At 36.6% G+C, this 68723-nt stretch overlaps 3 protein-coding genes across 3 annotated transcripts; 2 read left to right on the top strand and 1 right to left on the bottom strand.

Moving 5' to 3' along the window:
* The first annotated feature begins 8112 nt into the window (after positions 1 to 8112).
* Positions 8113 to 9240, top strand: LOC104234472 (uncharacterized). The gene has a single exon (XM_009788063.1). The coding sequence runs from the start codon at positions 8113 to 8115 to the stop codon at positions 9238 to 9240; it is 1128 nt and encodes a 375-aa protein (XP_009786365.1).
* A 14318-nt stretch (positions 9241 to 23558) lies between these two features.
* On the bottom strand, positions 23559 to 24591 carry LOC138881639 (uncharacterized). Its single transcript, XM_070161881.1, has 2 exons — positions 24448 to 24591; positions 23559 to 24362 (listed from the first exon to the last, which is right to left on the bottom strand). The coding sequence occupies exons 1-2, from the start codon at positions 24589 to 24591 to the stop codon at positions 23559 to 23561; spliced, it is 948 nt and encodes a 315-aa protein (XP_070017982.1).
* Positions 24592 to 30551: 5960 nt separating this feature from the next.
* LOC104234332 (protein NUCLEAR FUSION DEFECTIVE 4-like) lies at positions 30552 to 32996 on the top strand. The gene is made up of 2 exons (XM_009787913.2): positions 30552 to 30819; positions 31068 to 32996. Exons 1-2 carry the CDS (start codon positions 30788 to 30790, stop codon positions 32824 to 32826), a joined length of 1791 nt encoding a protein of 596 aa, XP_009786215.1. The 5' UTR covers positions 30552 to 30787; the 3' UTR covers positions 32827 to 32996.
* Positions 32997 to 68723: the final 35727 nt, after the last annotated feature.

The raw sequence follows: 68723 nt of genomic DNA, 5'->3' as shown, positions 1-68723 counted from the left end.
ATAGGACACTTTATACAAAATTTATATAATGTATTAGTGTATATACAATTTCATCTCCTTTTGTTTGCTCACCAAAAATAACCCAAAGACTGAAAAACTTCTCATAGTTCAAATTGTATAATCAATGTGTGTGTATATATATATATATATATATATATATTGTATAATCAATGTATATTGTATAAACACTCAAAGTGTATATAGATACATGAATTATACATATATATATATACACTAAATATACATTTATTATATATGGAATACACTAATTATACATATCTATACAAAAACCTTTAGAATCCATGGAAGAAGAAGAACAACCATAGCAATAACAATCACCTACACAAATACACTTCATCCATTACTTCTTCCCTGGAAAGACACATAAATTCATCTCAAAAGAATCATGAAGCCCCAACCTCCAAAACGTATCGCAAAACACCAACAACCCACTAACAATATTTACATTGTATAACAGTGTATATAAATGGGGCATTTGCATTTATACCCGTTTTTTGTGCCACATTTTAACCTGTGCCCGCTTTGCAAAAAATATTGCAAGCGTACCCGCTTTTTCGCATAACTTCAGCATACAGGGCTGAAGTAGCAAAGGCAATCACGCAAAACTTCAGCATTCTAGTAGCCGGACCTGAAGTTCAGCTCTAGAGCTGAGGTTTTTGTGTTGTAAATGGGAAACTTCAGCTCTAGAGCTGAAGTTTTTTTACCACCTATTAATATTACATATTAGAGCTGAAGTTTTTTACCACCTATTAATATTCAGCTCAGCTGAAGTTTGCAGTTACAAGACAAAAACTTCAGCTCTAGAGCTGAAGTTTTTGTGTTGTAAATGGGAGACTTCAGTTATTCGAGGTGCTAGGATCGTCAAATATCATGCTTCGGAGAATCATATGGACGTCATTTAAGCAACATGTATTACATACAGTAAATCCTTGGATATTAGCTACCTTTGAGATCGAGGATTTAAGAACTACAGAAACAGACTAAAAGATGACAATTGGTTGGCATGACATTAACAGAGGGTTGGGAACACATAATCATAAAAGATGACTGTTGCAATGAGGAGTGCCTGCAAATCTCTTCTAGAATAGATTAGAGTTTTCTTGTGGCTTTATAATTCCATCCATGCTACTGAGTAGCTATGGCCTATGGGCCAGTGAAAACTTTGTACTCTTTACGTTCATTATATTGGGGGGTGAGGTTGTGATGGTGATAGAGAAGGAGGAGGAGAAAAGGAGCTGAACTTATTTAAGAAGTAGGTACAAGTTAAAAGTTTTTAAAAAAAGGGTATAGGTTAAATGGGGACGACCAATATAGGGCGCCCCATGCAATTTTTACTATATAAATTGTATAATTGTACATATACACCTATTATATAACATATATACATTTATAAGGTCGCTGCAAAGAAGTCAGAGTCATGAATATACACTAATGATATATTAGGGATACACTAAAATATAGAGGAATCACTTTATATACAAAATATATACATTGTAATAGTACATATACAATTTTTATACATTTTATAACAATTTATATATAATTTTTATAATATACACTGAAAAATACAGGACACACTTATATATAAAATTTATACAATGTGTATATAAAATATTTAATATATTGTATAACTGTATATATATAATATTTATACAAAGTTACATATAAGTACTCCAACTACCCCATTAAATCCAGACCCACCATCGATACTCACTTTAAAAGATCTTCACTCACAAAACACTATTATGACCGAAGAAGTAGAAGAATCTTGACTAGAAAATCCCATGACTTTTGCTTCCACTCTTGTATCATACATCGTAATTGAGTAAATCTTTTTAACAATTAAATTAAAAATCTTGTGATTTTTCTAGGTACTCAAACATGTTTTTCCAGTGTGAAGTAAAAAATAAAGAGAAAAATTATAGATCTAAAATGGGAGATAGAGAAGGGAAGGAAAATGAAAAAAAACAAAGAAAGATAAAAGGAAGACGAAGAAGACACAGAGAAAGAAAGAAAAAGGTGAGAAAGAGGGTGAAAAAAAGAAAGAGGATAGGAATGAAAGTGGTAATGGGAAGAAAAATCTGTGCATTGGATGGAATGAAAGAAAGATAAAAAAGATAGGAATAAATATGGTCTTGGGAAGATAAATGCATTGAAAATAGATAATGGCTACTGTTGGAAATAAATTTAGCCGAAAGGCCATTTCGGGTCATTAATGAAAACATAGGCTAATAAAATTTTTGAGTGGCCATACAATGTCATTTTCTCAATACAAAATTCCTTCTTATGGGCTAAATGAACCAACTTGCTCCACCTCTTTTGTGAACTCGTTATGTTGTCTTTTTCTAACAAAATTACATTACATAATTTTATTTCTTTTGCTCTGTTTGTTATCTAAATATTTTTTTATCTGTCTCCAATTAGACGACAAATCTTGTATTTTTCTTAAAAATAAGAGATTACAATAAAATTTCGAGTTTTGGTGAATTGGACCTTAATGCTATTTTCGCTCCTACTACTTAGAGAAACTCTCAGCTCCAACTTTAGGGTTTGTCCTTTATGTGATTATATCTACGTCTTGTAATTAGAGAACAAACCTCATCCGTCTTAGCAATATTTTTAAATGGTAAAACTAGAATGCTATTGAAATGCTCTATGACCTATGTCATGGACTTATGGTTTGTCGCAATTACTTAAATAAAATACCAAATCCAATATCATAATTAGCATAATATTCCCTGTGATTCTTACAAAAGAGTATAGATTATTATTTGCTTACCATGTATCGGTTCCTCGAAGTTCAGCTTTGTGTTTATTAGAGATTTAAACTAATAATCACAACAAAACATTATTAAGATTTAAAGTTGCGCTACTATAGTCTGTTGCTTGGATTCACTGTTGGTTTCTTAGACCTTAGTATTATTTTAGGAATGTCAAAAAATGTACCTTCATGTTTGGGATGAAAGTGTCCCGAGAAGTTATGTTAAGTTAAATTCTTAAGTTCCAATGATGACAATTTCTAATTGTTCTATTTCGCAGAACTCATCAAAAAGGAAAAGGAAATCAGTTGCCAAAATCAATGGATCTATAAAAGGAACCCAAAAGGCTGCTGATCTACTCAGCTTCAATCAAGGCAATCAGTTTTCAAATCAACAAGTTATTGCCATATTCAGCTCCTCAATTAAAGCTTAGTCAAGGGATTGACTGTCTCGTAAATGAAGGTTGTGACAAAGGAAAGTCACGATCGAATCTGTTCTTTCCCAAAGAGCAGAATTCGAAGAGGCACCCCTTAGGTCCACTACATACATTGTCTTCTAAGTCCCCCTACTTTTTAGCCTAAACACTGTAATCTAAAGTTTATCAGTGTCAAAAAAGATAGCAAGAAGTTAGAGCACAAAGAGAGATGTGTCATTTTTCAGATTCATTGAGTACTGTACTTCGTTGGTGGTGAACAAATCAAAACCATCCCTGTTGTAATTCTTTCAAGATCTAAAGAAACCCTTGTGACCCAAGAAAAACTGGATGTAAGTACCTCATCGGTACCGAACTAGTATAAAATTGTTGTGTGTCTTTTTCTATTTAGTTACTATCACTTTACTTCTGCTCTTAATTTAGTCAACTGAAATCACTGTTAGTCGACTAAGTTTTTAACTGTCACGACCCAAAATCCCTCCGAATGAGTCGTGATGTCACCTAGTCTCTAAACTAGGTAAGCCTAATATTTACTGAAATATCATTAATATTTACTAAATTCAAATTAAATAACTCTCAATAAATCACAATTCCCAAAACCGGTGGTACAAGTCACAAGTCTTTCTAAGAGTAGTTATACAAAATAAATATAACATTGTTCCAGAACGAGAAGGAATCAATGGAACGTAAATATAAATGAAGGTGACTCCGAGGTCTGTGAACGCAACAATAGGTTACCGTGAATCTCCACCGCGACAACCCGCGTAGCTACTATCGATCAATACCTGGATCTGTACACAAAATAATATACAGAAGTGTAGTATGAGCACACCACGGCAGTGCCCAGTAAGTATCAAGACTAACCTCGGTGGGGTAGTGACGAGGAACATTCAAGATACCTACTGGTCAAATGAAATGAATAGGATATGATAATAAAATATCAAGATAAAGATAACGAGGTAATATCAACATCGGAAAGAAATCAAAATACAAACAGTAAGAACAATAAAGAGAGAACCTGGGTAGTAATGAACGATAACCAAGTAAATCAGATAACCAAGTAAATTAGATAACCAAGTAAATCAACACTGACATAACAGGAACAAAGACAAGTAAGAATGTATTCAAATAAAGAAGGTAATGCCCACTCAATAAATCACCTCATGTCTAATACACAATCCCGACCATCTCACTCATTGGTTTCTCATATCATAATCTCAACTTCCGAACCTTCAGCACACATGGTACCCTGTGCCCCCGTATTTTCCTATCTCACTTTTAACAACAAAATCCACATGCTATACAATACAAAATGTCCGTACAAATACCTTCAAGATGTTCAAGAAGTCTTATTTACCTAATATAAGTAAATTATAATTTCTAAACTAATTAGCAAAGCAGGCGAGAAAGGATGAAATTGTTTCTTTTGAAATCATTTGAGTAAAGAAAGTACCCCTTTCAATTAAAATACAACATCAAATAGATTATTACCTTAACAAAGTTAATAACTTAAAACTTCGTAGAAATTTCTTTTTAAGTAAAATACAACCTCAGACGGTTTAAGGGGATATAATTGAGAAACTAATTGAATTAAAATGTAACAATTATTGAAGTTTGAAGTATTGGAATGTATATATAAATAAATACGGTGAGGTATTGAAATCACTGTAGGTTCCAACACAAAGGATCACAATAATAAAGGAATTTAAACAGTTAAAATACTCAAATTGATAACAACAAATAAACACAGCAACAGAAAGTGCACAGCATCACCCTTCGTGCTTTAACTCTCAACCCTAACCATGCAATAAATATTCACTTTTATTCTTTCTTGTTGCGGCGTGCAACCCGATCCCAATCATATAATACTGTTGCGGCGTGCAATCAGATCCCAATCATATAGTGATGTTGCGGCGTGCAACCCGATCCCAATCATATAATGATGTTGCGGCATGCAATCCGACCCCACTTGTCCACCCTTATTACTCCTTGTTGCGGCGTGCAACCCGATCTAATATAACATTGTTGCGGCGTGCAACCCGATCCCATATAATATTGTTGCGGCATGCAATCCGATCCTATATAATATTGTTACGGCGTGAAACCCGATCCTATATACAAATCAACACCAATCACAAAAGAATCCCGACAAGGAAACAATAGTATAACAACAATATCCCGGCAATGGAAACAATATCATAAGCAATAACATTCCGGCAAGGGAATAATATTATAACAATAATATCCCAACAAGGGAAACAATATCATAAGCAATAACATCCCATCAAGAGAATCAACAAGTATATAATAAGGGTCACGAAAAAACCAAGAAGCACGATAACATCAACAAAACAACACGACATAATAAGCACGTGGTAACTACAACGGTAACCACAACAATTGGACATGCAACCTATTTGCACGAAGTCATAGAGGAACTCACAATCAAGAAGTATCAAAACAATAAGGAAGGCAATCACTTCAATCAAGGCAATTAAGGGTCAATGTAACACGTAAGAATTAGAGGAAAGCTAACAACATTATATGGAGCATATAGAGGCAATTTAAGCAATTATTAAACCAAATCATAACAGAATACTTTTCACATAATGAACATAAGAACCTAAGAACCCTAGAGAAAATTTCCCACAAATAAGTTCGAGCACACACTCATCAACTCGCATGCATGGGCTACAATTAGCATAGAAGACTCAAATCCTAAGGGGAAGTCTCCCACACAAGGTTAGACAAGATACTTACCTCAAAGATGACAAACCGATACTCTAAAATGCACTTCTCGGGTGAAAAGACCTCAGGACGGCTCAAATCTAACCAAATTAACTTCAAAGAACAAATAAAACACATAAGAAACTGTTCCGGATCATAAGGTTTCAATCTTTAACAAAATCCAAAAATCGGTCCAAAAGTCGACCCCCGGGCCCGCACCTCGGAACCTGACAAATTTTTCAAAAACCGAATACCCATTTTAATATGAGTTCAACCATACAAAATTTATTAAATTCCGATACCATTTGGCCCCTCAAATCGTGATATTTCATTTTTGGAATTTCCTTCAAAACCAACATTTCTCCCAACCCAAAACAAAATTAAATGATGAAAAGGAAGATAAAATCATGGAATATGTTAGATTCTAGATGAAGAACACTTACCCAATTGATTTGTATGAAAAACCCTCAAAGAATCGCTCAAAACCGAGGTCCACAAGTCAAGATATGTATAAAATGGTCTAACCCTCGATTTGGGAATATATTCTGCCTGCCCAGGGGTTGTTCTTCGCATTCGTGACCCTTCTCTCGCGTTCGCGATGAGTAAATTCCTCGTTAGCGATTTCCAAACTCATTTTAGACAGCCTTTAGTATAATGGCCATAACATTTTGCACACAACTCCAAATGACAAATGGTTTGATGTTCTGCAAACTACACACCAAGGGATATTGTTTCATAGGTTTCTCATTTTCTGAGTCATTATATATTGCGAGATATAAGCTTCCAAAATCAACCCTGTGTAGCAGAGATTTTCGAACTCTTCCCAGACAGCCTGTAGAGTAACTACCATAACTTTTTGTACACAAATCTAAATGCCAATTAATTTATATTTCTGAAAACTAGACATAAAGGGCCACAACTTTCATATTTAGATAATTTCCAAATTCCTTATAGATTGTGAGATATGAGCCTCCGAAGTCAAACCTGTGCAATCGAGATTTCCTTCTTTGCGAACGCGAGTGTCTCTTCGCGAACGCGAAGAACAAACTTCCAAAAGCCAAATTCTTCTTCGCGAATGCGAGAGGATCCTCACGAATGCGAAGAACAACACCAGATATCAGATAATCAGCATCCAAAGTAGCCCAAAATGATCCAAAACACACCTGAGTCCCCCGGGACCCCGTCTAAACATACAAACAAGTCATATAACCTAACACGGACTCGCTCGATATCTCAAATCATATCAGACAATGCCGAAACGACGAATCACACCATAAATCGAACTTAGGAACTTTCAAACTTTCCAACTTCCAAAACTCGTGCCGAAACCTATCAAATCAACCCGGAATGACGCCAAATTTTGCAGACAAGTCCAAAATAATATAACAAAGCTTTTCCAACTCTTGGAATCGCATTCCGACCCCGATATCACAAAAGTCAACTATGAGTTAAACCTCTCCATTTTTCAACTTTCACCGAAATACCTCAAATTATCCTACGGACCTCCAAATCCGAATTCGGACGCACGCCTAAGTCCAAAATCACCATACGAAGCTGTTGAATTCACCCAGGACCCATTCCCCATTTACTCAAAAGTCCAATTCCGGTCAAATTCTCACCGTTTAAATTTTCATAACTAGTTTCCTTCTTCCAATTTAACTCTGAATCATCCATTAACTGAATTCAACCACGCACGCAAGTCAATACACATATTATAAAGCTACTCGAGACCTCAAACTGCCAAACCGGGCGCAATGGCTCAAGACGACCAGTTGGGTCGTTACATTAACATGCCACAATTCACACCTCCCCCTTTGTACTTTCAAGTGGTATCATAGCAAGGTTCACAAACTTTGCTTAACAGCTAGTGAGGAAAAGATCATGGGATAAAATACGGTCGTTGGTGCACTATTTCAAGAGGGAACTTCCCAAGTTCGACCACCATGCTTCAATGGTCAACATTTTTCTCATTGGAAAGTGCGCATGAAAACCTACACTATGTCTTATTCAAAGTCTGGCGAGTAATCAAAAAGGGAAATCTTCTAACTCCTCCTAGGAAAGACGCAAATGGTCAAGATATAGTATCCACTAATCCACTTGACTTGGATGATTGCACTAATGAGCAAGCTACTGTTATAACTATAAATGCCAAAGCAAAAAATATGTTGTACAATGCTATTAGTGGTGAAGAATATGAAAATCTCTAGCTGTGAAACTGCTAATGAACTGCGGGATAAATTGAAAGTCAAATATGAAGGGACAAATAAAGTAAAAGAAACAAGGATAAATCTATTGGTTCGTGAGTATAAGCTATTTCAAATGAAGGATGGAGAATCTGCTGAAGAAATGTTCTCCAAGTTCAGCAAAATTCTTGGAGGTTTGAAATCCTTTGGTAGAACAATAAAAAGTGGAGAACAAGTCAGAAAAATTCTTAAAAGTCTACCTAAAATTTGGCGGCCAAAAGTCATCGCACTCGAATGTGAGGATCTCGATAAAATGTCCTATGATGAACTCAGAGGTGATCTAATCGCTTTTGAGAAGACTCACTTGGACAGACAGATTCAACAAGAAAAGAATAAAATAGTCGCCTTCAAAGCAACTATGGCTGAACTAGAAGATGAAGAGCAAAATGAAGGAGGAGAACAAGATGAAAACATAGTCATGCTTTCTCAAGTCGTAACCAGTATGATGAGAAGAAACATGAATAGAAAAAGAGGTAAACCAAATTTCAGAAAAGGAAGGACGAATAATGAAAATGATGGAAGATGCTACGAATGTGGCAAATATGGACACATTCAAGCTAACTGTCCAGATCTAAAAAAGAAGCTGAGCGGGACTCTTCAAAGAAAGAAGTCTTTTGGAGCCTGGAGTGATGAAGAAGAATCTGATCATGAAGAAATTTCAAATATGTGCTTCATGGCCCTAGAAGACGAAAGCAATGAAGAATCAGGAGAATGTGGATTCTCAGGAAATAGAAGAATAAATGAAAAAGAAGATTCAGAGCAACTTGGTCTCATAGTAGATGAAGGAACTAGTGAGGTACGTCCCCTAAATTGCCCTAACTATTATGAACTTCAAGAATTCGTTGATATTGTTCTTGCAAATATTGAAAGAGTTCTAAATGAACTTAGAAAGATTCAAAGAGAAAAGAAAGAATGGTCTCTGAAGCTAGAAGTTTGTGAAATTGAACGTGATTTGCTTCAGGAGGAAGTAAATGAACTCCAACTACAATTGAATGGATTGCAAAAATCTACTAGTCACAGTTCAATCAAATCAAATCAGACTATTCGTCACAAATAGAAGAAATCTCATGGGTGTTCCTTCGGTGGAAAGAATGGATATAATACTAATCAATGCAGGAACAAAATCAGAACTAAAAAGGATTCTGAAAATAGTCCATCTTGTTTTTATTATGGAAAAAGGGGCCACACTTCAAATCACTGCAGGTTTAAGAACAACAGAAGATGGGTCTGGCGACCAAAATCTTCAAATCAAACTAACTCTCAGCAGTCTAATCCTTCAGGACCCAAGCAAGCTTGGGTACCTAAAAACAAGTAATCTTTGTTTTGCAGGAACACTACAAGAAAAATCGAAAAGGAAAATAGTATCTCGATAGCGCATGTTCCAGACATATGACTGGTGACAAACAACTTTTCAAAATAGTCACTAAACTAGATGGATGAATAGTTACATTTGGAGACAAATCCAAAGGAAATGTAATTGGTGTTGGAAAAGTTCCTCTAAGTCCAACATGTGATGTAGATGAAGTTTACCTAGTTGATGAACTCGGCTACAATTTTCTCAGCATTAGTCAACTATGTGACAATGATTATGAGGTTTGTTTTAAGAAATATGGTTGGTTCATAGAAGATGAATCAGGTAAAATTATCCTTTCAGGTAATAGAGACAAAAATGTTTATGCTATTAGCAACCTAGATAATCTTGGGGATCAAATCTGTCTTGCTTCTATAGTTGATGATCCTTGGTTCTGGCATAGAAAACTTGGTCATGCCAGCATGCATACTATTCAAAAACTTTCTTAACATAACCTCGTCATTGGACTTCCAAAATTAGATTTTTCAAAGGATCATATCTGTGATGCATGTCAACTCGGAAAACAAACTCGCTCATCTTTTAAAATCAAAAATTTTGTTTCCACCTTAAAACCACTTCAACTACTGGATATGGATTTATTTGGTCCAACTAGAACTGCTAGCATAGGTGGTAGAAAATATGCTTTTGTTATTGTGAATGATTTTTCTATATTTACCTGGGTTATATTTTTAAGTCATAAAGATGCTGCTCTAAAGAATTTTGAAGTTTTCTGTAAGAAGATTCAATGAGAAAAGGGTTACTACATCTCTTCTATCAAAAATGATCATGGAGGAGAATTTGAAAGCAGAGCTTTTGAGAACTTTTGCAACGATCAAGGAATCTCTTACAATTTTTTCTCACCAAGATCTCCGCAACAAAATGGAGTGGTAGAACGTAAAAATAGAACCCTACAGGATATGGCAAGAGCTATGATAGTAGAAAATTCTCTACCTCATCATTTCCAGGCAGAAGCGGTAAGCACAACTTGTCATATTTTCAACAGGTGCCTGATTCAACCAATAAAGACTTTATATGAACTGTGGAACAGTAAGAAACCCAATATTAGCTATTTTTACCTCTTTGGATGCAAATGTTTCATTCACAACAATGGAAAAGACAATTTGGATAAGTTCAATCCTAAAAGTGATGAACGAATATTTCTTGGTTATTCTCCTTCAAGTAGAGCATATAGAGTTTATAATAAAAGAACTCTCTGTATTGAAGAATCAATTCATGTTGTTTTTGTTGATACTAACCCTCGTCCAATGAGTGAAAAATCTCTTAAAGATGAGGAAATTCCTTTTGTCCCAAAATCTGTCACTACAGGAATAGATCATCAAAGTGAGCAGCTGATCAACCAACTCAACCAGCTGAAGAATCCGTTGAAATTCATGAACCATCTTAAACAGATCAGTCGACCAATGTTGAAAGAGATCTTCCCTCAAATACTCCAAATGAATGGAAGGGCAAACCTAGTTATCCTTACAAATTTATTATAGGAGACCCACGGGAAGGAATCACTACAAGAAGATCCCAAAAGAACAAATCTCATGTGGCTCTCATCTCTCAACTCGAGCCAAAAAAGGTGGATGAAGCTCTGAAGGATACACACTGGATAGGTGCTATGAAAGAAGAACTAGATCAATTTGAAAGAAACAAAGTATGGGAGTTGGTTCCAAGACCTTCAAACTCCTCAATCATTGGAACAAAATGGGTATTCAGGAACAAATTAAATGAATCTGGTCAGGTGGTTCGAAATAAAGCAAGATTAGTTGCTCAAAGATACTCCCAACAAGAGCGAATTGTCTATGACGAAACCTTTGCTCCTGTATCAAGACTTGAATCCATTCGAATATTACTTGCTTATGCCGCTCACAAAGGTTTCAAGTTGTTTCAAATGGATGTTAAAAGTGCTTTCCTAAATGGCTACATCTCTGAAGAAGTGTATGTAAAGCAGCCACTAGGATTTGCAAATGTCTCCTTTCCTAATCATATATACAAACTGACTAAAGCCCTATATGGTCTCAAACAAGCTCCACGTGCCTGGTATGAAAGGTTAAGTTCTTTTCTCTTGAATCAAGGATTCAAAAGAGGTAATATCGCTACAACCCTTTTTATTAAGCATTCTAGTTCAGGTAATCTTACTACTCAAATTTATGTCGATGATATTATTTTTGGTAGTCCTAACTCTGCTTTATGTGAAGATTTTGCTCATTCCATGAAAGGAGAATTCGAAATGACCATGATGGGAGAAACATTCTTTCTTGGACTTCAAATCAAGTAGTCTCCTAAAGGAACTTTCATTATCCAAACAAAGTACACTAAGGAGCCTATCAAAAAGTTGGAATGGAAAATGCTAAATCAATAGGCACTCCAATGAGTCCAACAACTATTCTCGATGAAGACATTAATGGAAAAAAGGTTGACGAAACCATGTACAGAGGGATGATTGGATCCCTATTGTATCTCACTGCTAGTCACCTGATATTATGTTCAGTGTATGTAAGTGTGCTAGATTTCAGTCGGCTCCTAAGGAATCCCATCTCACTGCTGTTAAAAGAATCATTAGATATCTTATTGGTACTTCTGATCTAGGATTATGGTATGATCATTCTAACAATTTCGCATTAAAAGGTTTTTCAGATGCATACTTTGCAGGTGACAAGATTGATAGGAAAAGCACTAGTGGAACATGTCAACTCTTGGGAAATGCATTAGTATCTTGGCATAGCAAGAAACAAAATTGTGTTGCTCTATCAACAACTGAAGAAGAATACTTAGCAATTGGAAGTTGCTGCACACAAGTTCTATGGATTATGCATCAACTTCTCGACTATGATTTATTTCTTACTGCTACTCCTATATTTTGTGATAATACTAGTGCTATTTGTTTATCAAAGAACACTTTGCATCATTCTAGAGCAAAGGATATAGAAATTAAGCATCATTTTATCCGTGATCATGTCGCTAAAGGTTATATTGTATTAGAGTTTATAAGAATTGATTCTCAACTTGCTGATATTTTTACAAAACCTCTTTTGGAAGAAAGATTTTGTTTTCTCAGGAAGAAGATTGGCATTTTATCAAATTTGTAAATCAAATATTTTTGTCATCTTTAAAATATTTTATTTCCTTAAGAATTTTTTTTGTTTACTTAAGTATGTGTTTAATTAATTGATTGTATAGGTGTAATAATTGCTTCTTCATCAGTGTCGCCGATCGGTCAATTCATAATCATCTTTTCCCTCCGAATCCGCTTTTTTCTCTAACCAAGGCGGCCCTTCATTAACCCTAATCGTTTCGATAAAAAAACCCTCTCATCTCCTTTACTCATTTCATCCCTATCAAATAATCCTTTCTCACCATGGCCAAAAGAAATCCCTCTTCCTCCACTGCAACCAGACGAAGCCAACGGTTTCAAAAACCTCTTAATCCTAAAGAACCTGTATACTTGGAGTCATCTATTGACTCGGATTTTCTCAAGTCTGACAATGTGAGCAGTGAATTCTCCGAAAATCCTCCCATAAGTCAGAAAAAGGCTGGAAAAAGTCTCATGGAGCAAACCCCAAAAAGACTGCATGCAAGAAAGGGAAAATGGAAAACACTGGTTTCGGACCTGAGGACAAGTTGATCTTCTATGGACCAAGTGAAAAAGCAAGGTTTGAGTCCTACAAGTCAAAATCTATGGCTTATGGACTCTCTGTAAGTCTTTCTCTCATGAAAAATTTGCATTGTGATGTGATCTCTATATTTGATTTTCAACACCTTTCTTCTCTGTTCAACACTGTTGGTAACTCCATTTATGAGGAACCTGTGAGAATGTTTTATGCAAATCTTTTTGAGAATGACAAAGATGACCTGGAAACTATGGTTTTAGGAACTAGAATTGTTCTAGACTCTAATCAGTTTGAAAAGATTTTCTCTGCTAAGTTTAGTAGGTTTGATGTTTTGTGCAAAATTCTTGGACAAAAGATTTCGAAGTATCCTTTAATGAAGCCAAAATCTTTTTATCGGATAACCCCCCTAATATTGGCCCCAAAAACCGTAAGTTTGAACATCGTGTCTTGGCCCACATAATTTCCACCACTCTTCTCCCCAGAACTGGGTCCCTTAATTCTTTATTCACTAGGGATGTGTTTGTCCTTTACTGCCTTGTTAATAATAAAAGATTGGATTGGTTTGTGTGGATTCGCCAATACATGCTTGAAAGTATTAGGGACATATCTTCCTCTGCTGTTTGTTTGCCATATGGTCTGCTCATCTTACACATCCTCGAAGTTATGAAGGTAGATTTGATACCCTTTACACCCAAGTACATCACCAACACTTATGATAAAACTGTTTTTTCAATGATGGGGTACACCCTGGGTGATGATGGATGGGTTAAACGTGCCAAAGTTGACAGTATTCCAGTGCCAGTTGAAGTTCAAACTGAACAACCATCATCTCAATCGACCGGCTCTCAAAATCTTTAGCCATTATAGAAATATCTGGATGAGGTAAAACAACTTGTGGTTAAGATGAAGGAACAAGTGGAGAAAATCAGGGAAATCACTAAGGAGACAGGTACTGATGTGGCTAAGCTCAGGAAGGACATAGGAGCTACGCGGAGACAAGGAATCAGGGCTTTCAACTCTTTGACTTAGAAAATGGACAAACTAGTCAAAGATTTCGAGAATTCCTATGACTCCTTCAATATCAAAGTTATCAACACCCTCAAGTACTTTCTAGGAAGGCACTAATGTGTACTCGTGTGATGGGTCCAAAAATAACCTTTTTTGTTTGTTGTGGTTTTCATAACTTTCTTTTGCTTGGGTCTGTATAATCTCTGCCTCTGCTGAAGGCATTACTTTTGTTGCACTATTTAGCCAGTTATTTTGTACATTACTGCATATATTACTCCTACTTGTGTTGTTTTTCTTTTCCTTTTGGATTGATGTCAAATGGGGAGAACAGGGTAATAGAAGTAAACAGGTTTAGCATCAAGTCAGGGGGAGCTCTCAGCAAGCATCAAGTCAGCAAAACAGGAAAGTTTCATAATTAATGCTTATCATCTTTTAAATGTTTATTCTCTCTTAAATTAAATTCTTAAGTTTCAATGATGACAATTTCTAATTGTTCTATTTCACATAACTCATCAAAAAGGAAAAGGAAATTAGTTTCCAAGATCAATGGATCTATAGAAGGAACCCAAAAGGCTGCTGATCTACTCGGCTTCAATCAAGGCAATCAGTTTTCAAATCAAGAAGTTATTGCCATATTCAGCTCCTTAATTAAAGCTCAGTCAAGGGATTGACTGTCTCGTAAATGAAGAATGTGACAAAGGAAAGTCAAGATCGAATTTGTTCTTTCCCAAAGAGCAGAATTCGAAGAGCCACCCCTTAGGTCAAATTCTTTTCAAAGATCTCGTGCCTCTATTTCTGGTCAAGATATCAATGGCTATTTTTCATCTTCTATAAGAAGACTGCTTGGCTCAAAAGGAAGGCTTGCACAACTACATACATTATCTTCTAAGTCTCCCTACTTCTTAGCCTAAATACTGTAATCTAAAGTTTATCAGTATCTCAAAATATATGAAGAAGTTAGAACACAAAGAGAGTTGTGTCATTTTTCAGATTCACTGAGTACTGTACTTCGTTGGTGGTGAACAAATTAAAACCATCACTGTTGTAATTCTTTTAAGATCTAAAAGGAACCCTTGTGATCCAAGGGAAACTAGATGTAAGTACCTCACCAGTACCGAACCAGTTGTGTGTCTTTCTCTATTTAGTTACTGTCACTTTACTTCTGCTCTCAATTTAGTCAACTGAAATCACCCTTAGTCGACTAAGTTTTTAACAAGCCATAATTCACCCCCTTCTTGTACTTTTAAGTTACATTTGAATACAATTTACAAATTTGGAATCTTTCACAATAATCCAAAATGGGTTTTCACAATTACAACTTAGATACCTTTGCAAATCTCATAACCAAAATTTTATATATATATATATATATATAATTATGTATAATCAATGTATAATTTATGTATACCTGCTAAAAAAAGTAAACATTGAATCTGACCGGCTATTTGTGTAACAATCCTTTTGAATAATAAGCCCAATATAAATAATCAAAATTTGGATTAATTTACAAGAATGACCTTGGAAGTGAGTGGTGGTCTTGAACTTAAGATCCCGTTTGCCCCCAGGGTAAAGTTTCTAAGTTTAACAAATTTTGTCCGAGCAAAACTTTGATCTTTTAGGCAAGCAGAGGTCAAAATGTAAAATCACCAATTTTCAAGGTCATTAGATATAATCTATACCAAATATTGTCAATTTAATATATGAATTGTTGAATTCCCTTGAAATAAGAGAGATTTTATTGTAGTTATAGGCAATGACGGACCCAAAATTTTATATAAGCGGATTCAGTTGAAAACAACCATAACTAATCTAAGCGGTAACAGGAAGCCATTTTTTTAATCCTTTTTGTTCATAATGTAACCTTAAAATGAAATCATCTTAAGTTGTAACAAAATTTTGCTTATTTTAATTTAATAAATTTTAATTTAGCTAATTTAAAATTTTGCTATACTTTAACAAAAAAATAATATTGACCAATCTATAAAATTATTAACTCTAAGAAATTTGAGATTATAAATTGTTTTTTAGTTTTATAAGTAACAAATTGTTATTTATAAAAGAAGCAATAAGAAAAGAATTACAAACTAAACTAAATTAATACCATAATTAAAGCAAGGGAGCTTATACAATAAATAATAAAATTTAATTATAAAACAACTAAAAAAAATTTCAACATAAATTAAATTAAATTAAAAAATAATAAATACTTTTAACAGATATACTTGCAAGGCTTAGAAAATTTTATGAAGGAGAGAGCTAAAATTACCTTTTAAAGTAAAATAAACTTCAGTATAAGTTGTATTGAGTTTAAGTTTAGACAACAAACTTTAAAGTGAAATAGAGAGAACGAAAAAATATAAGACATTGGAGTAATAAATCAACAAGCCAAGGTATGATTAATTTAATTTGATGCAAAACAGTTTTACTAAGCCTACCATTTGCGCATTCGTGTTGCTATCTATACAAAAAAGTACAGTATGTATAATAAAAGCACTGGCCAGGAAACTTTAAAGTGAAATAGAGAGAATGAAAAAATATAAGACATTGGAGTAATAAATCAACAAGCCAAGGTATGATTAATTTAATTTGATGCAAAACAGTTTTACTAAGCCTACCATTTGCACATTCGTGTTGCTATCTATACAAGTCCATAATAACAATCCTTTTGAATAACTATGAACCCGCCTGACCACTTTTGCAAAAGCAAATCATTTGTCATGCAGGTTCAAATATAATTTTTATAAAAAGTTGCCCTGCTTTAGTTGTAATTTACATAGATACATAGTTGTATTTTTCGACGAAGCAGGTTCAGTTGAACCCCTTAACTATATGTGGGTCCGCCCCTGGTTATAGGTTCAAATCCTAAGTATGACTATTCTTGTAATCTGTTAGATTTTCTTAATAAAATTCCTGGCTCCGTAGCAGCAATTTCTCATACGAATGGAGATGCACGGATATACTTTTAGGCAAAATTAATGGTTTGAGTCCATCATACAATCAACATGAAATGTTCTGCTGGTGCTATATGGACTGGCAGATTTTGGGCTTAGTTAATAGTACACACAGTAGTTACATGTGTTCACTCAATAATGGAGCAATACTAGAGGAAACAGACTTAACCTTGTATTATGGACTCTCCTCTCTACTCAAATCGAAAGGCTTTATCACAGTGTTCTAAGACTTGTTTCAGTGAAAGTTGTGGTCACAGTTGGTTCACTTAACTCCGATATAGGGCGATTTGCACAGAGAGGATATTTATGTGCTACTATTGATTTTTTGACCTAGTAACTAAAATTTTAAAGAGAAAGCCTAATGTCAGAGATTTAAACAATCCTGACAGATTACCAAAAATTTTCATCATTGTAACTGAAAATTTTGGCGATCATCAAAACTTTTGGTACTTCAAAATTCTGACATATTTAAAATTTTGGTGCAGGGCTATTTTCTCCATATATTTTTTAACATGGTCAAAATATAAATGGTAATTTAATAAAAAAAAAAAAAAAGGATTCATTGAGCTTGGCCGATATAGAGCGAATTCAGTTGGTTTAACTGAACTACGTGTATATAAACTATACTTTGCTTGGTGGAATTAAATGGTCACGAGAAAAGGGATTACATGTTCTATTGTGGAATTTTCCTATCTAGCTCTGTCCTACTCTATCACGGGAAAGGATCCTGACAAATAGGAAAAAAAGATAGAACCTCATCCACATGACCACATCTTCTTTATAGAAATTTGTTTAATGAGAATGTTTATGTATCTGTACACAATTAGAATGTTCAATTTACATGTTGTTTGCCAACACCTTAAATAGTCTTGCCATAATTAATTAAACAAATTTATTTGATTAACTTAAATTGTTTCTGAAAATTAGAATTGCAAAACAAGGTTTTAATTTATTTTTGCAGGAATCCCAATCATTTATAACTTTACTTTGGAAGAATGTCAATCATTTTCTTACTAAAATGGAGATGGCTGTCCTAAAACCTATCTTTAAACTATGTTTAGAATGTTTGTTAGATTACGTGTCACGGCCCATATTCCATTATAGGCTGTGATGACGCCTAACACTGTTGTTAGGCAAGCCAACCTTAATCAACTAGTTAGTTCTCATTTATTTTAATAAGCAATCCCAACATTTACTTAAACTTAAAAAAACGGTCGATACTAAATAAATTATAAGGCAACTAAATTGGGAAGGACTAAAGGGAATCATAATAATAGAAATACAACCCAAAAGTAATATTTTACTAGTGTGTGCGCCAGGATCCAGTGTCACAAGTACTAGGGCAACTTGTAAAATGTAACAAAAGAATATAACTATCCTACTGCCTGAAATAGAATAGACAGTAATAACAAAAGGAGAGACTCCGGCATGCTGCTGAACGGCTCAGAAGGGGCAGCTCACTGTGAAATCTCGATCAAATACCAGGGATGTGCGCCGGCTGGGTAGCTAAATGCACCTAACTCAGATCTTATACAATTAAGTACAGAAGCGTAGTATGAGTACATAACAATATGTATCCAGTAAGCATCCAGTCTAACCTCGAAAAAGTAGTAACGAGGAGTACACTTGACACTTACTAGGGTCAATAATAATATAATTTAAGTGTTACGCTAAGCATAGTAGCATGAATAATAATGACAATTTAAGATCATGGGGAAGTAAGATATTATTTCATAAACAACATGTCAAGTTTCAGTCATATCATGTAACACTTACATTTCAAGCATTTAAGCAGTGTAAATCACGGAAAATTCCAAATAAATAACATGCGCACATTATGCCGATGTCGTACGGCCCGGTCCAACATAATATTAAATTGTGCACTGCTAGAGGGTTGAATGGCGCGAACCATAGATGCATCTATTTACTATCGAGGCGCTCGGCTCGATCCACAAATAACAAATTTATTATCAAGAAGCATACATTGTCCATTTATAGCCAAGTAATTCATACAAATTCTCGAGTAAGTGAGTTTAGCCGTTTATATTTGTTTACCAAATTTCCAGCATGACTTAAGTGATCTTAGTAGCAAGTAAGGACGCAAGCATTTGCAAGTATAGCATGATACAGGTCCTAAGCTACCCGGACTATTAGCATAATAGTAGCTACATACGGACTCTTGCTACCATGTACGTACATAGCCCCCACAGATAGTTACATACATTTATTTAATTCACCTATGAGGTTAATTCCCTCTTATAAGGTTAGAAAGGAGACTTACCTTGCCCCAAAGCTTACTTCCAAAATCATCAAACCCTCAAATCGGAGTCGAATGATCCAAAACTCTTCAAATGAGGTAAGAACTAGTCAATACATGCTCAAGAATTCATATTCTAACTATTAAAGTAATTTTTCAACCCTAAATGCAAGGTTCCTAAAATTTATCCCCGGGCCTACGTGCTCAGATTTTGGAAGAGAATTGCTACCCATAACCTAAGGATCAAGAATATATGATTTTTACTTCATTCCATAAGAAATTTCGTGGTTAAATCTTGTTTTTATCAAAAACCTAGGTTTTACTCTAATCCCATGATTTTTTACTAATCTTTACATGTTAATCTACCAAAAAACCAAGTATTTAACTCACATATAGTAGAAATTACTTGCCTCCAAAAACTTGGTGAAAAACCCCTCTCAAGAGCTTCAAAATCGCCCAAAAATGAAGTGGAAATGAGCCAAAAATAACTAACTCCCGTAAAAAATGAAGGTCACTGCCTTTAGTGATTTCCGCATCTGCGGTCCTCGGCCGCACCTGCGCCCACCGCATCTGCGAAAAATAGTCCGCTTCTGCGGAAGTCAAACCGCTTCTGTGAAGAGGGTCGCTTCTGCGGTATCTGGGCTAGCCACCCATGGCCGCATCTGCGAGACAAAACCGCACCTGCGAGATCGCATCTGCGGCTGACCAACCGCAGGTGCGATTATGACAGAAGCTGCGCATTCAACCCTTTCCCAAAATTTCCAACTTGGTCCGAGCCTCGTCCGATTGGCGCCAGGGCACTCGGGGCCCCGCCCGAACATACCCACAAGTTTGAAATGATAAAATGGACCCGCTCGAACCCTCGGAACGCCGGAAACAACATTAAAACTAGGAATAATACCCTAAAACCAATTGATTCAAACTTATGAACTCCAAGTTCTTTAATTTACTTCGAATGCCACGAAACACACTTATACTACTCGGATTGACACCAAATTTTGCGTGTAAGTGTTAAATGATATTATGGAACTATTCCTGATCTCGGAATTCCATTCAGACCTCGATATCACAAAAATCCGCTCCAAACCAAATTTAAAGAACTTCAAAATCCTTAAGGAATCAACTTTCACTATTAGGCGCCAAAATGCTCCCGGGTCATCCAAAATCTGATTCGGACATACGCCCAAGTCCAAAATCATCATACGAATATGTTGGAACCTTCAAATCCTGATTCCGAGGTCGTTTACTCAAAAGGTGTGACCAAAGTCAAACTTGGCCTTTTAAGCCATCCTTAAGGAACCAAGTGTTCCGATTTCAACTCAAACCCTTCCAAATCCCGAACCAACTATCCCTGCAAGTCATAAATCAGTAAAAGCAAGTACGTGAAGTCTTATTCTGGGGAACGAGATTCTAGAAAGCAAAACGACCAGTCGGGTCATTACGTTCTCCACCTCTTAAACAAGCATTCATCCTCGAACGGGTTTAGATTCATACCTGAAGTGCTAAATAAGCGTGGATATCTGCTCCGCATGTCTTCCTAGGACTCCCAGGTCGCCTTCTCGACTGGTTGGCCCCTCCACTGAACCTTTACCGCAAAAATCCTCTTGGATCTCAACTGGCGATCTTGTCTATCAATAATAGCAATTGGCTCCTCCTCATACCTCAAGCTCTCATCTAGCTAAATAGTGCTGAAGTCTAACATATGCGACAGGTCGGAGTGGTACCTTCGAAGCATAGACACGTGAAAACCCATATGAACTCCTGATAGGCTGGGGGTAAAGCAAGCTCATAAGCAACCTCCCCAACTCGCCTCAACACCTTAAATGTGCCTATAAACCTGGGGCTCAACTTGCCCTTCTTTCCGAATCTCATAATTCCCTTCTTCGGCGAAACCGCTCCTGGATCAACTTTACCTTCTCCAAGGCATCTTTCACCAAATATATACCATATAACTTAGCCTCACTAGGCTTAAGCCACCCGATAGGAGATCGACATTGCCGACCATATAAAGCCTCAAATGGAGCCATCTCAATGCTGGACTGATAACTGTTGTTGTAAGCAAACTCGGCCAAAGGCAAGAACTAATCCACTGCCCTCCAAAGTCAATCACACATGCTCTAAGCATGTCCTCCAAAATCTGAACTGTCCTCTCTGATTGCTCGTCGGTCTGCGGGTGAAATATTGTGCTGAGATCTACACGGTTCCCTAACTCACTCTGTACGGCTCCCCAGAAATGGGATATAAACTGAGGGCCCCTATCTGATATGATGGACACAGGCACAACGTGTGACCGAACTATCTCCTGAATATAGATTTGAGCCTACCTCTCTGAAATATAGGTAGTCACAACCAGAATGAAGTGTGCCGACTTGGTCAACCTGTCGACAATAACCCAAACTGCATCAAACTTCCGCAATGTTTGTGGCAACCCAACTACGAAGTCCATAGTAATCGCTCCCATTTCCACTCAGGTATAGGGATCTGCTGAAGTAGGCCACCTGGCCTCTGGTGCTCGTACTTAACTTGCTGGAAATTCAAGCACCTATCCACATATTCAACTATGTCTTTCTTCATCCGCCGCCACCAATAATGTTGCCTCAGGCCACGATACATCTTTGTAGCACTTGGATGAATAGAATACCACAAACTGTGTGCTTACTCTAGAATCCTCTCCCTCAAGCCATCGACATTAGGAACACATAGGCATCCTTGGAGTTGCAGAACACCATCCTCGCCAATAGAAACCTCCTAGGCACTACACTATAGTACCATCTCCCTGAGAACTGGCAAATGCGGATCATAGAACTGCCGAGCCTTGATCTGTCCCAATAATTAAGACTGAGCAACAACACATGTAAGGACTCGACTGCGCTCTGAAATATCCAACCTCACAAGTCTATTATCCAAGGACTGAATGTCCAAAGCTAGTGGCCTCTCCTCTGCTGAAATGAATGCCAAGCTACCCATACTCTCTGCTTTCCTGTTTAAGGCATCCGCGACCACATTTGCCTTGTCCCGATGATAAAGAATGGTGATGTCATAATCCTTCAGTAAATCAAGCCATCTACGCTGCCTCAAATTGAGATCCCTCTACTTGAACAAATGCTCACATGACACCCCATACAGATTATGACTCCATATCTTAAGAGCATGAACAATCGCTGCTAACTCTAGATCATGCATGGGGTAATTCTTCTCATGAATCTTCAGCTGACACGAAGCATATACAATAACTCGCCCTTCCTGCATCAATACACAACCCAAGCCAATGCGTGAAGCGTTGCAATATACCGTATACATCCCCAAACCGGAAGGCAACACTAGAATCAGTGCTATAGTCAAAGTTGTCTTGAGCTTCTAAAAGCTCGCCTCACAATCATTGTACCAATGGAAAGGAACACCCTTCTGGGTCAATCTAGTCAAAGGTGATGCAGTGGATGAAAAAACCTGCATAAATCGACAGTAATAATCTGCTAACCCCAGGAAAATCCTGATCTCAGTCACAGAAGTAGGACGTGGCCAACTCTGAACTGCCTCAATCTTCTTAGGATCCACCTTAATACCCTCTCCAAATACAATATGCCCCAAGAATGCTACTGACTCAAGCCAAAACTCACACTTGGAGAACTTAGCATATAGCTTCTGCTCTCGCAATGTCTGAAGCACTACTCTCAAATTCTGCTCATGCTCCCCCGGGCTACGTGAGTAGATCAAGATGTCGTCAAGACAATAACAAAGGAATCAATATAAGTCCTGAATACCCTGTTCATCAAGTCCATAAACGCCCATGGGGCATTAGTCAAGCCGAAGGACATTACTAGAAACTTATAATGGCCATATCTAGTATAGAAAGCAGTCTTCGGGACATCTGAGTCCCGAATCTTCAGTTGATGATACCCCGATCTTAAGTCGATCTTATAGAACACCCTAGTACCCTGCAACTGGTCGCACAAATCATCAATGTGCGGAAATGGGTACTTGTTCTTGACGATAGCCTTGTTCAATTGGCGGTAATCAGTGCACAACTGCATAGTCCCATCCTTCTTCTTCACAAAAAACACTGGTGCACCCCAAGGTGACACACTCGGTCTCACAAACCCCTTTGCTAACAACTCCTCAAGCTTCTCCTTCAACTCTTTCGGAGCCATATGGTACGGTGGGATAGATATAGGCTGGGTACCTGGAGCCAAATCAATACAGAAAATCAATATCATGATCAGATGGCATGACTGGAAGGTCAGAAGGGAACACATCGGCGAACTCCCAAACTACTGGAACTAAATTAATCGTCGGAGACTCTGCGGTGGTATCCCGAACATAAGCTAGATAAGTCAAACAACCCTTCTCGACCATATGTCGAGCCTTTAGAAAGGAAATAACCCGACTAGATGTACTAACTGAGGAACCCTTCCACTCCAACCTCGGCAACTCTGGCATCACTAAAGTAACAGTCTTGGCATGGCAATCTAGGACAGCGTGATATGGGGATAACCAGTCCATGCCCAGGATTACCTCAAAGTCAATCATATCAAGCAATATGAGATCTGCTCTAGTCTCAAAACCATAGAATGTGACCACACATGACCAATAGATCCAATCCACAACTACAGAGTCGCCCACAGTGGTGGACACGTGAACAAGAGTACCCAAGGACTCACGTGGAATATCCAGGAAATGAGCAAACAGAGATGATACATATAAATAGGTAGACCCTGGATCAAATAGTACTGAAGCATCCCTACCGCAGACGGAAATAATATATATGATAACGGCATCTGAGGCCAATGTATCTGGTCTGGACGGAAAAGCATAGAATCTGGCTGGAGCGCCAGCTGGCTGGCCTCCACCTGACTGAACAGTAGTTGGCTGACCTCTCCCTGCTTGGCCTCCACCTCTAGGACGGCCTCTACAGTCTGCCTTCCTCCTCTGGGCAGTTGGACAGCCGATGCTGAAATCATAGGCTGCTGACCCTACTGAACTGCCTTGCCCCGTAGTCTGGGGAAATATCTCCTCATATGACCGAGATCTCCTCACTCAAAAAAACTCCCCGGTGCGGTGTCCTGCTACCCTAGTGTCTAACCCTGATGGCCTGTAGAGCCACTGGAAGAAGCCTGAATAGCCGGTGGGTGGTATGAGCTCTCCAGTATAACACTAAAGTAGGAGCTGGAAGAACTTTGGGGACATGAATACCCACTAAAAAAACCCGATCCGGACATACGCCCATGTCCGAAATCATCATAGAAATCTATTGGAACCTTCAAATCCTGATTCCGAGGCCGTTTACCCAAAACGTTGACCGAAGTCAAACTTGGCCTTTTAAGCCATCCTTAAGGAACAAAGTGTTCCGATTTCAACTCAAACTCTTCCAAATCCCGAATCAACTATCCCCACAAGTCATAAATCAGTAAAAGCAAGTACGAGAAGTCTTATTTAGGGGAACAGGATTCTAGAAAGCAAAATGACCCGTCGGATCGTTACATTATATTAATCTAAACCTTTAAGTAGAACAAATGTCACTAATACAAATACATACTTAAGAAAAAAAATGAAATAAAGCCAAATACCTTCCACTAACTAATTACAATTAAGGTTTTGTTATTCTCAATACATTTATATATTATGTCCATCATTTGATAATTGTCTTCTTACTCTAGCTTGAGTCTTACATGTAAGGACAAACTTAAGATTAATACTAGAGAATCCCTAAATTGTCTAAAAGAACAAGTGATTCATTATTGAAATGAAATGACATGTGAATAGAGCAAAATCATGACACAAGATTTCGCAGAATCTATCCTAACTAGTTTAGAAATAAAGCATAGTTAATTAATATATACCATTTACCAACCTTTACCTTGCAAATTCTGGACAAGTTTTTATCTTTTGGAATAATTCTTCCCATTTAGGACCCGTATGGTCATAGATTTTGTCAAAATATATTTGGAGTTTTTTGGCAAATACATATTTGGCCATAGATTTTATCTATATTTTGATAAATTTCCAAAACCCAAAACCAAATCCCAAAATCAGATCGGTTTAGGGCCAAAATATCACTATTATATTTTTTAAAAATTGCCCCAAACTTTTGTATTTTATAAAATAGCCCACCATTTATTATTTTGCAACAATGCTGCTTCGTCTTCTCGGTCATCTAATAGTGTATTATGTAGTTGTCACGATCTAGATTTCCCACCCTCGGGAGTCGTGATGGTGCCTACTCATGAATGCTAGGCAAACCGAGTATTATAAATTCATTACCCTTTTTATTAAGCATATTCAATAATTCAAACTAATAAGTGATTTAGAATAAACTAAATAACGAGAAATACGGAAGACAAAAACTTAATCATTAACCGAACATTTGCTACATAAGAATACTACAAATAAGAATACTACAAATAAGGTCTGAATGAAAACACACAAATATGTCTCTGAATAAGTAAAAAAAAAATAGAAAGAGAAGTGGGAGGAGACGCCAAGGCTCGCGGACGTCTGCAGGACTACCTCGGGTCGCCTGAGTGGACTGAAGACTCACTGTGGTCCAAATGCTCCAATATCAGTATCTGCACACAGTACAAAATGTAGTATCAGCACAACCGATCCCATGTGCTGGTAAGTGCCTAACCTAACCTCGGCGAAGTAGTGACGAGGCTAGGACCAGACTACTAAATAAACCTGTGCAGTTAAATCATATACAACGGAAATAAAAGCAGATAATTATAGCTAAAGTTGGGCGGGGGAAACATGTTGCGGGGAGTAATAAATAACAATAGAATAACAGTAGAGAAATGTAAGGAACGCCATAAATCAATTACTAGCAAAAAATAAGGAAATAAGAAACAAGTACACATGTAATACCGTTACAGGCGTGCAACCCGATCCCATTTCATATAATACCGTTACAGGCGTGCAACCCGCTCCCATTTCATATAGTACCGCTACAAGTGTGCAACCCGCTCCCATTTCATATAGTGCCGTTGCAGGCGTGCAACCCGGCTCCCATTTCATAAATTACCGTTGCAGGCATGCAACCCGCTCCCATTTCATATATTACCGTTGCAGGCATGGAACTAGCTCCCATTTCATATATTACCGTTGCAGGCGTGCAACCCGCTCCAATTTCATATATTACCGTTGCAGGTGTGCAGCTTGCTCCCATTTCATATAGTACCGTTGCAGGCGTGCAACCCACTCCCATTTCATATATTACCGTTGCAGGCGTGCAACCCGCTCCCATTTCATATATCAATACCAATCATAAAAGAATCCCGGCAAGGGAACAATAATGTAACAACAACATCTCGGCAAGGGAACAATTATATAAAAATAACATCCCGGCAAGGGAACAATGATATAACAACAACATCCCGGCAAAGGAACAATAATATCACAACAACATCCCGGTAAGGGAACAATAATATAATCCTCATATGAAACACGAATAAACCTCGGCGGAGTCACAACAATTACAACACAAGACTCACAGGCATGCTTGACACCGTCGTATAGATACTCGTCATCATGCCTATACGTGTACTCCACAATTAACACATAGCAAATAAGATACAACTCCTAATCCCTCAAGCTAAGGTTAGCCCAAACACTTACCTCAACTTCCACGGTATTAACTCAAGTCTCAAACACCGTTTTTCCTTTAGAATTCACCTGCAAATAACTCGTATCTAGTCCAAATTAATTTAACAATATCAATAATTACTAAAGAATTCGTACCTAGTGCTTAATTATAGGTTTTCTATCATTTTCTCCAAAAGGCCAAAAATCGACCCCGGGCCCGCTTGGTCAAAATACGAGGTTCGGACCAAAACCCGATCACTCATTCACCACGAGCCCGAATATGGAATTAGTTTCGAAATCTAACCCCAAAACGAAGTCTAAATTTCAATTATTCAAAAAGCCCTAACTCTACCCAAATCCCCAATTTTCTACCTTTAAGAACATGATTTAGGCCTAGAAATCTAATGGGTGTTAATGAAAATTAAAGAAAACAAGTCTAAGAACACATACCTATGGTTTTGTGGTGAAATTCCCCTTCAAAAATCGCCCAAGTTTGAGTTTAGGTGAAAAAGTTATGAAGTTTTGAAGAAATCCGTTTTGCTACTGGTTTAAAATAACTGGGCATTTATTCACTGCATTCGCGTGCCTTTGGCCGCGTTCGCATAGGGTTGACTAACTAGACCTACGCGTTCGCGAGCTAAGGGTTGCCTTCGCACAGGGTTACAACTACCCAACCCCCAACCCCTCTCCTATTCTATGCGTTCGCGACAGCCCGAGTGCATTCGCGTAGAGTGAACTCCTAAGGCTCCGCGTTCGCACCTAGTTCTATGTTATCACATAGTGTAAACCTGCCCCCTCCCAATTTTTTCAGTGCGTTCGCGTGGGTTACCACGCGTTCGCATAGAGTAAAAACTCAGACACCAGCAAACAACAAAACACCATATTTCTAAGTCCAAAAACACTCTGACGCTTATCCGAAACTCACGCGAGCCCTCGGGGCTCCAAACCAAATATGTACATAATCTCAAAAGCATCATACAGACTTACTCGTGCGATCAAATTTCCAAAATAACATCTTAAATAACGAATTTAGCATAGAAATCTAAGAAAAATCTCAAAACTTTCAAAGTTTCAAACTTCACAAATACGGGTCCGAATCACATCAAACGACCTCCGTTTCTTACCAAATTTTACAGGCACAACTCAAACATCATATTGAACATGTACCAGGCTCCAGAACTAAAATACGGGCCCGATACCATAAAGTTCAAATATAATCAAATTTTTAAAAACTCTTATATTTTCAGTAAAATAATTTTTTTTAAAAATTCATTTCTCGGGCTTGGGACCTCGGAATTCGATTTCGGGCATACGCCTAAGTGCCATATTTTCCTATGGATCCTCCGGGACCGCCAAATCACGGGTCCGGGTCCGTTTACCCAAAATGTTGACCGAAGTCACTCCAATTCATTTTAGAAGCACAATTTACTATTTTCACAGATTTTCACATAACTGCTTTCTGGATACACGTCCGGATCTCGCACGCAAATCAAAGTGAGACAAACAAGGAGGTTTTTAGGCCCGGAACACAGAATTTGTTTCTAAAACAAGTGATGACCCAAGGTCATCACAGTAGTTCATTATAAAAATGATAATCTTGTACTAAATTTATTTATGTTCAGGACTATGGTTTGCGATAATATAATGAATGTTATTAATAAATGTACTGTTGGTATTTGTGATAGTTTTTAGAACTTTTGGGTATAAGTCATGTTTATGTTTTGAAAACTTATGTCCAAACACATTTTCATCTTCAAAACAAATTTAGGAATCTATGGCCAAACGCTAACTTAGATTGTTGGGTTTTCTACAGTGGCACGTGTTGTTGGTTAAGTCAAATTTCTTTATAGCAACACTTTACCATAATATTCAATTTTTGCTTTAGAAATATTCTCATATTATGTTAAAATATATGTTCTTTATAATAGAACTCTACTCCCTTCGGTCCAAAATAAGTGATTTTTTGGATGTTTTCACACAGATTAAGAAATCCACCTTTTAGCATTAATTAACAATGAAATTGACCATATTAACCTTTACTATCTCACATAAACACTCCTAACACATATTTCAACACTATTTACTCCAAGGACAATGTATGAAAAAAATAATTAATTAATTCTTGAAATCTGAAAAATCACTTATTTTGGACAACAAGAAAAAAATCAAAAAAATCACTTATTTTGGACCGGAGGGAGTACTGTCTAAATGGCTGGAATAAACAAAGTTGTCGGAGGGATTTTTAATTGTATTATTATTTGTTTGCGGTGGAAATAAATGGTCACGAGAAAAGATATAGCAGCATATTCTATTGTGGATTTTACTTTCTCTGGCTCTATCATACTCTACCACATGAATGTTTTTGGTAAGTGGGCTGTTATATTTAGTCAACAAGTCTCATTATTGCCTTTTCTATTCACGTTGAGATTTGTATGTATCCTGGGACGTCTTCACATGCAACTTTTGACCTTTTCCAACCAAATACAGGATAATACAAACTATGCTCGGAATAAAGTAGCACTATCTCTATAACTACTGATGCCAATCACACAACCAAGATAGTAGTATCAAGATGAAAGGATTTATACCGACATTTCTTGACCTTGTAACAACTAACATTCTGCATGTGACTTTAAACTGATAGTTTTTGCTTTGGTGGCAAAATAATCGGAATCAAAATTTAAACTTTACGGGTTAAGTTCGGAAGTCTATCACAACTTATTGAATTATTGAGTTCGAAATATATTATTTATATACTTACTTTTAGTGGATCTATTAGCATATATACACATAGTCGGACCCACAATTTGAAAGTGATGGGAGCAAATGAGCGGACTGCTAAATGCAGTGCCCTATCAAACTTTTAATTTTAAGGGTTTCAGACAAAATATATAAATGTTTTTAACATATATGTACTTATATATCTAGAATTTTTGCCGAAGTTAACGGGTACGATGACCTCTCTTTTCTGTACATAGGTATGCCTCTACATATACGTATCTTGAAACAAAGTTATTGGGTTGAAATGAAGCTGCAAGTAATCATTAGGTACGCCCCTGCTTGTGAGTGGTAGGTAAGATATCCAACCTTTACTTTTTAATTAAGTCCAAATTGCATTACTCTCAAGGACAAACAATGATTTTTCCTTTTTCATATAGCGCAGAAAGCATATTTTGGATGTGTGGATAACTGTTGTTATATAATTGAGTTGCCTGAATCATGATAATCTGGAGTATTTCCTAATTCACATATTAATGGATTTCTTGAACTATTCTCAACTGCCAATTTGATGGTTATTAGTATCTTTAAACAGATGTTCAAAAAAATCCAGTTGTATAGCAAATCCAATATCTTTAAGTCACATCTCATGTAACTTTAGTGTTTTACCATTAAAAAACAAAATGTAAAGAACAAAAAGGTTGACTCCCTTTTCTATTATTCCGCTAAAAAGGGAAACCCAATTAATAACCCAGGAAGTTCATGCCAAAGTACCATCTGATCTCCATTTTAGTTAGTTACTAACTTACTGTCCTACATTTAGTATGAACATATTATAGTCTGAATTAATGAAGAATTTTAGCAAAAATAACCACCACCTCCCAAATAGCCACAAAAAACCTTATCATGCCATTTGTACCATCTACTATAGAAACCTATTTTCTCTCAAAGGAAGAGTTCATTTTTCTACTTCTCATTTCCTCAATATAGCCAAAAAATCTCCTAGAATTTTGTCTCCATTGAGTATTTAATTCATTGTTTTGTCTTTGTCTTTGTTTATATTATTTTCTTTCACAGATCTCAATCATCTTGACCTCTCAAGTGGCTTGATTAGTTCATTTCTCAGGATGGAGCCAGGCTTGCGGTTCGGTCGACCCCAGTAACTTTCGTTCAAACCTTTTATTTATCTTAAAAAATTCATTAAATATGTACAAATTGTTAATTTAGATCCGAACCCATAAAACTTTAATTCTGGCTCCACCTCTTATTTCTCTATCAACTCTCTGCCCCACCTCACTTACCAACATGAGATAATTCCATTTTCCACAATATTCAAAGCCAAGTTAGGTGTATACTGTGGATACTTAGAGATTATCTTCTCATTTTCTTGTTACTTCAATTTTTCAGAAGAGGAGATATGGTAGAGTTGCCAATGGGAAATGGCCATGAGATTTTTCAATTTGCCAATCATGTGGCTAGAGGTAGGTGGTTTTCTCTATTTGCATCTTTTCTTATTATGGCTGGAGCAGGAGCTACTTATTTATTTGGAACTTATTCAAAAGAAATAAAAGCTTCACTTGGATATGATCAAACTACACTTAATTTATTAGGATTTTTCAAAGATCTTGGTGCTAATGTTGGAGTATTTTCTGGTTTAATTGCTGAAGTAACTCCAACATGGTTTGTGTTACTAGTTGGTGCAGCAATGAATTTCACAGGCTATTTCATGATATGGCTTTCTGTTGTTGGAAAAATACCAAAACCAAAAGTTTGGCATATGTGTATATGCATATGTCTTGGAGCTAATTCGCAAAATTTTGCGAATACTGGAGCTCTTGTTACATCAGTTAGGAATTTCCCCGAGAGTAGAGGAAATATGATTGGTTTATTGAAAGGATTTACTGGATTAAGTGGTGCTATTATGACTCAATTATACTTAGCTGTATATGGAAATGATTCTAAATCACTTATTTTACTCATTGCTTGGCTTCCAGCTGCAGTATCAGTAATATTTGTGTATACTATTCGCGAAATGAGAGTCGTTAAGCAGCCGAATCAGCTGAGAGTTTTCTACTATTGTTTGGCTATAGCAATTGTATTAGCATTGTTTCTTATGGTCATGACATTGGTTGACAAAGCAGTTGCATTTTCACATGCTGCTTATGTTGGAACTGCTACTGTGGCTTGTGCTTTGTTATTTCTTCCTCTTTTGGTTTTCATTAGAGAAGAGTTAGATGTCTTTCGTCGAAAGAACTTGCCCATTGATCCTCCACGAATAGCGACTGAGGATCCAAAAGTAGTACTAGAGAAAGAAGATAATTCTACAACCTTAGAAATCAAGAAAGACGATACTAACTCTAAGTGCGTTTGGTTCACTGATATTTTCTTCAATAAGCCAGAAAGAGGTGAAGATTATAGCATATTACAAGCACTTTTAAGTACTGATATGTTAATTCTGTTTCTTGCTACGTTCTGTGGACTTGGAACGAGCCTTACTGCTGTCGATAACTTGGGTCAAATTGGTGAATCTTTAGGATATCCAACAACAACCATTAAATCCTTTGTGTCACTTCTTAGTATATGGAATTTTTTTGGGAGAATTTTCTCAGGATTTGTTTCTGAGACTCTTCTTGTTAAGTACAAATTCCCTAGGCCACTTATGATGACATTAGTCCTTTTGTTATCCTGCATTGGCCTTCTCCTTATTGCGTTCCCCTTCCCCGGATCAGTCTATGTGGCGTCTGTGATCATCGGCTTCTCATTTGGTGCACAGTTGCCTTTACTCTTCTCAATTATTTCTGAACTTTTTGGATTGAAGTATTACTCCACATTGTTCAATTGTGGACAATTGGCTAGCCCTCTTGGCTCATATATACTTAATGTGAAAGTCACTGGACCACTTTATGATAGACAGGCGTTGAAGGAGCTCGCCAAAAAGGGATTGACTAGATCATCTGTTAAAGAGTTGACTTGTATTGGTAACCAATGTTATCGACAGGCTTTTGTAATCTTGGCTAGTGTCGCGTTTTTTGGCGCTCTAGCCTCGATGACTTTGGTTGCAAGAACTAGGAATTTTTACAAGGGTGATATATACAAGAAGTTCAGAGAGCAAGCAGAGGCAACTGAGGCAGAAATGGCTTCAACAAACATCAATAGGATACACTAAGAACATTACAGAATTTAAGTTGTATTTATTTTGAAGAAACAAACTTTAGGATGCACCAGATTAGGACCAAAACACAATAGAATTGTGGCCTATTTTTTTTTTTTTCTAGATCATTTCTGTATCCATTATGTATCAATTAATCTTATGAAAGGAAAATGGTCTTTTGTCTAGCTATCTATTTGTGTATGGAGTCACAGCAATATGCTATTGCCAAGTTAATTTAGCAGAAAATGAACATTAAAAAATTGTGTGATTTCCTCCTTGGTATTAAAAATTAAGGAGTTGGCTGGAAATTTCAGGACCGGCCTGTTTTGTTTGTTTTTTCTGGTGGCACACAAGACGAAATGATCAGGCAAAAGCCAGTATTTGTAGATTTTATCCTTGGCATATCTTTTGACATTATTATTGTTAGGAGAGTTAAAATATTTTCTTAGACACTAACTTTCATATATATATATATATATATATATATATATATATATATATATATATATATATATATATATATATATATATATATATATTATAATACTTTTTATATAGTTTCTAGTTATGTTAATTTAAATCAAGAAGATTAAAAACCGTTCTCCAAATTGAGATCGAAAATTTGAAGGTTTAACCCTGCTAGTCCAACTCGTTCACTCTTTTAACAACATAGATAAATATCTATGTTTGGGCATAAAAAAATGTGAGATTTGAAAAAGTAATTTTTAAAGTTAAATTAAAAAATATATTTAAAAATTAAATTGTGTTTGGATATATATTTCACTTGAAAAAATATCACAATTTTATGAGCGAATATTATTTACTAGGAAAAGAGATAAAAATTACTTTTTCAAATTTGAAACTCATCTTCAAAAATTTAGTCAAAGTTTTGAATAAGAATAGGGGAGTGGGGGGGGGGGGATTATGGGCAAATGGGTCATTAGATCATCAAAGATCGGTTGCAAACAATAAACTATAGATGATAGGCATGGTCTATAAATACTTAGTTAAAAAAAAACCACTTAAGTTAGGTGTTGAAAAAACTACTTGACTTCCGCTTCTTACATCTGGCCTTCTAGAAATTTAACCACCGCATGACACTTTCCACATGTCCTTCCTCATCCTTTGCCGCTCAGCTGATGCCTTAGATCAAAATCTATCTCTGTAGCACTTGAACCAATAGACCACTACTAACTTTTAAACCTTTCCGAAGATCATCTTTCTCGAGCCGTCAGCATTAAAAATACACATTTAATACTGAACCACCGCACCCCGCGATCTCTGACAGCCACTTCTCCAATACTATCTCACAATATCCTACCCCAAAGGCGAATTGTAGAATATCATAACACCTGCGAACTTAACATAATCAATCGAGGACGACGACACCACGCCGCAGATGAAAATTCCACCACACTTGAAAACACCAAGTCTCGTTACTCCATCAACCCAACATGAACACTCGTAGTCAGTTACCTTTCCTCCGCCAGAAGTAAAATACTGAATCTCCGAATCAATCACCGAGTATAACCTCATTTCAAGTCATTCATTACCTCGTTGCATAGGCAAGCATCCTACCATTACACAAATACTGTGCGATAGCAACACATGAATCGTCATAACAATCAACGCCAAATCTCAAAGCTTTAGGTAATACTGATACTGAGCTGAAACGATAGAACGACCTTCCGCAAGGTGATGACAATAGCCCAATCAAGTACGCAGGGAAAAACATCCTGCACCACATCTGTAGTACCATTACGATTCCTCGGTTCCCAATTGATAGCAAGCGCTTCACGTCGCATAAGATTGAATATGAAAGAAATAAAGGCATAAGCCTAAAAGGAATCAAATCGCACGATGAAGAATCAAGAAGGGAAGTGCTCCTAACAGTCCTGTAGCCTCTCGAAGATAAGTGCAGACGTCTCCGTACCGATCTGCAAGACTCTACTAGACTTGCTAATGACTCGTGTGACCTAAAAGAACCTATCGCTCTGATACCATGTTGTCACAACCCAAAATCCACTAAGGGTCGTGATGGCGCCGGACACACTATCAGGCAAGCCAACACCAAGAAGTTAATTGAATTTCTATTTTAGTATCTGTCGAAATCATTTTCTTCATAGATTAAAAAATAACTAATAAAATTTACAGAAGTAAACATGAAGTCTTCAACAAACTTAATATTGAATAATTCTAAAATCATCCCAGAACCCGGTGTCACAAGTGCATGAGCTATCTCTAGGAAACAATATAATACAACAACCGTCCGGAATACAAATTGGACAGAAAGAAAATACAGTAATCTGAGAGAGACACTACTGGATGCGGGTCGTCTCGAGAAGCACAGCTCGCCTAAGTCTCCGTATCAACCATGCTGCTACGCCCACTAGGCCGCTAGAGATACATGTGCATGTGCAAAAAAAAATGCACAACAAGTGTAGCATGAGTACAAAAATAACGTGTACTGAATAAGTATCCCGTCTAACCTCGAAGAAGTAGAGACGAGAGGTCGACTTCGACACTTGCTAGTGGTCCAATAATGATATATCAATAATATAATAAATAGAGAATTTTATAAAAAATGGTTGTAACTCAATAACATGAAGCAATTAAACAGTTCTTCCATTTATAGGAAATTTCCAAATTCAAATTTCATCGTTTATACGTTTTATCTCAGGCCAGGGAGAACAAATATCAACATCTATAAATCTCAAGGCAAGCAATACAAGCATGCGCAAATTATGACGAGGTCGTATGGCCCGATCCAACAATATTTTAAACTGTACACTGCCAGAGGGTCGAATGGCGCGAACCATAGATGCATCTATAACCACGCTCGCGAATCATACATGCGACGCGGTCAAATAAAAATAAACACATCAAATAGTCAATCAAGAATTCATCAAGGAGCAATTATTCAAGGAAGGGTAAATTTCTCTTTTAAAAGTTAAGAAAAACAATGTCTAGCCTTTTAGAAATTTATTTACAAAGTACGATATACTTTAAGCATTTTAAATTGACAACAAGATTGCAAATATTACAAGTAAAGCATGCTTTTGGTTCCTAGACTATCCGGATTTTAGCATAATAGTAGTTACGCACGGACTCTCGTCACCTCGTGCGTACGTATCCCCCACAAATAGGAGCACATATTTAATTATTTTACCTATGGGGACAATTCCCTCTTACAAGGTTAGAAAGGAGACTCACCTCGCTCCGAAACCACTTTCCGGTCAAAGATTATGCTCAATCTCTCAATTCGGTGCGGAACAATCCAAAACTAATGAAATAGTGTATAAACTAATCAATACACATTCAACAATTCATATTCCAACTATTAAGGTGATTACCCAACCCTAAATGTAAGATTGCTAAAATTTACTCCTGGGCCCACGTGCTCGGATTCCGAAAATTTTCGAAGAAAGTTGTTACCCATAACCTTATGAAGTCAAATATATAATTTTTACCAAATTCCATAACCATTTTCGTGGTCAAATCTCATTTTTATACAAAACCTAGGCTTTCATCTAAACCCTTGATTTCACCAATTTTTACATGTTAATCTATCCATAATCTATGTATTAAACCCATGTTGTGTAGAAATTACTTATCTCAAAGTGCTAGGTGAAAACCCTCTTCAAACACCTCCAAAAATTGCCCAAATCTGAGACTCAAAACTCAAAAATGAGTAAAAATGGCTGACTCTCATTTTTAGGCATTCTGCCTAGGCAAGTCGCATGTATGAAATGCGACTTTGCCTGATTTTCGGGCAAAAAATGAACTACTACCATATTTCAGTCAACAGATCATAACTTTCTGTAAAAATATCCAAATGATAAATGGTTTAGTTTTATGGAAACTAGAATCAACGATCTACAACTTTTTTGTTTTAAAAATTTTCAGATTCCTTACAGATTTCGAGATATAAGCTTCCAAAGTACGCTTCTCGCATCAAAAATTTCTGGGGAAATTACAAAACAACTTTACCAGCCTTTATTCAATCGATCAAATCTTTCTGTACAGATATCCAAATGATGAATGGTTTATTTTTATGGAAACTAGAATGCAAGGGCTACAACATTTATGTTTTACATATTTTCAGATTCTTTATAGATTGCAAGATATAAACTCCCAAATTCAGCTCTGCGATTGCACCAGTTGCTGTGCAAAAATAGCAGAGAAATGCAGCAGCTCCTTTTGTCCGAAATCCATTCCGTTAACCTTTCGAAATCCACCCGAGGCCCTCGGGACCTTGACCAATTATACCAACATGTCCCAAAATACAATACGAACTTAATCGAGGCTTCAAACCACGTCAAACAATGTCAAAAATATGAATTGCGCATCGAATAGAATTATGAGTTTTCAAATCTTCCAACTTCTATATGTTGCGTCGAAACATATCAAATCAATCCGGAATGACTTCAAATTTTGCACACAAGTCACATTCGACATTGCGGACCTACTCCAACTTCCGGAATCGGAATCCGACCCCGATATCAAAAAGTCAACTCTCGGTCAAACTTCTCAAAAACCTTCAAATTTCTAACTTTCGCCAAATGACTCCAAAATGACCTACGGAACTCCAAATCCACTTCTGATCGCACTCCTAATACCAGAATCACCACACGGATCTATTCCCAGACTCGAAATCCCGAACGGACATCGATAGCATTGAAATGCACTTCAACCCAAATTTATGAAATTCTTCTAAAATGCTAACTTCCACAATAGGCGCCGAAACACTCCCGGGTCATCCAAAACCCGATCCGAACATACGCCCTAGTCCGAAATCATCATACGAACCTGCTGGAACCTTCAAATCCTGATTTCGAGGTCTTTTACTTAAAAATTCAATCTTAGTCAATTCTTTCAACTTAAAGCTTCCGAAATGAGAATTCACTTTCCAAATCAACTCCGAACTTCCCGGAATTTGATTCCGACCATGCGTAAAAATCATAATACTTGAAGTGAATCTGCTCATGGCCTTAAACTGTCGAAGACGTTGTCGCACCTCCTTTTTCCGCCCCCGCGAGGGTGCAAGGGAGTTTTTTCCAATTAAAGGACAGTCGAAACAGGATTTATTTGTTTGTTTCAGAGTCGCCACCTGGGAATTTTAAGGCGTCCCAAGTCACCAATTTTAATCCCTGAATCGAGGAGAATATGACTCTGTTTATTATTCTGCGAACCAGAAATCCGGATAAGGAATTCTGTTAACCCGGGAGAAGGTGCTAGGCATTCCCGAGTTCCGTGGTTCTAGCACGGTCGCTCAACTGTTATATTCGGCTTGATTATTTGATTTTATACAAATATGGACTCATGTGCAAGTTTTATCTTTTTACCGCTTTCATTATTATATTTTTTAAAGAATGTGAACATCGTTTAAAAACATGTCTTTGGATTGGGTCACATAAAATGCATCCACGATCCGGAACGTATTTTTATTCAATGTTTTGGGATTTGGATTTGGGTCGCATAAATGCATACCCGTGTTTAAGAATGTATTATTATTATATCGCGCCTAAAGCAATTAGCGATTTATTACTTTGGGGTAGGGCCGTGAAATTTGCTAAACGACTCCTCCTTAATTCTAAGCAATTAAATGTACATTTATTGAGGGCCCCGCAATCTATACATTTTATTAAGCGAGGCTCATCTCATTTATTTTCCTAAATGGATAAATCTTAAAGCGACTACATTTTGCTATTTAAAATTAGTCTCTAAAATGAATAAAGAAAATCCTAATTAATTACGTTTTTTATTATTATTATTATTTAAGAAAACATGACACGCTAATTGCTTGATTCATACAAATATTGATGAAAAAGGAATTTTATTCTTAATTTCGAAAATTATAAATTAAATAAAAATTCAACAACTAATATTCAAAATAAACAAATATAGCTAGATTAAAACTCAGCATTGTTATTTTTTTAAAAAAATATTATTGAGATTAATTATTCACAATCATTTGAAACTAAATTTAACCATAATTACTAAAGCTTATTAGAAAGTTTATTAGACTTAAACGTTCTTCTAATCTTGCTTAAGCTCAAGTCATGCCTTAATGCCTAATTTACGATGTTTAATTTAAATTCGTGTCTTAGCTAAATTTAGCTACTTGTTCATGATCAACCTATAATCTTGAAGCCTTCATAACTAGTGAATTAACCTATTTTGCCGAACCGATTTATTACAGACTAACTTATGATATTATTTTCTTATTCCAGTCATTATTTAGTAATTCATGAAATAGCTTAAATACAATCAACAAAAGGAACAAAGAAAAAAAACGAAATTAAAACTTCAAATTTTCATTCTTCATATGTATTCACGCTTCATATTTCGGATTACAATAACCAGCTTTTCAGTTGTGTACCTGATATTGGAAGCAAAAGAAAATGAATATGAGAATCAGCAGCAGCAGTAAAATCAATACAACACAGCAACAATAGCCCAGCAACAGTAACAACCCAGTAACAGACCGGTGGAGTAGTAATCCCAAAAAAACAAAAGCTTCCAGCTTTGATGAAACAACAATTAATTCTAATTTCAAACAACAAAAGAAAGCAGAATGTTTTTTCTTAGGTTTTTTTTATTTGAAAGCTTAAATATTTTTCGGAATTTTCTATCTCTTAAATGTTCAGCCCTTTTCTCTCTCTTATTTTCAGATTTGTTTCTCTCTCTCGTATCTGTGTATTTTTCTCTATCTCTCTCTATTTTTTTCTCTCTGTATCTGTTTTGTCTTGTGTTCAAGACTTCATCTTATAACCCATCCCATAAACCTTTCAATTAATTAAAATCCATACTTTTTCTCTACCCAACCCATTATCTTTCCACTCATCCCCATTACATTAAATAAACATATCACACCACCCCATTATATTTTGTCCCCCATGCTTCATTTAAAATAATGCAAGATTCCCCCTTTAAATTAAATCTTGTCCCCCCTTTATATTAAATAATCATATCACAACCCACCCCATTTCATTTTGTCCCCCATGCTTCAAATAAACAATTTCAAAATGTACAATTCCTAAACTACCCCTTCCGACCTTACTGAAATTACCAAACTACCCCTAAACGTACTACAAATTTACCAAACTACCCATCAGCTATAACACATCAATTAATCAAACTTAACCAAAATATAGACAATATGATCAATTTCTAACAATGTTCAAACAACAATATGAACACGGATGAACATCATAACAACAATATCACATGAACACGATTTTAACAATATTTCAACAACAAATCACATGAACACAAATTGAACAACAAAGAACAACTAAAATTTGATTGAACAATATTTTAGCAACAAACAATCCTATTTTCGGATTCAACAACTACAACAAACAAGTATATTTAGATTTCTAACTTCAATCATATTGAACTTAAAATCAATTCTAACAACATTACAACCAACAATTCCTATATTAAACTTTATGAGACAAATTCAAGAAATAATCACAAATGGTAAACAAGAAATCAAGCTATGCAAATTTCGGATTCAAGAACAATCAAACAAAGTATGAACATGAATTAAATCTATTTTAAACAACAAACATGATGGATTTAAACGATTAAACCAACATATTTCTCTAACACAACTAAATTCTTTAAACAAATGACAAGATCGACGAAGAAACAATTATGAACTTAAACTTGAACTTAACAATATTAACAATTTCTAACAATACATAAACACATGAAACAAATTGAAGAAATAGTTAATTAAATTTCAATTTGAATCTAACAAACATCAAACTAACAAATATTCACTTAAACAATAATACAAACATGAAATGAATATGAAAACAACTAATTAAACTTCTATTTTGAAATCTGAAAATTAATTTAACAAACAACATGAACAAACTAGAAAATTATTTCAACGACGAACAAATCAAACAAGAATTAAATCACTTCTTTATTTTGGATCCGAAAAATACCAAACAAAATATGGACGATAAGTGAGATTCAAAACCAACTAACCGGAGATGAATCAACGATGAACTTGCATGAAAACAAATCTGTCCGGAAATGATTATCGCCCCAAAATCACTTGAATGCTCTCGGACAAACGATTGACTTTTATCACTTCGAAACTCAGATTGAAATCCAAGAAGATCAACAGAAATAGTGCGAAAATGTTGTCCAGAATTTCTGTTTGACGTTAATGATGCTAGAGCTGGGTGTATTGGAAGCAACCATGGCGGAAAGCTCATCGAAGGAGTGGAGACCATGGACGTCGAGCTCAAGCTTGAGCTCGACGAAGAAGATGAAGGCAGACGCGACACAGCAACAGCTGAAGATAGCAACGCGAGCAGCAGCAGTAGCACGGCACAGTAGTAGCGGGCATGACAACGATGGTCGTTTGGTGGTGGTTCGGGTGTTCGAGCTGGTTATGGTGACGGAATGTATGGACGTGAGGGATAGTTTGGACAACGCAGCAGCAGTTGCTGCTGCTTGACGTGGAATGAGGGATCGTTTGGGCAAGATGGTGAGGAAGACGATGGCGGACAGCAGTGGTCGTCGGATTTAATGGAGGATCGCCGGAGAGGTTTTGGAGGGGTGACGATGGTTTAGGGTTTGGTTGGTTTGAAGGAGAAGAACGTGAGGCAGCAGGTACGGGCAGCCATGGGAGTTGGGTGGTTTTGAGGTTTTGAAGAGGAAGAAGATAAGGGTGGCCATTGTTGGCTTTCTTGAAGCTTGAGGAAGAAGAAGAAGATAGAAGGGGGGGGGGATGGCTTAGCTCTTTAGGGTTTTCTTCTTTTATTTTTTTTTGTTTTGTTTTTGTTTTGTAAGATAGGGGTGTTGGGTTATGGACTGGGTCGACCCAGTTCGAAATGGACTGGGTCGTAGGGAAGATTGGGCCATTTTTTGGGCCTATGGCTTGAAGTTGAAGAAGAGGCCTAATTCCGACTTTCTTTATATTTTCGCTCTCTTTTCTTCTTTTATTTTTCTAAAACTAAATTATAAAAATACTTAAACTATTATTAAGAACTAAATTAAGTTATAAAAGCGCAAATTAACTCCCAATAACAATTAACGCACAATTAAGTATTAATTAAGCATAAAATTGTATATTTGGACATTAAATGCTAAAAATGCAAACGATGCCTATTTTTGTAATTTTTAATTTTTGTAAAACAAATTTAATTACTAACAATTGTAGAATTAAATCCTACATGCAAAATGCGACATATTTTTGTATTTTTTATTAATTTAGCAAATAAACATGCACAGACAAATACAAATAATTATTCAAAATATCACAAAATTGCACACCAAAGAAAAATCATTTTATTTTTGAATTTTTTTGGGAGTAATTCTCATATTGGGCAAAAATCACGTGCTTACAGCTGCCCCTCTTTGCCCGGAGACACGAAGGGTTTTCGTGCAAAGATAAAGCGAGCGATTTTTTGCCCATCCGAGTACTCCGTGTGAAGCATTTTTTGAAAAAGAATTGACCGAACCTTTGCTTCAAAGGTTTCCTACATATCCTGGGCTAAACAGGAATCAGGTCAATGTAGTTCGGGAAGTTTTGGTAGCTGGGACTACCGGGGAACTGCATTGTTACTGTTGTTGCATGCTATTACCACTGCTTACCGATCTCCTTGTTACACCATGCTTAAAAGAAAACAAGAATCTAGGCTAGAGTACAATTTGTTTTTGTTGCCTTGCTTCCTTGTCTGCTTGCATTTCTTCCGGTGCTGTTCTTCTTTTGACACATGTACTTGAGTTTGTACTGTGACCTCTTGTTGCAACCTTCTGTTTCCCGGTGCTGGGGATTTTTATTGTTTCCTGCTGGGGATTCCTATTGTAACCCTCTGTTTTATTGTCCTCTGACTTGATTTTGAAATGTATGCCTCTGTTATCTGGGCGGGCTCCCAACTTCAATACTTGAAAATTAAAGACTTGAAATGTATGCCTCTGTTATTTGGGCGGGCTCCCAACTTCAATGCTTGAAATATAAAGACTGAAATGTATGCCTCTGTTGTCTGGGCGGGCTCCCAACTTCAACAACTGAAATGTAAAGACTGATATGTATGCCTCTGTTATCTGGGCGGGCTCCCAACATCAATAACAACTTTAGAAATAAACGCCATTCCTCTCTTCTGGCGGGCTCCTGACTTCAACCAATACATTGCCATTCCTTTCTTTAGGTTGGCAATATTTCAACAACTTTTAAAAAAAACGCCTTTCCTCTCTTCAGGCGGGCTCCTGACTTCAACAACAACTTTGAAAATAATCGCCATTCCTCTCTTCAGGCGGGCTCCTGACTTCAAACCATACATCGTCATTCCTTTCTTTAGGTTGGCAAGATTTCAACATCTTTTTAAAACGCCTTTCCTCTCTTCAGGCGGGCTCCTGACTTCAACCAATAAATAGCCATTCTATTCTTCAGGGGGCTCCTGACTTCAACCTCTTTTTTTCAATTCAATTCTTTTCAAATTATCCTAGGAGAAAATTCATCAGACTAGGATTTGATATCCTATCTTAGGAGAAAGATTCATCGGACTAAGATTTGATATCTTATCTTGGGAGAAAAATTTCATCAGACCAAGATTTTGACTCTAGGAGATAAATCGTCAGACTAGGTCCATTTTGTTGTGATCTTAGGAGAAAGATTCATCCGACTAAGATTTTATCTTGGGAGAACAATTTCATCAGACCAAGATTTTGACTCTAGGAGATAAATCGTCAGACTAGGTCCACTTGTTGTGATCTTAGGAGAAAGATTCATCCGACTAAGATTTTATCTTGGGAGAAAAATTTCATCAGACCAAGATTTTGACTCTAGGAGATAAATCGTCAGACTAGGTCCATTTGTTGTGATCTTAGGAGAAAGATTCATCCGACTAAGATTTTATCTTGGGAGAACAATTTCATCAGACCAAGATTTTGACTCTAGGAGATAAATCGTCAGACTAGGTCCATTTGTTGTGATCTTAGGAGAAAGATTCATCCGACTAAGATTTTATCTTGGGAGAACAATTTCATCAGACCAAGATTTTGACTCTAGGAGATAAATCGTCAGACTAGGTCCATTTGTTGTGATCTTAGGAGAAAGATTCATCCGACTAAGATTTTATCTTGGGAGAACAATTTCATCAGACCAAGATTTTGACTCTAGGAGATAAATCGTCAGACTAGGTCCATTTGTTGTGATCTTAGGAGAAAGATTCATCCGACTAAGATTTTATCTTGGGAGAACAATTTCATCAGACCAAGATTTTGACTCTAGGAGATAAATCGTCAGACTAGGTCCATTTGTTGTGATCTTAGGAGAAAGATTCATCCGACTAAGATTTTATCTTGGGAGAACAATTTCATCAGACCAAGATTTTGACTCTAGGAGATAAATCGTCAGACTAGGTCCATTTGTTGTGATCTTAGGAGAAAGATTCATCCGACTAAGATTTTATCTTGGGAGAACAATTTCATCAGACCAAGATTTTGACTCTAGGAGATAAATCGTCAGACTAGGTCCATTTGTTGTGATCTTAGGAGAAAGATTCATCCGACTAAGATTTTATCTTGGGAGAACAATTTCATCAGACCAAGATTTTGACTCTAGGAGATAAATCGTCAGACTAGGTCCATTTGTTGTGATATTAGGAGAAAGATTCATCCGACTAAGATTTTATCTTGGGAGAACAATTTCATCAGACCAAGATTTTGACTCTAGGAGATAAATCGTCAGACTAGGTCCATTTGTTGTGATCTTAGGAGAAAGATTCATCCGACTAAGATTTTATCTTGGGAGAACAATTTCATCAGACCAAGATTTTGACTCTAGGAGATAAATCGTCAGACTAGGTCCATTTGTTGTGATCTTAGGAGAAAGATTCATCCGACTAAGATTTTATCTTGGGAGAACAATTTCATCAGACCAAGATTTTGACTCTAGGAGATAAATCGTCAGACTAGGTCCATTTTGTTGTGATCTTAGGAGAAAGATTCATCCGACTAAGATTTGATATCTTATCTTGGGAGAAAAATTTCATCGGACCAAGATTGTATCGGGAGGTAAATTCATCAGACTAGGACTTTTTATCCTAGGAGAAAAATGTAGTAAAGATCAATGATTTGAGAAACTTACCTTCGTAATTTCTTCTTTTCTTTTCTCCTTCCTTCGCGCTGCTTTGTTCTTGCTTGCTGGGGATAATACCACTGCGGTAGTTTTCTTTCTTCCCCTCCTTCAAATTCAATTTTTTTTTCTCTTTTTTTTCAGAATTTATTTTCTCTCAACACTGCTGGGGATAAAAGTGTTATCTTCTTGGGATAACGTCGTTGAGGATAACGTTGCTGGGGAATTTTATCCCTTCAAATCGATGCTTCATTCTTCTGGAAGCTCCTAGGGATGATAATGGCTTTTGTTTTTCTGAGCACAAATGTCATCCCTTTGTTCTGTCTGCTGGGGATCAATTTCCTCCATTGGAAACTTATTATAATGGGGCAACACTGGTTCAAAGACCACTTCCCTTGAGACTGGTGTTATTTTTTATTCTTCCTCAAATGGGTACCTGACTTCCAGAAAATTTTCCAAATGAAAGGAAAATTTTCTGCCCCAGTTTTACAGTCTCCCTTATGGCATGCATTTCTGTCATCAATGCCATTTCTTTTACCTGTTTCAAAACAAAATTTGTTAGCTTAAAGCGTGGTAGTTGGTTGTGATACTCCACTGGGACGGCTTTTCCCTTTTTCCTTCCTTGCTCTGCATTCCACAAGGGATGATATTATTTGCTGGGGATAATCCTTTTCTGCTGGGGATATCCCTCTTCTTTCGTGGCATGGCTCGGACACTTGCATTTTCCCGACCTTTTAGTCTCGCATGAATTTTCCAAGTCATGCTTATTGCTCTCCTTGTTTTGTTCATGGGCCTTGTCCTTGAGGTTTATAACCTTTGGTTTTGTAAGGATATCCCTCTTGACACTCATCAATCCTTCTGTCAATTCCCTTTTGCTGGGGATATCTTTCTTGACATTGGCCTCGCGCTTGTTCCTTGCTGACTATACCACTTGGATGTACTAGTCAGATCTCCTCTTGCATGATTGGAGAGTTGATGGCCTATTTTGAAGTCATTTCCCACTGGTACTGACCAAACAGACTCTACTGGGGAATTTTCTATGAAAGGAGAAAGATAAAAAGGAACAGAATAAAAGACAAAGGAAAAGGATGACTTTTTAACAAAAGAAACTATAAATAAAACCTATCAAACGCAGACACCGACTCTAATGGTCATGACATGCATATGTGGCCTATCCTCTGCCGTCAATCGTCTTTCAAGATCTTCCCTTGACGATTCCCCATCTGATTGTCAATCTTATTCGACTTGTAGTGCCCGAAGGGTTTTCACTATCAAGCCTCTCTCATTTTGGTTTTTCTCTCAGCTTGCGTCGCCTTATGGTGTCCGTAAAGATTTTCACCGATAAGACTCTCTCATTTGTATCACTTTCCAGCTGGGGATTTGGAGTGTTGCCGGTATGACTCTCTCTGCTGGAGATTAGAGTCCTTTCTGCTGTGGAACAGAATGTTATGTTCGCCGGTAAGATTCTCATTTGTCTGACTTGACATCTTTTGCAGACTGATCAGAAGGTCTTTCTTTGGACCGTAATGTGGGTTTTTTGGATAGGCTTAGAAAGAAAGGGTATTAAAGGCTCAAAAACAAATCAATTTGGGGTTCAAAATTACAACCTTCGAAATCATATTTGTTTATAACAAGCGCAACCCTTGCCCCAGTTTCTTGCTTGGGGATTATTTATTTATTATTTATATATTTTTTATTTTATTTATTACACCATGCATACCATGCACATTATGCACACTATGCACCCTATGACCGAGCCGTGAAGCGCCTACGTATCCTCTCTGAGGAATCAGGTCAAACGTAGTTCCCAATTCCTCTTTTTTCATTTGACTTTCTTTTGTTTTTTTTCATTTTTCTTTTTCTTTTTCGTTTTTTTTTTATTTTTTCTTTACCTTCCAGACTCGTATTTCCTAGTCGTTGCTATTGATTCCGAACAAGGGGTATGAAAGAAAATAAATAAGGCTCAAAAGGGGTAACGAAGGATAAAGTGTTTAGGTAGCAGAATAAAATGCCTTCGTCATTCCAGTCTTCAAAACATGCCAAGTGCAAACAACACAATTGAACATAGATTTATAGTCTCTTCCGATGGTGCTGGACTTGACAATTATGTTAAACACTTGCTTTTTCATTTGTCATTTCTAAAGCACTGTTGGGCGACACTCTCACTCTCATGCACGACCCTCATGCCAATTTGGCGAATCTTGCATTTAACGGTTTTCTTTATGTTTAACTTGCCCCAGTTCCACATGACTCGGGCTTCAAATAATCTCAAACCGTTCTTATTTCCTTTAAATGTTTTAATCACCTTCCGAGGGTTTTATGATTAACTTTTAAGATTAGGCCCAATATGTGCGCATGTCATGTCACGAGAATCGGCGCTGAACAAAAAATGATAAAAGGACTAAACAAAAGATGACTGGAAACAACAAAAGACCGACTTTTGTATTAGACTACCGGCGAAATGGTTTGAATAATAAAACAAACAAAACAACCAGAATAAAATCCTAACACAGCCTTGACAAAACTTAAACAAATTGATATGACAAACTGGAAAGATAAGAAGGTTTGACACAAGACAATATTCGGATTACAACCCTAAGAATAATCCGGACAACAGAAATGACAACAAAATAAGACATCACAAGCTTCTCTCTTGCTAACCAAGGAACGGAGCGTCCTCCCACTTTATCAAAATTGGCATCTTAGCCACTGAGCTTTGCATTAATATTGTCGAGACCATTGCCAACTTCAATATCATCAACCTTAGTCAACAAGTCCCAATAGGATTCGAGTGTTTCTGTTATCAAGCCTGATCCCCGCAAAGTGTGCTTCTGGGTCTTGTAGTTCCGGCTTACCACAAACCAACCACCTAACTTTCTTTGTGATTCAAAGCAAAACTGGTTAGAATGGACTCAGTCGGTCCCCATTATTAATAACATCTTTTCCTCTTTTTTTTTCTTTTTCTTTTTTTCATTTTTCTTCTTTTTTCATTTTTTTTTTCATTTTTTTTTCGATTTTTTTTTCGATTTTTGTTTTCATTTTTTTTTTCATTTTTTCTTTTTCATTTCTTTTTCATTTTTTTTTCATTTTTTTGTTGTGGTCGAATCTTATGGAGATTGCCTACGTATCATGACCCCGCATGAATCAGACCTTGCGTAGTTCGGACCAATAAAAGATGAACAATATTAATCATTTTTTTTCAATTTTCATATTAAAATAAACTGGGTTTCAATGGTTTGAAGATGACCTACAAACTCGAAAATCAAACAACCCACATATTTTAATCAAAAGATTTACAAACTCAAAAACAAACGGCCAGCTTCCTTTCCCCGTTTGACAAATACAATCAAACGGCTATTTTTTGCAAATGTGGCCCCTTCCAAATTTTGCCGGAGAAGATTATTTTATGACACTTTAAAAACTTGTCCATTCTTTTACGAAAATAGCTTTTCGACAACTGAAAGATACTCTAAGGCTTTTTCGGCAAGAACGGTTTAAGACACTGTCGAAGCTAGCTCGGCTTATTTTTTACTAAAAAAAAAATTCACCTGGCCGTTGACTCTTTTTTTTTTTTTTCAAATGACAATAAAAACCAGGTGGTGCAACACGGCCCTTCAGCTCCTCGGGGACGAAGATTTTTTAAGGCTGTGTGGGTCAACTGAACCAAATTTTAAAAAATGACCCAAAGGTGGCTGTTTATGCAAAGTCAACCTTCCAGCGTCCCTTTCGGGAACATTCGGCTATGTCTTGATAAAACAACGTCACCCGACTTCTTTATGACAAAACTAAAATTTGACATATTTTTTTTTGGCTATTTTGTTTTAGCAAAAAGTGGAGGCTGGACACTGCCCGACTTATTTATGAAAAAAAATTAAAATTTTGACATGTTTTTTATTTATTTATTGGTTTTTGGCTATTTTAGCAAAAATGGGGGTTGGACCCGATGAGGGTTGCCTACGTATCTCACATCCGGTGAGAATCAAACCAGCGTAGTTCGGGCAGGTCATGAATAAAGTAAGTAAACTAATTTTAAATTATTATTATTTTGAATTTGTAAAAGAACTGCTTTGAAAGAAGAAATGAAGTATATATATTTTTTTTTTGAATTTTTGATTGATTTTCTTTTTGAAAGAAAGACTTCTAAGAATTCCTTTTCTTTTGATTTGAACTTTGAGAATTTCAAAAGTAAAAGGAAGATTTTTTTTTCTTATTCTAAGAAGAAAGAAAATATTTTTTTGGAATTTTACCTTTAATAAAAGAAATTCTTTCTAAATTTTTTTTTTTGAATTTTGAATTTTATTTTCAATTTTTAAAGAAGAAGGAAAATATTTTCGAATTTGTTTTATTTTATTATATATATATATATATTTTATAATTAAAAAGACTTTCTTAAAGAAGTCAATATTGGAAAATATTTTTGGATTTTTTGTTTTGAAAATTGGGAGTGTAAAAAAAACTTTTCTAGACTTTTTGGCAGGACAACAAATAAAGATATATATATATTTTTTGGAAATAAAGATATATATATATTTTTTGGAAATAAAGAAAAACTTTTTGAATTTTTATATATATATATATATATATATTTGCAACAAATAATAAATCCACTTTCAACGCGACTCTTTTTATTTATTATTTTTATTTTTATTTTGGTATCTAAACAAATAAATAAATAAAAACCCATTTTAAAAACAAGACAGAACAACGACTCTTTTTTTTTACTATTTTTCCTTTGCTTTTAATAAAACAAACTAATAAAATATTTTTTTTCATTTTCTCAAAATTTCGGCAGAGTTTTGACAGTTATTTGGGTATTGTTTTTTTTTTCCAAAAATAAACAATCAATTCCCTAACCGCTATTTCTTTTTTATTTCCAATTTTAAAATATTATTCCTGATATTCAAAAGTCAGTCAGCACACAAGTACGAATCAAATAAATTGCGCAAGTAGGAGCAAGTAAGATGCATCAGGATGGTCATTTTCATTTTTTGGTACACCTGTCCTAGACAGACCCAACCCCTGTGTTGAGTCTCCAAAGTCAAATGCACGTGATGCAAACAAACGCTCCTACTAGGGATCCGGCATGAAGCTGAGTTATTCTAAGTGAAAAAACCTGAGGCATATTGATCTAGCCCTGGCTTACCCAAACGGACAGTTTGAGCCGAAGCGGGGGCAACGTACCGGGAGCACGAAAGTCTACCCGGCCTAGTTACTTGTCCCAACTTCGTCTTATTTGGTATGACTTTAACAGAAAGGTGGGCCACGCGCACGTGTGCACCATAAATTTAGAAGACTCAGAAAGAAGGGGGTTTCGTAGCAGTTGTATATATTCATAATTCAAATAATATTAAAGCGGTAAAAGTGTCATTTAGCACATTGGGCATATATCATGTAAAAAAAATCAGATAATAAATAAAGCCAACTATAACAATTATTTTAAGCTCGAATTCTTGAACCCTGAACCAGTGATTCTAGTTAAATGTCCCCAGCAGAGTCGCCAGAGCTGTCGCACCTCCTTTTTCCGCCCCCGCGAGGGTGCAAGGGAGTTTTTTCCAATTAAAGGACAGTCGAAACGGAATTTATTTGTTTGTTTCAGAGTCGCCACCTGGGAATTTTAAGGCGTCCCAAGTCACCAATTTTAATCCCGAATCGAGGAAAATAATGACTCTATATTATAGTCTGCGTACCAGAAATCCGGATAAGGAATTCTGTTAACCCGGGAGAAGGTGTTAGGCATTCCCGAGTTCCGTGGTTCTAGCACGGTCGCTCAACTGTTATATTTGGCTTGATTATCTGATTTTATACAAATATGGACTCATGTGCAAGTTTTATCTTTTTACCGCTTTCATTATTATATTTTTTAAAGAATGTGAACATCGTTTAAAAACATGTCTTTGGATTGGGTCACATAAAATGCATCCACGATCCGGAACGTATTTTTATTCAATGTTTTGGGATTTGGATTTGGGTCGCATAAATGCATACCCGTGTTTAAGAATGTATTATTATTATATCGCGCCTAAAGCAATTAGCGATTTATTACTTTGGGGTAGGGCCGTGAAATTTGCTAAACGACTCCTCCTTAATTCTAAGCAATTAAATGTACATTTATTGAGGGCCCCGCAATCTATACATTTTATTAAGCGAGACTCATCTCATTTATTTTCCTAAATGGATAAATCTTAAAGCGACTACATTTTGCTATTTAAAATTAGTCTCTAAAATGAATAAAGAAAATCCTAATTAATTACGTTTATTATTATTATTATTATTATTATTTAAGAAAACATGACACGCTAATTGCTTGATTCATACAAATATTGATGAAAAAGGAATTTTATTCTTAATTTCGAAAATTATAAATTAAATAAAAATTCAACAACTAATATTCAAAATAAACAAATATAGCTAGATTAAAACTCAGCATTGTTATTTTTTTAAAAAAATATTATTGAGATTAATTATTCACAATCATTTGAAACTAAATTTAACCATAATTACTAAAGCTTATTAGAAAGTTTATTAGACTTAAACGTTCTTCTAATCTTGCTTAAGCTCAAGTCATGCCTTAATGCCTAATTTACGATGTTTAATTTAAATTCGTGTCTTAGCTAAATTTAGCTACTTGTTCATGATCAACCTATAATCTTGAAGCCTTCATAACTAGTGAATTAACCTATTTTGCCGAACCGATTTATTACAGACTAACTTATGATATTATTTTCTTATTCCAGTCATTATTTAGTAATTCATGAAATAGCTTAAATACAATCAACAAAAGGAACAAAGAAAAAAAACGAAATTAAAACTTCAAATTTTCATTCTTCATATGTATTCACGCTTCATATTTCGGATTACAATAACCAGCTTTTCAGTTGTGTACCTGATATTGGAAGCAAAAGAAAATGAATATGAGAATCAGCAGCAGCAGTAAAATCAATACAACACAGCAACAATAGCCCAGCAACAGTAACAACCCAGTAACAGACCGGTGGAGTAGTAATCCCAAAAAAACAAAAGCTTCCAGCTTTGATGAAACAACAATTAATTCTAATTTCAAACAACAAAAGAAAGCAGAATGTTTTTTCTTAGGTTTTTTTTATTTGAAAGCTTAAATATTTTTCGGAATTTTCTATCTCTTAAATGTTCAGCCCTTTTCTCTCTCTTATTTTCAGATTTGTTTCTCTCTCTCGTATCTGTGTATTTTTCTCTATCTCTCTCTATTTTTTTCTCTCTGTATCTGTTTTGTCTTGTGTTCAAGACTTCATCTTATAACCCATCCCATAAACCTTTCAATTAATTAAAATCCATACTTTTTCTCTACCCAACCCATTATCTTTCCACTCATCCCCATTACATTAAATAAACATATCACACCACCCCATTATATTTTGTCCCCCATGCTTCATTTAAAATAATGCAAGATTCCCCTTTAAATTAAATCTTGTCCCCCCTTTATATTAAATAATCATATCACAACCCACCCCATTTCATTTTGTCCCCCATGCTTCAAATAAACAATTTCAAAATGTACAATTCCTAAACTACCCCTTCCGACCTTACTGAAATTACCAAACTACCCCTAAACGTACTACAAATTTACCAAACTACCCATCAGCTATAACACATCAATTAATCAAACTTAACCAAAATATAGACAATATGATCAATTTCTAACAATGTTCAAACAACAATATGAACACGGATGAACATCATAACAACAATATCACATGAACACGATTTTAACAATATTTCAACAACAAATCACATGAACACAAATTGAACAACAAAGAACAACTAAAATTTGATTGAACAATATTTTAGCAACAAACAATCCTATTTTCGGATTCAACAACTACAACAAACAAGTATATTTAGATTTCTAACTTCAATCATATTGAACTTAAAATCAATTCTAACAACATTACAACCAACAATTCCTATATTAAACTTTATGAGACAAATTCAAGAAATAATCACAAATGGTAAACAAGAAATCAAGCTATGCAAATTTCGGATTCAAGAACAATCAAACAAAGTATGAACATGAATTAAATCTATTTTAAACAACAAACATGATGGATTTAAACGATTAAACCAACATATTTCTCTAACACAACTAAATTCTTTAAACAAATGACAAGATCGACGAAGAAACAATTATGAACTTAAACTTGAACTTAACAATATTAACAATTTCTAACAATACATAAACACATGAAACAAATTGAAGAAATAGTTAATTAAATTTCAATTTGAATCTAACAAACATCAAACTAACAAATATTCACTTAAACAATAATACAAACATGAAATGAATATGAAAACAACTAATTAAACTTCTATTTTGAAATCTGAAAATTAATTTAACAAACAACATGAACAAACTAGAAAATTATTTCAACGACGAACAAATCAAACAAGAATTAAATCACTTCTTTATTTTGGATCCGAAAATACCAAACAAAATATGGACGATAAGTGAGATTCAAAACCAACTAACCGGAGATGAATCAACGATGAACTTGCATGAAAACAAATCTGTCCGGAAATGATTATCGCCCCAAAATCACTTGAATGCTCTCGGACGAACGATTGACTTTTATCACTTCGAAACTCAGATTGAAATCCAAGAAGATCAACAGAAATAGTGCGAAAATGTTGTCCAGAATTTCTGTTTGACGTTAATGATGCTAGAGCTGGGTGTATTGGAAGCAACTATGGCGGAAAGCTCATCGAAGGAGTGGAGACCATGGACGTCGAGCTCAAGCTTGAGCTCGACGAAGAAGATGAAGGCAGACGCGACATAGCAACAGCTGAAGATAGCAACGCGAGCAGCAGCAGTAGCACGACACAGTAGTAGCGGGCATGACAACGATGGTCGTTTGGTGGTGGTTCGGGTGTTCGAGCTGGTTATGGTGACGGAATGTATGGACGTGAGGGATAGTTTGGACAACGCAGAAGCAGTTGCTGCTGCTTGACGTGGAATGAGGGATCGTTTGGGCAAGATGGTGAGGAAGACGATGGCGGACAGCAGTGGTCGTCGGATTTAATGGAGGATCGCCGGAGAGGTTTTGGAGGGGTGACGATGGTTTAGGGTTTGGTTGGTTTGAAGGAGAAGAACGTGAGGCAGCAGGTACGGGCAGCCATGGAAGTTGGGTGGTTTTGAGGTTTTGAAGAGGAAGAAGATAGGGTGGCCATTGTTGGCTTTCTTGAAGCTTGAGGAAGAAGAAGAAGATAGAAGGGGGGGGGGATGGCTTAGCTCTTTAGGGTTTTCTTCTTTTATTTTTTTTTTGTTTTGTTTTTGTTTTGTAAGATAGGGGTGTTGGGTTATGGACTGGGTCGACCCAGTTCGAAATGGACTGGGTCGTAGGGAAGATTGGGCCATTTTTTGGGCCTATGGCTTGAAGTTGAAGAAGAGGCCTAATTCCGACTTTCTTTATATTTTCGCTCTCTTTTCTTCTTTTATTTTTCTAAAACTAAATTATAAAAATACTTAAACTATTATTAAGAACTAAATTAAGTTATAAAAGCGCAAATTAACTCCCAATAACAATTAACACACAATTAAGTATATTTGGACATTAAATGCTAAAAAGGCAAACGATACCTATTTTTGTAATTTTTTAATTTTTGTAAAACGAATTTAATTAGTAACAATTATAGAATTAAATCCTACATGCAAAATGTGACATATTTTTGTATTTTTTATTAATTTAGCAAATAAACATGCACAGACAAATGCAAATAATTATTCAAAATATCACAAAATTGCACACCGAAGAAAAATCATTTTATTTTTGAATTTTTTTGGGAGTAATTCTCATATTTGGCAAAAATCACGTGCTTACAGACGTGCTAGAACTCAAAACGACTGGTCAGGTCGTTACATTCTCTCCCACTTAAACATACGTTCGTCCTCAAACGTGTTGAGAACTGCACTGAAGTTGTCCGAAATCACTGTTTAACACCTAGTGCACCTACCCGTGCTAACACAACTCAGTCGAGCACATTAGCTCGATCAAATCTGAAGATATCCTCTTTTATTTAGGCAAATGAGCCTTAGAGCCCAGTTTCGACATCCAAAATTTTCTGCCAGACATGCTTCTAATATATGAACATCGTATCAATCACTACACGAGGTACCATAACATAACTGCATACCTTTGTTGAATGATGATTCACAAAACCACAATAACATTCTCTGATCATAATAGCTGAAATTCCACAAATCTAATGCTCCCAATGCATCTCATGACCTATATACCTCTTGTCCCGACCTTTGCATGCCCGCCACGACGGAAGAGATATGTAGAATTTCATAACCAACTGCCGAGTCAAAAAATCCTTGAGTTTATACTCCTGACAAGAACCATTACCTCAATCTGAACCAAATAATGATCTTTGCTCTTTAATATACTTCATATAACCCGATTGCATCGATCCTAGATCCAATAATCTCGTCTCACCCAGTATGAGCTACTCAGGTAACAGTCTCCGCATACATGACCAAAAGTCTCATATGATGCCACAATGTGCCAATAAGCTACAAATTCGAACGCGATACATAAGGAAAACGAAGTATGGAAAGGACTACTCAACCCATGCCACCAATATGAACTTTTCTCAGAAAATAGGAAAGAAAACACACAGAAATAGATATAGGGAATTGTACTCAACATCATACTGTTGTGACGTGCAACCTGATTCAAATAACATACCCGTGGCGGCGTGCCACCCGATCCACACATAAAATCCATATAAGGAGGTACATACTGAGCTAAATTGCTCACTACTATAAAATACCGAATATCAGTCACAAGCACGTTAAATGCATAATACCATCCATGGGGAGACAGATAGCACCATACTCTACAAAACTCAAGCACTATTGAGGTGCGATATATGATCTGAATCTCAAGAGCCATCCTGCTCACATAACACCATCGCTACGCGGAACCTCAACGCATACGAATTTATCAAGTCGTTTCACAACTCATACGACACAATATAATATTACATGAAATAGCCGACGACGAAACAACATCCAATATCCGAATAATCCTCCATAGGAGCGCTATGCTAAAATGAACACATCTGGCCTGACATAGAGCCCATATTCGTATTTAAATCCATTCACAGACCTCAAGCCGATTTTGATCGCACCGTACTAGGCTAATAACCTTTCATGAGTCCATAATAACCTCTTTTTTCTCATACCACACAAGAACAACCATCATAACTAGAGCAAACCTCCACCGTCCATAGACCAATAAATTGAGTGCCCTCCAGGCATAAATTCTCAAATTAGTGATATTACCACCATTTTCACACTTGGTTTAAATTTTTAATCAATCAAGTGACTACATGTCACACTTAGACAATCTTCCCGTGAGATACACTTCCACGATCTCATGCACCAGGTAACAAGTCTGCATTTCTATACCACCGGCAACACAAATGCTGTAAAGCAAATCAAGAATCCGTAACCAGCATGCAAAGCCTCCTACACAAACACCGATCTCAGGTGACGCTGAAGACAATACCAACTTACTCTAAACATCCAAATCCCCTTCCTGCTCATCCGAGCTCGTGACATCCTTGTCAACATCGAACCGCAACCTTGATCCTTACTTCCAAATTCCATACCGCTCACTGCACCTAACATGTCAATATGCGATAGTGCCAGAATTTCATCATAACTCCTGAACCACTAATATAGTAAACACTTCATCATATAAAAACTTTTTACTTAACTCATTCTGAGAGAACCATAGCAACACACGAGTAAATTTTCATAACTGTAGAACATGCAAATCCTCAAGTAGTGGTTTAAACCACCATAACCCTTCCGGGATCCACCTACACATAACAACTCAATCCATACTCATCCTGAGTGACCTTGTATCACGAGACCATGCTGTCTCAAATCCCACCAACCATCTCATACCCTCCTTGTACGCATGCTCGCCTCTTCAACTGATGCACCCATTCTGATAATTCCTCTACGAATCCGAAGTCCTTTTCTCTCATTCCTCCAAATGCTACACTGCAAGCCAAAGATATCATAGAACGTTCTGAGCCTCTTTTCATAATCCGCTGCAAATTTGCGGGCTTGAAATTCCTAGGCGCCGCATTTTAACATTTAGGACCGTTGTTGAGAGTCACCCACTTTGGCTTGGTCCCGAATATAATCAACCCCAAGGCGCTGCTGGCACATGAACACCCTTCTCAATGAAGCACCCGAATGAATCACTTCCTTTGTAAGTCACCTCTGTACGAAACATAAATCCTAAATCTTCCCAAAGCCCGAACATGAGTCAATAAGGCAAACTATAGCATACCTTTATCAATTCTTTTTCTCAAATTACCACTTATGTTCTTTTTCCTTAGCTGTAATAACTTACCAATATGCCGATAACCCGAAACTTCACGAGTAGATAACTATGCAACTCAGTCGTAGATGGTGGGACTCTCCCACTTAGCTTAGAGCCACTTATTACATAACCCTGGAACCCACCAAGATTCTTTCTTCATTGTTGACATGATCTTGCATAACCAACCCGCCAAATTCCTCGAAATCTTTCTGATAAATCCTTTATGAATACTCTGAATCATTAACCACATTCACATGTCCGACCTCTTTACCAGATAGCCAGTAGGATTCTTTGTAGAAGCTTCACCAACTACGGGACCTCTGATCTGCTCACAGGAGATAACCCACCTGTGGAGATTACACGCTGGCATCTTTCAACGCCGTTGCACGGGGTACAATCACTACGTCATCCATAACCCATCATGAGCCTGTGCTCATCCACCAATTGTACTAGTCCGTTCACTTCTTAGGGACATCAACTAAATGCACAACGGTACCTCCAGAACCAAAGTCATGTTGTATCTTTCTTCATATCGAGCAACTCCTTTCTGTTGTATCAAATATCCCACCGTATAATAGCCGATATTTCACATTAAGTCCGTAGACCCAGTCACTGTCCATCCAGAATCCCAAATCATTCTAGACATTTCTCCGGGTGTGTAGTTATCCTGCCACTGATCCCATATGATATTCTGCCACTCTCCCACTTTAGCCAAACCCCTCTTCTTTAAGCAACTACTTGACTCCCGCTTCTTACACCAGGCCTTCAAGAAATTTAACCACCGCATGACACTTCCCACATGTCCTTCCTCATCCTTTACTGCTCAGCTGATGCCTTAGATCAAAATCTATCTCGGTAGCACTTGAACCAATAGACCACTACTAACTTTTAAACCTTTCCGAAGATCATCTTTCTCGAGCCGTCAACATTAGAGATACACATTCAATCTTGAATCACCGCACCCCGCAATCTCTGACAGCCACTTATCCAATACTATCTCACAAGCAGGGTTGGCAGGGTATGATGGTAAAGGATGCCCCTTAATCTATGCCTGGTACATTTCGGCTATTTGGTGCTTCAGCTTATGCAACTCTTCTTTCAAACCAGTTTCATATTCCTCTATCTCTTTTGGTGGATCAATAACACTTGCGTCCGATTCTTTGTTAGCCATGATCGCCTTGTGTTTAGACCGGTATTATATGGGTGACTTGCCAGAATGTCAAACAAACTAACCACCTTCATGTTCTCAATGACAACAGCAAACTTGTTAGCGCTTAAGAGTTTAACAGATGGGAAACTGCACGTTGGGGATGCAATGCACCTGAATAGTTAAATGCTTCTATTATGTATTTGAACGGTTGCATGCTTCATCCCGGCCTTAACAAGCTCTTTTCACTTTGGCACTTTCTCTTTTCTTTTCTTTTCCACTCCTGCCTCTCTTTATTCACTGTGGGTTTCCTCACTCGATTCTTGTTGCTCCTCTTTTATTTTGCACTTTCTTTTGTTTTCTTATTTTTCCATTTTTCTTTCCACTCAATTTTTTCTTCTCTTTTCATTTTATGGTTATGATCAAATCCTATGGGGATTGCCTGCGTATCATGACGCTGCATGAATCAGATCATTACGTAGTTCAGGGGATAAATATAAAAAACAGAAATAAAACAAAAATATTTTAGGGTTTTTCAATATTTCAGATTTTTTTGTTGTTTTCCATTACAAAGACTCTAACGTACATACTTAGGGAATGAACAAAAATGGAAAAACAGACCTAAAAGAAAATTGACAAACTCAAAAAAAATGAAATACAGACTCAATAAACCAATAGACAAATCAGGAATACATGATAGCCTCCAACAGTACTCTAGGAGCCCGCGGGGCATCAGTCGGCCTCGACGCGGGTCTACATGCAATATCCTGTTGGAGATGGTCTAGGTCACTCATCACTTGATGAACGAAGGTCATCACTACAGCGAAGAACATGGACCTAGTCATATCCTCGCATTCATTGCACTTCATCACAATATAGTCAGCAATTCCTTTAATCCTCTCCCTGATGATACCCTTCTCTTGGAGCAAACGTCCAATTTGTTGAGATCCGGCTTCCAAAACTTGGGTGGCCGCATGATTTTGCTCTTGCAGTTGTTGTAGGTCTTCTTCTAGTTGCGACATCAAGGCATAACAATGCTCTCTTTCAGCTTTAAAGTTCTTTGCTTGTTTGGCTATTTCACTCTCAAGAGTACTCATCTTTTCCTTCATACTCATGATCCCTTTGTCGTATTTTTCCTTTAACTCCTGGACGAAATTCGCCCGTCCTTCTGCATTCTTGCGCCAATCTTTTCTTTTCACCCTCATCCGCAGCGGCTTGCAAACCACTATCAAATTTAAGATCTCTGACTTGCTTTTCCAACTTTCTTATGGTGGCCCTGTATTCATTTTCCTTGGTCAACCAAGCTCATTGTTCCTGCGACGCTTCAACGAATTCTTGGATATGAGGCCTTTTGGTTGGCCTTTCAGGTTCATCCCTTGTAGTGACTTTCTTTCTATACCAAGCAAGATAACAAGGCGAGACCTCGCCCTAGACAAGTCACGTACTCGGGTGTTCGCCGTCAAATATTGGCACTCATTCCAAATGTGGCGAACCACTTCTTCATGAAATTGGCCATCCACGTAGATTTCAACGGCATGAACAATAAGATTTTCATCCTGGAAACTACATGGCATCTTTCCAACTATCTCAAAACCCGGTATGGGGCATATGGCTAGATGCTTCAAAGACCCATCAGGAGGAAGTAGGGACCAGTGACAGGCATGTACACAATCTCTTCAACGGGAAGACAACCCAGTGTCCACTCTATCTGACCTGGAGTTACGAAACGAAGGCAGGACACCCAATCTCCGACCCCTTCTGGCATTTTGCACCCAGAGACCCTTGTACCAAACTCCTCAATGCAACTTTTCCCTGTAGACCTGTAGTTCATGTATCGAGGATGATGACAAAGGTGCTTAATCATCCACATTTATAGTAACAAATTGCACCCTTCAAAAAAATCTGCTCCGGTTTTGCAAGCCATGAGAGCTCGGAATATCTCAGATACTATCATAGGGGCGAGGGTGCTCTTGGCATTGGTAATCAAAACATTGACGACTCCAGCTACCCGTAGATCAATATTCCCGTCCCTCCTCAGAAACACTAGAAGACCTAAGAATGCCACCATGAAAGCGAAGCATTTATGCTCTTCCCACTTTGATCGGTTCCCTTTGCTACAGATTCCACTTTCCGCGTTGTTAAATCCTCTCACATGCCCGTACTGCCGATATATGAAGTGTAGAGTGGAGAACCCACCCGCCAAATCTGCATACTGGACCTGCCTACTTATTTTTAGCAAATCCAGAAACTTGTGAGGGGTGACGGCCCTTGGAGCGACTAAGTATTTATATCTTAGAAACTCGATACTCCCAGCATAACCCGCTATCTCCTCCAAAATAGGTGTGAGTTCGAAGTCCGAGAAATGCAGAACGTTGTGAGATGGGTCCCAAAATGTCATCAGTGCTTTTATTATGTCTCCCTTAGGCCTGATCTTTAGTAATCCGGTGAGCGCCCCCAAGTAATGGTTGACCATGTCTCGTCGTTGCTCACCCAAATCTTCCCACTACATGTGTAGTTCCAACGGAATCTTGGTCATAACCTTCATTGGTAAATTTTGACTCGTGCTCATTCTGCACATTTTGATTAAGGTGATTGATTTAAAACAAAGTGAATTTTATTAAAGCTGATAAAAAGGGGTCATTTTGCAAAATTCAAATAAACACGGCTACTTTTGCAAATAAGGCCCTTCAGCACTTCAAAAGGGAAAATTTTAGGGATCTGTTTGCTAGGTGGCCAAAAATTGGCAAAGAAACTGTCGGTGGCTATTCTTGCAAAAACAGCCTTCCGGCGCCCCGTCGGGACGTTCGACTATTTAGACAAAAATGGCATCACCCACTTTATTTATGACAACAATGACGGCATTTTCAAATTTTTGGTTATTTTTGCAAAAAAGGGGCTGGACCCCATGAGGGTTGCTTACGTATCCCACATCCAGTGAGAATCAAACCCGCGTAGTTCGGTCAGTTTCGAAGCAACAGAAAAATATAAACACTTTGAAATAATTTTTTTTCCCTTTTTTTTTCAAAAATTTCGGCAGAGTTTCGAGACATTTTGAACACCATTTCTAAGGAACGGATGAATTTCTCTCCTACCTCAAACTCGGTTTTTCTTTTGATCTTTCTCTCTAATCTAAGAGCCGGCCAACATGCAAGCCGAAACAAATAAATGCACAAATAGCAGGTACGAATGCATCAGGATGGTCTTCTGATTTCGGGTACACCTGTCCTAGACAGACCCAACCCCTTTGTTGAGTCCCCAAAGTCAAATGCACATGATGCAAACAAGCGTTGCTACTAGGGATCCGACATGAGGCTGTGTTATTCTAGGTTTAAAAACCTGGGTATATTGTTCTAGACCTGGCTAACCCGAGCGGACAACTCGAGCCGAGGGGGGGGGGGCAGCGTACCGGTAACCAAAAGATCATCCAGCTTTGCAACTTGTCCGAACCTCATTCTAAATTAAGGATATGACACTAACAGAAAAGAAGTCACGCTAGCGTACACTTCCCAGAATATTTAGAAGACTTAGAGAGAAGAAGTGTTTCGTAACAGTTTATATACAGTTCAAACAATATCAAAGCGGTAAAAAGCGGCATTTAGCACATTAGGCTCAAATATATAAAAATCAGATAATAAACAAAGCCAACTATAATAATTATTCTAAGCTCGAATTCTGAAATCTGAACTAGAGATTTTGGGTTCTTGTCCCTAGCAGAGTCGCCAGAGCTGTCACACCTCTTTTTTTTTTACCCCGAAAGGGGTATAGGAGAGTTTTTCCAATTAAAGTGACAATAATTGAAATGAGATATTTATTTAAAGTTCAAAGTTGCCACTTGGGATAATTTATGGTGTCCCAAGTCACCGATTTAAAATCCCTAGTCGAGGAAGTTTGACTCTGTTTTATAGTTCGCGAAACACAAAAATCCGAGTAAGGAATTCTGTTAACCCGGGAGAAGGTGTTAGGCATTTTCGAGTTCCATGGTTTTAGCACGGTCGCTCAACTATTATTATTTATTAATTATCTGATTAAAAAAATATATTTTTTGAAACCTATGTGCATTTTTATTCCTTCTTAAAACCGCTTTTAACAAATCACGATTGTCATACACCTATTTGTTTGGTACACATTGCGAATTGTGTCACGGGAACCGTACCCACGAACTACATCATGCTTAATTTATTAACAAAAAATTAGAAGTTTAGCCGGGTCACTTAAATGTACCCCCGGATTTGAAATTTATGCATCACAACTACGTCACAGGAGTCGTACCCGTAGCTATAATAATTTTATTAAAGCGTCCCTAAAGCAAACTACGAAAAATTCATGTTTTAAACAAAGTTTGAAATTCGATACAAAGAGATACTAATTATGAAAATGCTTAGTAATATAGACCAGGCCCTTAATTATTTAAAAGGATATAGGCCAGTAGTAGGCCCATTATGTTATTTAGGACCAAGGCTGATATCGACTGGGCTCCAAATCGAGCCCAAGAATGCAGGCAAAAGATGATGAAAACATGCGGCTTGGCTTGCCTTGGCAACACCAATTGGGCTGATATTAGACCAAGTTCTTCAAAGATGAGGCTTCAAGGTTAAAACCGTTTTATTAGATTAACAGGTAACTTAGAGGATAAAAAAATGCTGAAGATAATTGGGCCCGAAATTGGGCCCCAAAGTGAGAGAAGCCAAGAGTCTGGTCGCCTTGGGCCTGGTTTTTTGTAGGCCGCCTCACATGGGCCAAACAACATGTCCAATTATCTCAACCAAAGGGCCTTTAGTGCTGTGAGCACGTGATTTTTGCCTCACGAAAACTACTCCAAAAAAAATCAAAAATAAAATAAATTTCTTTTAGTGTGTGATTTTTGAATTTGTGTGGTGTTAAATATTTGTGTTATGTCCGTAAATATTTACGTTGTCATAATAAAATGAAAAATAAAATAAAATACATGTTGCATGCATATCTAGGATTTAATTATGCATTGATTCAAAATAAAATAACAAAAATATGCATTTTGTTCTATTTTAAATATTCCACTGTGTGATTAATATTTTGTCTGTATGTTGAAAAGTTGTTATAAAGTGATTAATATTGTTTAGAAGTTAAAATTATTTTATAATTAAAATTAGGAATTTAAATTAGAAAATTGAAATAAAAAAAATAATAAAATAAAATAAAATAAAATAGAATATGAAAATCAGACCTGGATTAAAATCCAGGCCCAAATCAAGTTACCCCCCCCCCCACAGCCCAATCCAAACAGCCCAGGTCCGGTCCAATTCAAACGAGTCAAAACGACAGCGTTTGGTCGTAGTTTATCAAGGACCGTTGGATCAAATCCAACCAACGGCTGAGATCTCATCACCTTAACCTGTAGCCCTTACCCGACCCAATGCCCCGATTCAGCCCGACCCCATCATTAAACCAAACGACATCGTTTGGCTAAATGAACTAATCCTGGCCATCTATTCTCTTTGATCCAACGGTCAAGATTAATCCACCTTCCCCCTATATAAACCCCAAATCCTTACCCCGACCCCCCTAGCCAAACACCCCCCTCCTTCCCTGTTCATCATCGTCCTCAAACCCACCCCTAACCCTAGCCGCCCTAGCATCCCATCGCCTGAAACCCGGCGGCATCAACGCCGCCGGTCACCACCTTAACACCCCAGAACCCCCTGAACACCCTCTATCCGAATATGTTAGCCGCTTGGCTCGAATCTTCCTGAAGGTTCTCGAATCTTCATTTGAAGATTCGAGCCAAACTCAGATCTAAACCAAACAGCCCCTAGTTAACACCATAGCACCCCCTAGCATGCCTCGTTATGGATCCGGTGTTTGTTTGGCTTGAATCACTTCAGAGCTTCTCGAATCTTCATTTGAAGATTCGAGCCAAACAAGAACTCACCCAGATCTGTTCTAAACTAACACCAAATCACCCCTAGGTTTCCCTCACCCTTGTGTCATCATTGGTTCCCCTCGAATCTAACCAGAAATGGTTAAGCCCCAATCGAACCTTCAGGAACCCTAGAAATACCATACTTTTGGATTCTGCCCAAATTAAATAGAAGATTGAGGTTTAATCGACCTTAGTCAAAGTATTTTCAGTGGAAAATACTTCGACTAAGGTCTGTTTGATTTCAAAAAAATCCGAATCCAAGTGGAGTTCTAGTCTGAATAAATTTGAAGGTTCAGAGGTATTTTTCTATTTCTTTTGTGTATTCTACGTGTATTTTTGTAACCTGTGTAATTTTTCATATTTTTGTTTATTTGTTCTATGGATTCTGTCTCTTACCCGTCTACTTAATCCAAATATGAATTGTTTCTGTTGGTTATGATTATTTACAATGTGTGTAATCGACTCGATTAAGTTCGTCGATTAGTTGTATTATAAATCCTGCTTCTGAAAATGTTGACTGAAACAACCTGTTTTGGATGGATTATTTTGCTATAATCAGTTAATTAGCTATTGTTAATCAGTTGGTTCTTGTTTAATAAATCAGTAAATTCAAATGAATGTTGTGTATATGTTGATTTCTGAGCATTGAGTTTCAGGGCATTGTCAGTATATTGACAATGCTCATGTGTTTGCCTGATTCTAGTTCAATGTTGAAGTTAAAGTTTGAATTGTTATAATAAAATCAGTGTAATGTTGTTGTGATGTTAGTTCTGAACTCAAGTTTACAAAGGTTGGGTAAATACAATTGTATTAGGAGATTAATCATAGGATTGGTTGTTAGCTGCTAGACAAGTTTAAATTCAGATAACTTGTTAAAATCTGGGACAGTAATTACAGTAGGATTTCTAGGCATTTCTGGGAATAAAACAGTAAAAACAGTGTGTTAATGCTAGTGTATTATAATGGAATGTTATTGGCTATAATAATGGGGAACAAGGGATAATGGGGCTGCTTAAAATCAGGATAAGATCACTTAAAGTATTCAAAAGCAGTTTTTAATGGAACTTTCTGATTTTAAAAGAAGAAAGGGGTCCAGGCAGCACTTAAAAAAGAAAGGGGGCAGGCCTGTATAAATACAGGGAGCTGGACAGAGATTAAGGAGGAGAAAAAAATCTGATTTGAAGGACAGATTTTAGGACTGAAGATCAGTTTTCAGAGAGAGTTTTTAAAGAGAGGGAGAGAGATTTTAAGAGTCTGATTTTAAGGCATTAGATATATACACAGAAATATATATACATAGAGAGAAATCTGGATAGAAGAAGAGAAGAAAATAGAAACAGAAAAATCAGAAATAGGAATCCGAAAGAGGAAGAAACTGAAATCTGAAAAAAATGTTATTCTTCTAGAATCTGTCCGTTGTTTGTTTTGTGGATATTGTTCAGTTTGAATCTGAAATCTTTCTCTCAAGTTTCTGTCACTGTTCATCTGGGTTAACGGGTCTTGTTCAGACTTGCTGTATACTGCTATTCTGCTGAATTTGTTACTACTGCTACTGCTGAAATTTTAACTCCTTCTTCCTTCATTGCCAGGTACATATCTTTTAAAACCTATGTTGTGAAGGGTTTCAACATGACAATAAATAAAGTTTGAATTGTAATACTATCTTTTATTCATTTGAGCTCTTTAGTTAAAAATTCAGCTTTGTTTCATGATTAAATAAGTAGTATATGTTGACGGGATGACTGTAAGTTAAATGTCATTTCTTGAAGTTGATATAAATGTTGTAATAATGTTAATTTCTAAATTTTCATTAACGGAAGATATAATTAAGTTGTCAAGGTAAGGAATATGGCATGAATGTTGGCCATTATTTAAATGTTTTTTTTGGTGTTGTTAGCTAAGTAAAGAGTAATGTAGAAATATCAAGAAAACTACACTAGTAACATCTATTGTTAAATAAGGTAAAAATGGTGTTGGTGTTGTTTTCATGTATAAGATAACAGATGTATGTATAACCACTAGTGAAAAAATGATTTGATATAACTCGTTACGATGTTATGAATGTTTCCGACATACAATTAGGTTGCATGTAAGACAATTTTATTAAATCAGGTTTGTATATTAATTCCTTTCTTATCAACTGGATGCCTATCTACCATCGTAAGCAAATTAACCGAACGATTACAATTTTGGATTAAAAACAAGTATATGAGAATAAGGTGGGATGTATAAGCGAGAGTTGCAACATTCTATATCAATGATACGTAGAAATATAGTTTGCATTAAATAAAATAATGAAAATTCTTCAAAAAATATCTCTTCCCTTTATAAATCATTTTTTTTAGTTTCATATGCAATTCATTCTTTGGTATATATATATATATATATATATATATATATATATATATATATATATATATATATATATATATATATATATATATATATATATATATATATATATACATATGTTGTATTTGCTAAAAATAGTATTAATCATATTTTTATTCTTTTCTTTGAATTTGAATAGTCTGGATGAATATAATTTATACGCGGAAATTACAATCAACGGGCAACATTTAATAAATTGTGAATTCTTTTAAAAGAATTTTAAGGCATCCCTTAAATGTGAATTTCTCAGGATTTTCATATAAAATGTGTAGATATAATAAACAATTCTTGGAAAACCCATAATACCATTAAGAATATTTGGCGTAATTAGGAATACGTTCGCGTAACCTGATTATATTTTTAAAAGCAATTCGAATTATGCGTTTGCGCAACTTCGAGTGAACATTTTAATAAAATGGATTTCTCCGAGGATATCAAAATAATTTCATATAGCCCGAGATGTGCAATTCATTGTTTAAATACAAGGGTGACGATGTTCTTAATTTTATTTTAAATTTTGAACATATGAGTTTTAACAAAAATATAATATGGTCAATTTTATTGTGTACACGTATGCGTGACATGATCCCCTGTAATTATAAAAGGTATATAATACGAATATACGTACGTGTAATTCGTTTATATAATTGTAAACAATAAATAAAAGCGGCAGTAAAATCATGCAATAAAAACGTTTTAGTAAAATCAAGATAATTAAGCCAATAATAAAAACAGTTGAGCGACCGTGCTAGAACCACGAAATTCGGAAATGCCTAACACCTTCTTCCGGATTAACAGAATTCCTTACTCAGGATTTCTGGTTCGCAGAATAAATAACAGAGTCATATTCTCCTCGATTCAGGGATTAAAACCGGTGACTTGGGACGCCTTAAAATTCTCAGGTGGCGACTCTGAAATAATTAAATAAATCCCGTTTCGACTGTCCTTCAATTGGAAAAAACTCCCTACGCGCCTCGCGGGCGCGAAAAAAGGAGGTGCGACAGCTCTGGCGACTCTGCTGGGGAACGAACCCAGAATCTCTAGTTCAGGGTTTAAAGAATTCAAGCTTAAAATAACTGTTATAATTGGCTTTATTTATTGTCTGATTTTTACATGATATATGCTCAATATGCTAAATGAAATTTTTACTGCTTTAATATTATTTGAATTATGCATATACAATTGCTACGAAACCTCCTTCTTTCTGAGTCTTCTGAATTTATGGTGCACACGTGCGCGTGGCCCACCTTTCTGTTAAAGTCATACCAAATAAGACGAAGTTGGGACAAGTAACTAGGCCGGGTAGACTTTCGTGCTCCCGGTACGTTGCCCCCGCTTCGGCTCAAACTGTCCGTTTGGGTAAGCCAGGTTTAGAACAATCAACCTCAGGTTTTTCACCTAGAATAACTCAGTCATGTACCGGATCCCTAGTAGGAACGTCTATTTGCATCATGTACATTTGGCCTTGGAGACTCAACACAGGGGTTGGGTCTGTCTAGGACAGGTGAACCCGAAACAAAAAGACCATCCTGATGCATCCTACTTGCTACTTGTGCATTCATTTGCCTCGAACATGCTTGTTGACCAGCTTAAATGAAATCATGGTGAGAACCGAGGAATAAAATGGGTTGTTTTAAAAATTTCCAAAAAATAGCTTTAAATCTTGAAATAAAGGTATTTAATAAATAAAAAATTTTGAAAATGATTTTTTAGTGTATATTTTCAAAATGAGTCTTGACTTTATTAAATTAAATTTCAGATACAAAATGAGCACCACGCAAAACCCCCCATCCACGAATACAGAAGAGTTTCTATTTCAGCTTCAAATGTGGTGGTATGATTTAGGCGAAGATGGTCAAAAATGGGTCGTCAAGCATTTGGGAAATCTCACGGATATTATGAAAGTTAAACCCCGTGATGATCTGATTGCGGCGTTAGTAACTTTTTGGGACCCTGTTCACAATGTCTTTCGTTTCTCTGACTTCGAGCTTACTC

Source organism: Nicotiana sylvestris, chromosome 11, assembly GCF_000393655.2.
Source record: "Nicotiana sylvestris chromosome 11, ASM39365v2, whole genome shotgun sequence".
Taxonomy (NCBI): Eukaryota; Viridiplantae; Streptophyta; class Magnoliopsida; order Solanales; family Solanaceae; genus Nicotiana; species Nicotiana sylvestris.
Note: the sequence above shows the minus strand (reverse complement) of the source record. Positions and strands in the feature narration are given on the sequence as shown.

Excerpts from the sequence above, each read along its gene's own strand:
- LOC104234332 (XM_009787913.2), top strand. The coding sequence starts at position 30,788 with ATGGAGCCAGGCTTGCGGTTCGGTCGACCCCA. Across the intron at positions 30,820-31,067 it reads TTGCGGTTCGGTCGACCCCA|AAGAGGAGATATGGTAGAGT; the intron begins GTAACTTTCGTT and ends TCAATTTTTCAG.
- LOC138881639 (XM_070161881.1), bottom strand. The coding sequence starts at position 24,591 with ATGGGCGTATGTCCGGATCGGGTTTTTTTAGTGGGTATTCATGTCCCC. Across the intron at positions 24,363-24,447 it reads TGGCTCTACAGGCCATCAGG|ACTACGGGGCAAGGCAGTTC; the intron begins GTTAGACACTAG and ends ATATTTCCCCAG.
- LOC104234472 (XM_009788063.1), top strand. The coding sequence starts at position 8,113 with ATGCTATTAGTGGTGAAGAATATGAAAATCTCTAGCTGTGAAACTGCT.